The sequence below is a fragment of the Saccostrea cucullata genome, unplaced genomic scaffold (assembly GCF_032062105.1).
Source record: "Saccostrea cucullata isolate Sc308-1 unplaced genomic scaffold, CSIRO_AGI_Scuc_v1 ctg1406, whole genome shotgun sequence".
Taxonomy (NCBI): domain Eukaryota; kingdom Metazoa; phylum Mollusca; class Bivalvia; order Ostreida; family Ostreidae; genus Saccostrea; species Saccostrea cuccullata.
Genome location: NW_026939707.1, coordinates 7,636 through 79,724, shown reverse-complemented (window position 1 = coordinate 79,724; position 72,089 = coordinate 7,636). Strand labels below are relative to the sequence as shown.

At 33.7% G+C, this 72,089-nt stretch overlaps 3 protein-coding genes across 6 annotated transcripts in view; 2 read left to right on the top strand and 1 right to left on the bottom strand.

Annotated features, from left to right (window-relative positions):
- Positions 1-11,880, top strand: part of LOC134253718 (netrin-1-like) — a 21,642-nt gene extending 9,762 nt beyond the window's left edge. Inside the window, exons 2-8 of one of the 4 annotated variants that reach the window (XM_062736298.1) lie at positions 3,735-3,923; positions 3,982-4,170; positions 6,997-7,146; positions 7,615-7,671; positions 8,925-8,969; positions 10,319-10,384; positions 10,525-11,880. In XM_062736298.1, the coding sequence (XP_062592282.1) occupies positions 3,735-3,923; positions 3,982-4,170; positions 6,997-7,146; positions 7,615-7,671; positions 8,925-8,969; positions 10,319-10,384; positions 10,525-10,871 (1,043 nt within the window). In that variant the 3' untranslated portion in view covers positions 10,872-11,880. The remainder of the gene's footprint in view (positions 1-3,734; positions 3,924-3,981; positions 4,171-6,996; positions 7,147-7,614; positions 7,672-8,924; positions 8,970-10,318; positions 10,385-10,524) is intronic. The other 3 variants (XM_062736295.1, XM_062736296.1, XM_062736297.1) reach the window with 3 other exon arrangements.
- Positions 11,881-39,662: 27,782 nt separating this feature from the next.
- On the top strand, positions 39,663-48,416 carry LOC134253717 (uncharacterized). The gene is made up of 2 exons (XM_062736294.1): positions 39,663-40,035; positions 47,880-48,416. The coding sequence occupies exons 1-2, from the start codon at positions 39,666-39,668 to the stop codon at positions 48,341-48,343; spliced, it is 834 nt and encodes a 277-aa protein (XP_062592278.1). The 5' UTR covers positions 39,663-39,665; the 3' UTR covers positions 48,344-48,416.
- Positions 48,417-50,009: 1,593 nt separating this feature from the next.
- LOC134253715 (cerebellin-3-like) lies at positions 50,010-50,967 on the bottom strand. The gene is made up of 3 exons (XM_062736292.1): positions 50,934-50,967; positions 50,646-50,897; positions 50,010-50,416 (listed from the first exon to the last, which is right to left on the bottom strand). The coding sequence occupies exons 1-3, from the start codon at positions 50,965-50,967 to the stop codon at positions 50,010-50,012; spliced, it is 693 nt and encodes a 230-aa protein (XP_062592276.1).
- Between the last annotated feature and the right edge of the window lie 21,122 nt (positions 50,968-72,089).

The following is a 72,089-nucleotide window of genomic DNA, read 5'->3' as shown; positions in this document are numbered from 1 at the left end:
AAACCCTTTTTTACGTTATAAGAAACTTTGCATTTGGCCTTCTTTTATTAGGATTTCACCTTGAATGTATAAATTTTTCTTCCCTAGTCATAAAGCAACATTATTCAGAAAATATGTCTGATTTAACTTTAAAGGAATTTTTATTGATTTCAGCTTCGGATATTGTTAAATATCAGCCTTCTCAACTCGATTTGAAGAGATTCGAACTAGAATTACACTTTATTTGTTTTACTCAAGTTTTGTATTTTCGGATCCAATCCATTTCTTTCCTTCACCAGATGAAATCCTTTGTTGATTGTTATTCTATGTATCTGAAAGTGTAATTTCAATGGGAATAATTGGTTAATTCATTGAAATCCATTCCTTCTTAAGAATACTCTAAAAATCAACGAACCTTTTTAACTTTTTTTATTAACCAATTATTTACTCAAACCTCTTCTGCATAATGTCGTCATTTTTAATAGTGAAGTAAAAATCAGGAATTAAATCCAAATTTCATTTGAGTAATCTTGTTTTTCTTTCTCGAAAATTCAAGGCTCCTTTTTTTTTTTTACTTTACCCCATATAAGTGTGTACTTTGGAGCAGAAAAAAAATAGTCGAACACAAAATTCCCGTGCCTCTATGCGTATTTCAATGACCGCTGAATCATTTTGACCCAGTATTCAACTCGTGTGGCAAAATAAAAAATACAAATCCCCCCACTTCAGCACGCATATACCAATCTTAAAACTTTTTAAATCGGCCTACAGATATAATTTATGAGAAATGTGATATATGTTAATAGAAGAGAAGGTGGGGTAAATATGAAAAGATATCACGTATGAAATATAAGATACGCGGATGATATTGCCCTAAAAAATAAGCTTTTCGTCGATCGTACAGGAAGACATTCCATCAAATTTCATGTCTGTTTATCAGAAAAAAACTGATCTGAAAATTGAGATACTTTATGTTTTATCTGATTTGATATAAATATATACAAAACTAATAAAAGAAAAATTCTATTTTTAATGACAATGTTCTTTTAACAAATTCATGAATTTGCAATTTTCCCTAATTTCCTTTTCTTTTTAATTACATAAAAATTTCACAACTGCAACCTGTTTGGCGTATGGAACTTTTTAAGTTAGCATTATTGTAAAATATTGTTCTTGACTTTTAATTCTTTCTCAAAATTGAAATTCCTCGTTTGTTGTCTCAAAAACACTCGATGTTATAGAATCGACGTAGGGTGAAGTCGTGCAGAATTTCCTAGACGGCGGAGATTCAGATAGCTTCCTTCTAAAACTACTAGAAACATAATTAATCACAGTGATAGGGGGTTATACATTGGAGTCTAGACGATGAAAATAAGGTATATGTTATGAACATGAACAGGTTCAAAATCATTAGTGAAACACCTAATTTCTTCAAAGTACTTAATTTTTTTAAAAAATCAATTAATGTATAGATGAAGGCCACTTTTCCCCCTTTAATATCATATTCAACCTAAAAAAAATATGCCATCGACATGTTACGATGTTTTCCCTCTCAAATTTATATAACATAGATTAATATAGTTAACCGCCAATAAAATAATTGAAATTCTGTAGATTTTTCTGACTATGGAAATCATACTTGAAAAAATAAGTTAGGAGGAATGGCTTGCCCTATACCAAAAAATCCAGTGAAAACGAAAGTCACTTACAAAGGAAGTGAGTGACATATGTGTAAAAGGACCACCCAATATTCTATGTGTTGCACAAAGGCGTTCGTAAATTATCTTGCTCCTGTATTTTATCGCAAACGTCCTTTTTTTACTTTAATCTGGAACCTCTCGTTGTATTTTTTCTTATACCCTTGTTCACTGCCATATTTTCGTTAGATGGTAGCTACTCTTTAGAACAAGAGAAGTCACCCTTTTTCATATTAAGTGGAACTGAAGTATTAGATATATAGATATGAAGAGGCATAAATAATATAGTTCATGGCTTTTCGCCTCATTCACAGCTTTCAATGAGATAGACAACCTGCCTTAAGCCAGAAATCTTATTTTAGGAGTTAAGGGAATTTAGAAGTTTTAATCCGCAATTTGATGCTTGTCTTCAAATTGACAACAATTTAAGTATGTCATATACTCATTTGATTTATGAATCCGGCTTTTATATCTGTAATTTTTTAAATCTTAACCATATTTATTTTTTTCAGACATATGTTTTGTACATATTTTTTACGATATGTTGTATGTTTAACATAGATTTTTTTTTAATTTTTGTGAATGAAATCTTAAAAAAGAATTTAGAAAAAACGGCGCACCATGTGCAGTCAAACGGTTATTTTATCACACGTTTCAAATCCACACGGTGGTTTAGTCATTGTAAAAACATTGCTTTGGACGCGCAAGATGCGAGGAAAATTCCACGCAACCTCGCCTGCTCTCCATCAGCGATTCTCCTTCTGTTCTCCATCTTTTAGCAAACTCTGATGGGCTTTGCAAATTTCCATCTGGAAGCATGCGCAATACATCAGCGGAACACCGACGCGCTCGGTTCCTGACATTTTTACCCCTGTATATATAAAAAATGAAAATTATTTTAAAATTTGATATATTTTCAACCAACTGTTACAAATATTTAGCGGAAAGGTATCAGACGATTATATGCGCTTGGTACAGTATTTAAGGATACATGTGAAAGCAAGTTTTGAAGAAAAATTATTATAGCCTAGACTAACTACACTTGTACTGTTGTACTGACATCTTTTAATCAAGAAAGCACACACACATTTCATTGTGCGTATTATAATAATTATTATTTATGTTGCTTCTTGATTTTTAGTTACTCTTTTAAGTCAATATTTAATGGGAAACGAGCTTTACTAGGCAATCTCTTAACAGCACATTATTTTGAGACAACAAACATTTTAAATTATTGAGCTACATTTTATGATTCATACTTAAGAATAAAAATTACAAATTCGTGAGTCTGAGGGACGAAATGATTATATTTTTCTTCTAGATAGCTAAATCATTGTATTGACCAATACGACAATAATTGGTTTGCTAAACGATTTAATCAGTAAATTATACATGTACAAACTCGATTGTAAGGCAAAGCTCGCCGTCTATCTTGGTTGTTTACGTCTGTTGTAAAAAGTCTAATTCGAAGGCAGTGAAAAGGGGCACATTTCGTTAGTTGACAAATAAAACATCAATTTTATCAAATTTGATGTTCTTTGTATATATTTTTGGTTCAAATTAGAAAAAATCAAATTACATATTCATCTGGAAATTTTGGTACATATGAATATAATTGTTTTTTGTATTAGTCTATCACAGGGTTAGAAATCATTAATTAAATCGTATAATATTTTTTCAATTATTTTTAGATTGAGGTACATTTCAGCCTATCAAGGGCCAAGGGATATTTTAAAAAATATTACAGTAAGACTTGTCTAATCCGGAAGTTGAGTAATCCGAAATCTTGTTTAATACGATGTTTACTAAGTCCTTGCAGTAAATTCAGTTTGTTTTAAATGTTGTCTTATCCTGTCAATTTTTTGTAGCCAATATTGTCCGAAGTAGACAAGTCTTACTATATTTTAATTATTTCTAGTTTATATTTAAAAACAAAATTTATTTAGGGAAAGGCAGGAATGTGCAATTTTACAGAAGGAAGTGGTTCCATCAAGTTACAGGATATCTTTGGTTTGCCACCAATTAATTCATGAAGTGCTTTCAATTTGTATGTTTCAGCTTGTAATTGCAATCTTCACGCCCGCCGTTGCCGTTTTAACATTGGTCTGTACACACTCTCTGGACAAAAGAGCGGTGGGGTGTGCATCAAGTGCCGCCATAATACGGCTGGCCGTAACTGCAATTATTGTCGCCAGGGATATTACCGAGACCCTCAAAAACTGATTACGCACCGTAAAGCGTGCAAAGGTAAGAAAATTTTGATTCCAGCCATATTAAAAGTGTTGTATTCATTTTTATTTTGCAGCATGTAATTGTAATTTGCATGCGAGACGCTGTCACTTCAATAGGGAGTTGTACCTCCTTTCTGGGCAAAAGAGTGGAGGAGTGTGCCTCCGCTGCAAACACAACACGGCCGGGCGGTTTTGCCACTATTGTCGAGAAGGGTACTACCGCGACCCCACAAAAACTCTAACTGATAGAAGAGCGTGTAAAGGTAGGGGTGTCGTACGCACCGTAGTCTTAAACACACAGCACCTTGCACTTATTCAGAGGCTCAATCGGACTAACGCAAAAATGAATTCTTGACACTGTCAGAGATTAGAACTCTGCTTAAGCTCCGTTTGAACCTCTTTGCACTTCTATCTTTCCACTTTGGTGCCGGCACTATTTTTTTCTGTTTGCTTTTTGAATAAGTGAAACTCTTGCTTTTAATTTTGGGTTAGAGATTTAAAACCTTTAACATAGTGCGACTGCTTCTTCTATAGCTGTTTATAATATAAATGTATAACAGCATCAACACGTAAACTTTTTATTTTGATTTATTTATATACACCTTGACTGCATATTGAGTTTCAAACTAAAGCCTGTAATATTATCACCCAATTTCCATTAAAGGGTTTAGCATCTTTTCAAAATCAGAAAAATTAAAAAAATGTTGTAGATGAAAACCTTAAACATCTGTAGCACGCAATTTACACGTAATTTACACGCTAACGAAATAAGATACCTGTATATGGCGTGTTAATTTGTACAATGTTATATTACAGTAACTTTCCACAATTCTTTTGGATTTTAATGACAACGATACTAAACTAAAAGCATATAGCTTTAACAATACTTTAGGTCTAATAAGCAATTGTACAATACGTACACTAAGTTTTACTAAACCATGCATTTACCTTTAATATTACTTTAATAATATTTTGTTTTCACAATATATATATGCAAACACATGTATAAAACAATATATTTTCATGAAAAATAGCTCAGTATATTATTTAAATAGTATGTTATTTAATTTTGGACTACTAATATTACAAGACTTTTTATAAATGTTTCGAAAAACGTAACGTCAATACAAAGTCAAAATGACCATATTTTTAAAAATTTAACATGAATGAGCAAATTGTCACAAAACAAAATAAAGACGAATTTTCAAAGACATTTCGTGACCACAGTTTCAAAATTCTAACGAAAAACAAAATTTTTACAACAGATGTTTACAATTGGTTGCCCTCAGTAAAATGTAAATGCGCGTTTTTTTCCCCTTGTATTTCCACATGTTAAAGAGCCGCGCGTCTGTTAGCGAGCGGCGATACCCAGGTGTTTTATGCTAATCTGCATACATAGATCACTAGTTGTTATGATTTTACCAAGTAGATATTAAAGAATTGTATGATTTTCTTCGCTGAGATAATTAGTCGCACGTTGCTGGGGTTTCAGAAAACATTCCAGGAAGAAGCACGTTCGTGACGTGAGACTGGGGCACTGTTAATTTCTGCAAAGATGAGGGGGAGGTCTCTTTTTCTACATTGGAATTTGTAGCTCTCTTAAATGTTTTTGGCCGTAGAAAACAATGCGAAACGTTAAGGTATTAGAAAATTCAAAATATGTCATTTTTCTATAGTGAATGATGTTAGGTTGCGACAAGCAAACTTCTTATCAAGTTGTTCATTATTTTTGGCCGATTTCGAATATTTCACACTACGGTATGAAAACGTCCCTCTGTTAAGATCTGTGTGGTAGCAAGCATGGATTTATTAACCTTGACACAAAAACTAATGAAAACTAAACAAACGTGTATAAATACTAGAAATCCTAAATAAATTCTACCAAAATCTTCTCAAAAATCAATCAAAAACGCATCTGATTAAATCAGTTTCTCACATTGTCACAGGAAAGAAAACGGTACCCAATTTCAACCAAAGAGGACCCCCAAATTCTTTTCCTATTATCCCCACCTCATTACGAATGAGAGGGTCTTTAATACATCTTTAATGTCTCTGGAAGTAAGGACATCGTCATTCTGAATTTCTTTTATCCTTCATATCCCATTCTAGCAACATCCATTTTCGTTCAATCCCCTCCTTTAATAATGATAATTTAAAGCCAGTAAAACCTCGATTGGACTTGAGAATGGGGGCACCAGGGTAAAAACGAAGTTCACGTTTACAAAACAATGATGAGAGAAAGAAAAAAAATAAAGGCTTGGCAAACCTTCAACAAAGCGTACAAATTAGACAGGATATCTAGCTAGATGTACACAAAATCATATTTAATTGCAGTTCTTGTAGATATTACACTTAAAACGTCTCCCCTTCTCGATTAATTTGGAATTATTAATGCTGTCTTTGTAAAATTATACCCCATTTTTACAATTCATTTCGAATCAGACGCAGATTTCTTTCAGTGAAAGCGAGAAAGCAAATATACTCTGGTAATTGGTTCTTCGAGAAAAAAGCGAACTATTGCTTTCAATGAATTGCATTATGTTTTCAAGTTGTTAATTCGATCCTCTAGGTGTGAAAGGAACTGTGTGTAATCTGTTTCCGGAAAATCTTATCCAAACACAGTTCGAATACTAGAAGACAGTGGACGAATCTCGCTCTCATTTAGAGATTCAGTCTAAATCACATAATTAAATTGAAATGTTTGTAAAATTTGAGAAAGATCGCCGTTTGTGTTTTAAATTTTAGTCAAAAGTATTTTATTGGTTAACTAAATGCAACGTTGGATTAATGTCATGAGCAAAAAATATCTTTAAAAGAAGAGATAATTTGTTATAGCTTATGTTTAGCTGAATTTTCCTTCTTTGCTTGCTTTTACCTCTGGTATAACTATTATAAAAGGTTAAATATGTATCTACTGTATATACCAATACTAATTTTAAGCTGAATATTTACTGAAAATTTTGATTTATTTTACGTGTACTGTATTTCTTATTTCTTTGTTTGCACATTACAAATTATTGCTTTCAAGCTTAGAATCTTAAAATTTTTGGATAAATGTAAATATAAAATTGTTTTGGTGTCAATTTCAGCTTGCAACTGCCATCCCGTGGGAGCCCTCGGAAAAATATGTAATCAAACTTCCGGTCAGTGCCCCTGTAAAGATGGCGTCATCGGAAGAACATGCAACCGTTGCCATAGTGACTACGATCAGACGGCATCGTTGATACAACCTTGTATCAGTAAGTATATCTTGTCATATTTTCCCCCTTTATCCGTTTTCTGATTTTGAATTCTGTCAAGCCTTTTGTTTGTGCTGACTTCTAGTCTATTTATATCATGTAGAAGTGCAGTATTTTCTATGGTTTGAACTTTTACAATCTTATGGATACATACAATATCTTGTTCAGCCTTTTGTGATACACGTATATGGTCAAAATTGAAAGCCATGATTATGTATATACTCTTTTTATTTCATCATTTTTATTACATTACGTAATTATTTATATTCTACTGATTCAGCTGGATGTACTTGCATTATTAACATTTAGAAAAATGATATTTAAAATCATACAAATTTTCTCAGTAACCATGTCATTGTGTTTTAATGTTTTAACGTTTCATATATTTCAATGCCATTCGATACTGAAGTGTTGTTATTCAAAAGTACAAAAAGATAAGAAATCTCGATCATATTATTCTGTTTTCAGTTGCAACGACGACAGCACCACCCTTTATAAATACTACCACAGATGGCGCTCCAACTAGTTAGTGATTAAGACATTTTGCGCATGCGTAGTCAAGACACTCTTATGACATCTGGCTAAAGACTTTTCTCACGATAAATTGCTTTCAAAAATGTAAAATACGCACTGGAAATAATATGTCGGGGCTTCTTTCACTCTCAATCTGGCATGAATAGAGTAGTAAGATATGGGTAATTAATGAATAGACAGATATGTCTGTAAAATATCGTATAATGGCGTAAGGTAAGACTACATAAGCATGACCAGAATCCATTAGTCTGCTCCATTTACTGGAGATGGATAAACAGCACGTCTAAGGCACTGATACTTGGTGTTTTTTTCAATGTATGACTTAAACGGGTGTGGTTGATGAACAACACGGCATGTTTTAGCAAATTTCAACACAAAAATGAAAATCTTTAACTCTTCTCTGTCTCCACAAGAATAATCTCTCTGCATGTCAGTTTCACTTTTGTCTTGGTTGGTGCTCGTTTTCATGTAGATCTACATGTTCTTGTTTCTATCATCTGCTTCCGGTTGTGTTCTCTTAAAAGTACCGAATCTTTATTTCACTGAGAATCGATGATATTGTGATAAAGGATTTGTATTCGCACTGCATAATGACAATTTGTGATAAGAAACCAAGTGACTATGCCAAAAGTGACTTGCTTGTTAAACTTAGCTACTGTGCTTTAACTTCTGAGTGCTCCATGTCGTGTTCGAATGGCTATTCAGTTATTTCCATTTTCTTATGAAATTATTAACGATTTATTTTAAAAAACATAATTATAATACTTGTATCTCTTTCTTCTTCGAAAACAGCTTTTATAATAAATATAAATTCTAAATGCAGTTTATTACACTTTATAATAAGTACCGTATGTTAAGATCTATGAATTGGATACTTTTATAGTTTAATGATATTTTTCCCCGGATTTCCAACACTCGTAAAACAAATTGCCACACGTTTAATTTCAGTTTGAGGAGGTTTTAACAGCTGAAGCAACTAATACTCTTTAGAATTCTGAGTGTGTTTGGGATGATAACGTGAATTTCACAAACAGAATTTGTTAGAACTCAATAAACTTATTGATAAAGCCAATAATTTATGACTTAGTGGCTAGATGAATAACATTCGAAATTTTGGAGATACAAGTTTTGACTTTAATATTTTCGAAGAATTCATTACCTTTATTCATTTCTTCTTTATCATGTTATTTTGCTTTTAATTCGTCCAACCAGTTTAATACAAAATTTATTTTTCTGTCTTTCAGAGAGACCAAAAACTACACCACCTGTTAAACCGCAGAGAAAAGACAGTAAGTTTTCAAAACTTTTGAGTACAGCAATGTGTTTTGTTTGATATAATGCAACTTATTGACAATCTGGTAGCTTGGATTGAGGGGAATTTGCTATGTTTTAATTCGAAACGTACTGGTGTCAAAAAACCATACAGACATTTGGGATTGAAAAATTCAACATTTAATAATAATACTATTAAATATAATGCATTAATAGTACAAAAAGCCCACCGATTTGTTGATTTTGCTGAACATTCTGCCATTTTCTTGTGGATCTTGAAGTACATTGTATACACCAATTGAAAGCTTTCTTCATTGCATTAGAGAGAGGTAGTTTGTCAAATTGTAAGAAAAGTTGTCATCAATATTTTTTTTACACCACTCTATAATTTTGCAATCTTTAGAGATATTTTCAAACTTTGTCAACGAATTCATTTGCTTCATTTTGTATAAAACCGTTATTTAATCAAAATGTACATCACAGCATAAAATATCTGAATGAGAAGTCAACACTCATTTGGAATTCCATCTATTTCGTTCAATGCAGACCCTTGAATGAAGCGTTCGGGTTTGATATCCAAAAATGCCACTGAAATATTATACAAGTATTTAGTAGATGATTACCTTTATTACATATAAGCAGACTTATGTTATGAAATCCGAGAAAAATTGTCTCATGTTACCTTTGTTACTTGATACTTCAGATCTTTGCTGTGAGGCCATAAAACATTGCCTTCAGAACTGTCTATCATCTCTTAATAATATTCTAGTGATTTCAAGATGTGGTTTGGGGTCTCAAAACCTTCGGTACATTTCTATCTAATTAAAACTCCACATTAAAGGAAATTTTCCTCATAGGATATTCTTAATTTGCTGTCTATACATTACCCGGAATATCACAGTTCACCTGATTTGGTTTTATGTCCGTCTTTGTTACAAAAACGATATTGTAATTTCCGATGTCTCAAAGACCATAGACCTGCCTCGGGTAATGCGACATGATTTTTCTACAACGTTTGAATTCCAAAAAAGGCTTAAAAATGTATTCCTTGATCAGTGCTAGAAGTACATTATTTTATATCCACTTATACAAAAAGAAAACCAGTTTGAATTTCGTCTATAAAAGTATAAATTAAATTACATACGGAATTTTATTCTTTGAAAAAGAAATAGGATACTAAAAGTTTTAGAGTGCATTGAACAAAGATAAAGGTATTTTTTGCATACTTTTGTCTTACATTATTACAAGTATAAGCTTACATGTATAGACCCACAGTCTCTTCAGATGCATTTGGAAAATATAAAATAATGATGTTGCTTTTGGCATTTTCTCTGAATTAACCAAGGTCTATTTCAATTCATTTTAGAGTGTTCGAAATGCAGAAAGAAACAGAAAAGACTAAACCTTCGCAAATTCTGTCGAAGAGATTATGGTACGTACATTTATTAAACGAGAAAGGACTTTTTTGTGTCACGCTTACAGCATTCATTTTATAAAGAAAATCAGTCACGACATATATTTCTTAAGGTATATTTCTTTATTAAGTAATCTTATTTTCCTTATAATTTTTAGCGATCCAGGCCAGTATACTGTCTCGCAAAACGGAAGGAGAGTGGGTGAAATATACCATCAATGTTATCAGTATATACAAACGCAATTCCCAACAGAAACGAGGCGAAACATTCCTATGGGTTCCCAAACGCGATGTGAAATGTAAATGTCCGAAACTACGGCTAGGCAGACGGTATTTCCTAATTGGTAGAATGCGGAACCCGTATGGAAAACCCGGAGGGTACATTGCAGATAAAAGTACAGTTGTGATTAGGCATCGGGAACGATGGCACAAAAGAATAAGATTATTCACAAGGAAAGAGAGAAGGGGAAAGTGTAATAGTTCAGATCGTAGGAAACGAACATAATGTATGAGCAGGATTTATGTCTTGATGGTTGTGAACAAATGAAAGCCAAACCAAAGATTTTTTACCAAACAGAATTATGTTTTGGTGGGTGCTGCAATTAAAGAATTGATATGGACGCCCTCTTAAACTACAAAGCACTTTTGATTGTGATTTTATTGCTTAAACAAAAGAGGACAACGTTTTAATCACAAGGTTATTCCGAAAAGGAAGTGACACGTGATTACCTGAGGTCATGTGACGTGTGAATATTACAGTGACAGCCAAAAGTTAAGACTGCCTTTTTATTCAAAAGTATTATCACATAGGACCTTTTCCACCGTTGACTCTTTTGTTTAATAAGAGAGACAAGAGAAAATTACTTTTTCAAGTCGGATTTCGTTTTCAGTTTGTAGACTTGAAGTTGAAATGGCGAACATTATGGATTGTGTTTATATTTTAATTTGTATATTTTGCCAAAGTAGATACATTTCGCTGTTCATTTCCACTTTGTTATAATGAAAAGCAAATTTGTTGTAAATAAGCTGTTTTATATGATGTAATACCGAATTTTCAGCACATGATATTAAGTACTTCATTTTGGGTAATATTTTTTGAATTAAGAGATGACGCACAATCAATTTCCTTAACGATTATTCTGCTCGAAATTTGATTTCGCAATATCGACGATAGTTCATGTTAATTAAATCACCATGATAAAGCGTGTTAATTTCTACTATTATGCTGAAACAAGGTTATTTCCTAATAGTACATTGTCATGTCAATTTCTAGGTATCGTAAAGACGCAGAAAATAGCTGCAATTTAGATTATGAAATGGAATACTCCGAGTCTTCGTGGTCAGTAAACGTTCTCGTGATGTCATAAGTTGTATTATTTATATTCATTTACTTATCTGTTGTAATTATTGTTCACATTATTTGTAATTAAATGTATTTTAATTAAGAAGGCTATAAATATCCGTCATTTCTTAAACCTCAACACGTGAACCCAAATAAAATTATTTGAAATATCGTTGCATTTTTTCTGATTTCTATCCATTAGTTTCTATTTTGGAACAAAATTGGGAAAGTTTATCAAGACATGTCATAACAAAATATAACGGTTTATAAAAGGAAACAATTATGATACAGATTTTTTGTCATTTTATCCGAAGTCTGTGCAATACTAAGCACATAAGAGACATTGAAGAAAAAATTTTCCCAAATGTTCCAAAATAAACCTGAATATTGGTTCAGAGAAATATGCATAAAACTCTGATTTCATATAAAATTCAGAAAAAATTAAGAGCTATTGGAATAGAAATGTATAGAGCATCCAAGCAAACACAAACTTTCTCAAGATGTTTACACTCGTTGAAATTTTGATCAAGCGTTTTATAAGATAAATGCGGTGATGTAAATCAAATTCTAGGAAAATGTACGTTAGAACAAAACTGCAAAATTTAATCGTCTTTAGAATTTTGCTTTTTGGGGGTTAATATTAAGCAATTTTACAAAGGATTTATTGGACATTTTTAACCCTTATTAGATTAACAGTAGCATGGAAAACCTGCTAAGACTAGCACCTGGGGTGCGTTCTAGAGGACTATCAAAAGTGTCTTATCACCTACCACATCGAACGCACCCTTTTGATCTGGAGGTAGCATATTTATCTTTTAAGAATTGGGAATCTTGGGTACATTTTAAGGTGGTAGAAGATTAACCCGATATTTGCTAAATTTGTCTTCTTTTTACCCGAAAAAGCCCTCAAAAGCGCAGTTTAAATATACTCTTAGTCCATAAAACACGTAACAGTGTGTGATAGGTCTTCGAGGCTTAAGACTATGTGTTTTTGTTCAATCCACACTCAAAACTCCTTGAATGTTAATCTCTATTACCTGTTGAACAAGTATTATAAATTCTTCTTTAAAAAAGACACTTAATAAAATTCCAGGCGATTGATTTCGTGGAGACAAAAAAATATTTGATATCACTATGGTTGAAAGATCTCATATTCAACTTTCTTCTTGACTTTTATAATTTATGTCATCTTGTAATCAGATATTCATATTTCCTCAGATAATAAAACATAAACACGATGAATAGTCAGTCATCCATTTACCTTAATATACTGATAAGTATCGAAATATACAACAAATTGTATTTAATAATTTGACGTATGAGGTTTTATTCAACAACTTCTTTGTAAATTGATACTTTTCAACCCAACGAACACTTATAAAATATTTCATGCCGATTAGAATCGCTCATTGGAATTTCAGATCCATTAAAATCCACTTCCTAAATATTGGGTGCTGGTGGAAGTTGGCATTATGAACGAATGTATGATGTTGTAAACACTTTACGTATTGTTCCATCGATTTCTCTTAAAATGAAAGAAAATAAATCATACAGTTATCTAAAGTTTGTGGTTTCCAAAGCAAAACATGGACATTGGTCTTTATTATATACCGGGTACTAGCTAGTATAGCACTTTTGGTACCTTTTAATTCAGGCTTCGATTGAGATATATATCTGTGGTTTACAAGGAGAAAACATACTATTACGACCTCCTTCTTTATGTTTTGATCAGACAGATAAATGGGTTTTACCACAGCAAAAAATTGGACTTTGCAGTTGTATACATATGGAAGCAGGGAAAGGTTCATTTTGTGAGCTTATTGATCACAGTACTTCTTGTTGTTGTTTTTTTTACTTACTTTGATCATGCAGCTGAATCCATTGTATTATAATTTTTGCGTTCAAACATTTATAGAGGATAAATAAGCACAAAAGAGTTTAGATTTTGGTCATCATGGTCAATGCTTAGGGGGACTTATCTTCAATATATACCTTTTTCCGATATAAATGTTCAGAACGTATTCTTCCGAAGTCTCTTAGTTGAACAACACTACTATATATGATAAGTTAAGGCACTGGAACCCTTTGATAAGTGTAACCCTTAACTTTTCCTACAATAGGAAAGTGAAATTGAACACTGCAGATCGTAAAAATATCATTTCAATTCAGTTTACAGAGAGATGAAAAGAAGATTGAAATACATACAACTTTCCATAGAACTTTCATTGAAACATGAAATATAAATGCATATACAATCAGTGTCCCCTTCCACTGTACAATAACATGATGTATCTGTTGAATTACTTTATACTCAACTGATTTTTGATGCAATGAGAAAAAAGAATTGAAGTGCATGGTATGTGATATTTTGAACACTTTTTTTTTTGGTTCCTTTATTGTGAAAAAACTGTTTTAATAACAGATAAGGGTTCCCTTAGAAGTATGCACCCTCCATCTGATTTTAACATGATCAACTTGTCATCAAGTAGTAATGTTAAGTGTATCAAACTCTTGTATCAAAATTTAGTGTGTTTATTCTAAGAAATCGGTAGCTTTTAGTGCTATATGACATATATCAATTTGCAAAGTGTTAAAATCAAGGATAAACAACATATAATAATTTGTTTGCTTTAGAATGTACCCTCGATTGAAATCAATAATAATTATCATATTACTTTTTTTCATTCTTAAAGTTGATACTTTTTGAAGGTGTTATAAAATCAATTAAAATGACAGACAGTACTGATTATTTCGTTTCTAGATTTTTCCTTGCAATGTATTATCTCAATGTTGGTAATGCAATTGCAATTCTAAAAGTTTATCCTGTTATCTTGAAAAGAATACATCATTGAAAGCTTTTAGATTATCTCTTGTTAACGAGCAAAAAGACACAAACTGACAGTCTTTCAGACAATATGTCTGCAATAGAAATTTCAATCTCTGTCCTAAAACAGGTTGGCATGGTAACATATCAAGGAAAGTCCAGACACAGCTTTCACAATTAATGTTTTTCGTATTTATTGTTCAAGATGATCGAAAACAAACCCACGCTTTACTTATAACGACGGAACACCTTAGACATATATCATCTGTAAAAAGGTAAGTTAACATTGATAACAAAAAGATCCAAATACAATTGCTAACAATTTTGGCGAGTTGGTTCTTCACAAAGTTTATTTGTTTAACAACGTCACTGATAAGTGTCTGAAGTATTGGTTCATAACTTTCCTGCAATTAGCCTTTCCACCGGCACACAGAATTCAATTACGCAAGTGATGACAATCGAACGCTCTTATAGCTTTGCGCGCTAAACGGATATCTGTTCAACATCTCTTCGCAATTTATATCTCCAAAAAGCAGTTGAAAAAAGATAGACTTGACTCTTTTGTAATATTTTTTTCTTTTCGATTACATGTTATTTGATGCATATAAGAATATAAAATAACCGGGAATATCAAAGAAATTTAGCTGTATTTTTTCCTAACGTTAACACGGGTAAAAATGTCAATATTTTTAAAAGGGATAGTAAAAGTAGATGAGTGTGTAATTTAAAGAGTTTATTTCTAAATTCAGATGGTAGCTAGTAAGTGATTTCTTGGATTTATTATAAAAGAATGACTATCATTTGATTTAAGAGGAGGACGAAGGATTGAAGATGGAAAACCAATTTCGCATGCCATACCTTTCCATAATTGCTATTCAAGAGGCTAGATATCTTATAATTATTTCTTTTGAAGTTTTCAGCTTATTCAAGGTCATTTGATACATAATATATGTACCTAGGAAACACAGCTTGTCAGTGGTTTATCCATTTGCCCATTCAGAGGATACTTTCCGTACATTGAGCTGTATTACTTTCAAGGATATGTCATATATATATTTGAACTTTTCTATGGCATTGTTTTATATTAATTAATGCTTATGTACAAACATGTACCTCGTAGTGACTTGAAAGTCAATTTCAAACATTTTAATCTGGGACGTTTCTATACTTCATAAACAGGAGGATATTCACTCTATACAGGAAGAGGGAATACAGACATATTCAAATAAACTATTGAGGACAGATTAGCGATATCCGTATTGGAAACTGCTTTCGATCTTTTTTCCTGTCATTACTAACATGTATACAGTCATTGTCATTTTATGCACAACTTGTCATTTAGCCATTTCCTGATGTAATATAGACATATTTTCTTGCTATGACAAAAGTGCAGTGGCAGTTATTTCGCAAAAAGTGGGAACTCTTAATCATTATGTTTGAATCATAAACCATTTAATGTTAGTGTAGGTTGAAGGTCCTTTCCGATGTAATCCTCTTCTGAATAATAACGGAATAATAAAAGTAATAGAGATTGTCCTATTCATTAAGGGAAGGTATTCCAACTAAACAAATGTAGCTGTAATTGGATTCATCTCGAATGACTCGTAGGTGGAGGCCAAAATTTTACAAAAACCTAAAAAATTTCAAGAGCGATAAAAGTAAAAATTGAAACTTAGATCGTTCGCTCATCAGATCCGTACTGATGTGACAATGTGACAATGGAGTACAATGCACAATCAAGAAGATTTTCAAGTTTTGCCAGTTTTCTTTTGTAGATTGTGATTTCTTTCAGGGGGAAAGAAATTACAAGCTACAATAGTAACCTGCATCCCCTCCCTTTAAATTGTTGCCCTTGGTCTGTTGTATTGAGTCTACTTAAAAAATGTTATTCTTTTCAAAATTCTGAGAAAAAATATTATCCGTGAAATAATTACGATTTATATTGCACGCTTCAATGAAACACACGGAGATAACTAACAGTATTCAAAATCAAAAGTCTACAGAACAATACAAAATAGGAGCAGAGCAAACACGGACCTCCAAAACATCGGTGGTGGGATCAGGTGCCATGGAAATTTAATATCCAGACAGATACTCATTTCAAATTATTTCTATTGATGTATTGGTAGCTACATGCGTCATATTTTTTCAGCTGCATTTCGGCATTTCCGATGAATTTTTAATAAATTTATGTAGCATTCACATTGTATCCAGATATGCGTGTACATCCGACTTGTTTTTTCTATTAAAATTGAGATACAATAAATACTAGTATCTTCCCCGTTCATTTAGTTTATTGCAGCCCGGAGGACCGGGCTGCTCTATACATATAAGTTTAACTGTTAGTGTATGGGAATTGGGGTGGGAGTAATTATTTAGAATTAAAGGTTTTCTAAACATTGAAAAGATTGTTAATCAGAATGTTCTTTCCGTTTATAAATTACGAGATACATAATATATTTACTTCCAAAAAGTGAATCTGTAAAAATATATATGTTTTTCATATTTAATATATAAAGTTGCTTATTATTTACTATCGAAAAAACGACAGGTCCCTTTATTTAGAACATCGAATTTTACTTCTCATGCACGCAGCACAGTTCATGTTTTATATTGTGAAATTGAAAATTATTATACATTTTTGAATATAGGTGATGTGTTTTCAATTTATATTACGTGCAGCCAACATTTAAAATTGATCATGTTTAAAATGGTATCGTTTTTGTTTGATTTTTATCCGACTATAAGTTTTCAAAATATTCGCGACTATCGTCTCCATCAGTCAGACGCATGCCTTTTCACATATATCGAAGCGGCTTGATGATCAAGACTCATTAATTTCCATTGTTTACTTTATATATTTCCCGGGCGACAATTGATGGTTACATCAATGTTTTCTTGTTCAATTAGTTTGATCTACTAAGGAGTTGCATTGAAATTTTAAAAATCCCTTATTTTTTGTATAAAATCCGAAAAAAGTAAGGTAATAAAATATAAGGATCCCCACCCCTTAAACTTTGAAAATGGACGGATAAATTTATTTCTTATCATACTTATAAATATGTTTTTAGAATAATTGCTTAGTCAGGCAAGCTTTTTGAAAAGCTATTTCTTGTATAGTATATATATATAGGGAATCAACAGTATATGTAATGTATAAATGCTAATTTTCAGCGCGCTTCGTACAAAGTACAGCTCGTTTAGTTTTTGGGCACTCCAGTAAACCCATTATGTCCTCTCACCTGCAAGATTGGATTCCTTAGATCTTTCTTTGTGGTACAAATTGGAGAAACACGCAAACTATGTCAATTTCGAGAAGCTGTTGGTTTCCCCGAAATAAACATTACTCCTCAAAATAAAAATACACAGCTAAAATTAAAGAAACGCAAAATGATATTTTAAAAAAATTGATGTTAAATAAAGGCTCAATCCCTTGGAAATTTATTTTTACGCTCTTGTTCGGTTATAATGAGATACAAAAGTGTTTGTCAATTAAATATTCACTGGATACACTTGTATTAATGGTGAGCATTACTAAGGATTTGGAAACCTCTCATATTAGAAACATATGATCTATCATTCTACCCCAGCAGGGATCACTTTTAGTTAGTGCCCATAATATTCCAAGGCGATTCGGTGGTTAAATTGTCCATTGACTTCTACAAGGAAAACGTGACTGAAAACTTAGATACACTTGAAGATAAAATCTTATTGTGATTGTATTTCATGAATGTAAACAAGACATTATATCACCACTTTTGGCTTTATCAGAATAAAAAGAATATTTATAGATATTTCTCTTTTCTAATGTCTACATTTGCCCTTCGTTTTTTATTGTGATTTACTTAACAAATCTGCTGTTTTGCTATTGGGCACAACATATAATCCTCTCTTTTTCAAGATCAGAAAACTAGAAAAAGAACCCCACACAAATATGTATAACAATAAATGAATATTAAAAAGTCTACTTTTTATTCGGAAATGTTAAACAGCAGATGTGCCATCATGAAATAACACACGTGTTTGACTTTGAGTATAGTATCAGAAGTGACAATAAAACTCCGAGAGGCCAGTAAATCTGTAACGTTGTCGTCCGAGGTCTGTCATTAGAGGGTATTCCGGGTAACAGAAGATGGCTGCTCCGGGTGATTATCGCCTGCTCTGTTTCTCTGGTGCTAACAACAGAATACAAATGACGCTTTAACTTAGAAGTTTAGATTAGCTTGTCATTGCTCCTAAAGCTTTTTTAAAGGACAAAAAATTCTTACCAACCTAAATGTTTAGTGACTTCATTCATGTTACATGTACAAATATGTGTAATGTCTGATTAAATGCAATGTTCAAAATGTAGTTTTTGGTTTAAAGGAAAAATGCATGCATTATAATTACAAGTAATTGTTGCTCAAAGGGTTTGGAAACAACAAGTTCAAGTGACCACCGATCTGTATATCTATTTTTCTGTAGCACACAACACTGAGGGTATTTTCATACCTCCGTAATCGAAGATTCGGGATTATATAAAGAATCTCTCTTTATGTCTGTCTATCTGTTGTGTGCAAAACCTTTCAGATTGCCCATAACTTTTGCTTGGGAGGGGCTATTTTCATATTTCACAAGTGTGTTTCTAGTGACAAAAACTTTTTTTGGATACCATTAAATTTGACATCATCGCCTAGACCTTTGATTTTGACACACTTTTCCCTAAAATTACCAAACTATAAACTTTGCCATAACTTTTGAACACTTGGTGCTACACATAGTACTTTAATACTTCACATGTGTATTCATTGTGACAAGACTTTTCGACGGGTGTAATTATTTTTACCTTTTAATCTTGACATTGGTCAAAACTTTTGAACAGTTAGTACTAGGGTTATAATATTTCACAGGTTTATTACTTATGACAAGTTCTTCCTTTTGAATTGAATATCAACAATTTAGACCTTGAAGTTTGACTTGCATTTGAGAAATTTCAACCGTCACCATAAGCTGTTATACAGGGGTATCAATGTTTAACAAACACATCTTGTTTTCATGCACCTGTATAGTGTATGCCTACAATCATTACAAACTTTAAGTTATTATGATAACATGTTGTATAATATAGTTTTTTTGCCGCGTTCTGGCATCACATACTTCACAACATACAGGAACAAGATGTGTTTGTGAAACACTGATATCCCCGTATAGCAACAAAGCAAAGATTAAACTTTTCTTAAATACAATAGCCATTCTCTGTAACCACTTAAACTTCGTTGCCACGCATGGTCACCGATTTTGATGAAACTTCACCCATGCTTAATACTTGACACCAGAAACAAGTATCAAACAATATTTCGTTGAATGTTATATACAAAAAAGTACATACTTTAGATCTTGACTGTGGCTTATTAAAAACTAGAAAAAGCAAACAAACCATTCTTACAAAAACATGACACCTTGCTGTCACTTATACTGAAAAGAAACTGTTTAGAATATATCTCTAAGTAAGTAGTTACCAAGGGTACATTTAGAATACATGTAAAATGCTGAAAAACACTCCGTATTCACTAATGGAAGGTGTTACATGCTCAAACTCAATCAACGACTTAAGAAAAACAATGAAAATGTTTGACCTTAAGTATATAAGTATAAGCAATATTATTCTATAAATAACTTTTATGGTTGCCATGGTAACACAGTGTAACCATGCAAACACTAAGATTGGGTTAATGCTACTGTCTTGAGGAAAAACATGAAAATTCAAGACTGCGCATCCTTATGACCTTGCAACACCAAAACCATAAGAAAATATGTTTTTACTTTGCAGTGTTACCACAAATGTGCTTAAAAGTGAATTATTTTTCGCTGCATTAAGAATTAAATTGCCATTTAATCAAGAAACAAATTAAAGAACTCAGCTTAAATAGTATTTATCTTTTAGAACTAAAGTTGAATATCATATATTGATAAAATTTGATGAAGAAAACAACACTGTTGCTATGGTTACCAAGAAGGGAAAATGTTCGATTTTGTGAACTTTATATCAACAATAAACCCTGTGTGCCAACTTCTTGCATCCACTTAGAGATTGGATGATAGTCAAAATTAAAAGTCAGGTTAGCTGTTAATAAATATCAATCATAAAAAATTTTGGGAATCTACATTTAAGGGTACATTTTTTTTCAGGTTTTTAAGCATAAATTTTCTGCTTATTTCCATAGCAACGCTCTATTTAAAGAATCTAATCTGAATTTTTTCAAATGGGAAAACTAGGAGCACACCAACATCTTAAAAAATTGATCATTAGTTATGAGAAAATATGCTTTTTTTAAAGATAGGATCAGATTTAAACATACAGATTGTTACTTTGAAGGCTCTCTGTGGTATGAAAACCTTGGCAACCATTGCCAACCAAAATGAAATATCATATTTTGTTCTTGGTATATGTTTCAAGGCTCTTTTTTCTATTATTTGGTCACATTTCATCCTATAATTGCTTTTTATTTTTAATTGTATGACTTTATAAAATTCAATGAATATTTTTTTTTACTTTTGAATACTTTGTTACCATAGTAACGTATGTAATATTTGATTTAACAAACATGTTTTTGATGCATTTAAGACATCTGACCTTCAACTTTTGGAAACAGTCATTGCCAATTGTTTGCTTTGCCGCAAATGTTAACTATGGGGCTCTAAACATGTTAAATAATGCAATTTTTCGAACTTTAAGACATGTTGCCATGGTAACTATAAAACATAGCAACCAATTTTTGCCTGATTTCAGTTTAGGGTATCAATAACTTTCATCATAGAGAGTTTGGAGAAATTCTGAGACTATGCGTGCCACAGCTCCAATATAAAATTTCAAGTCATTACTGAGAATGGCTCTTAATACCTAAAGAAGGGTCTTCTCTCAAGAAATATAACTATGAAATATGAAAGCTCTATTACGGTGTGTTCACAAGTTATGGCCAAGGATAAGTTTCTGAAAAGCTGTCAAACTCCAAGTTCAAAGTTGCAAGTTTCATAAGAAAGGTCGTATGTCACAAGGATTACATATGAGGAGTATAAAGCCCTAACCGTCCAAAAGTTATGGCCAAGGTTAAGGTTCTTAAAATGTAGGTCAAACTCCAAGGTCAAAGGGTCAAAGTTCTTGGTATCCAATAAAGGGTATTCTCACAAGGATTATATGAAAGCCCTAGCCCTTACCATTCAAAGTTAAGGCCAAAGTTAAAGTTTTTTCATAAGTACCGAAATCTTCAAGGTCTAAAGGTCAAAGTTGTTGACATTTAATGAAAGGTCTTGCCAAGAATAATACTCTTGTGAAGTATGAGAGTCTTAGTTTCTACCGTTCAAAAGTTATGGCCAAAGTAAATGTTTGAAATTTTTGTGTAAAAGTGGGTCAACCTTTAAGGTCAAGGTCAAATTTGTTGGAACTAAAGAAAGGTCTTGTCACAAGGAATACACATGTGAAATATGAAAGTCATACCTCCAATAAATCAAAAGTTATGGGCAATGTAGAGGTTTTGCGGACAAGCAGACAGACAGCTAGACAGAGAAACGGACGGCCGGACTAGACAAAAACTTTATACCCTCGTATCTTCAATTACGGGGGCATAAGAAAATTCATGTTCGAAATTCTTGAACATTGAACAATAAGTGCATTACTTTAAAGTTTAATCTGACTCGTTAACTTATTCTTGAATTGAACCTCACGTAAATTAGACACGATATCAAATCGATAAATAGAGAACCCCCACAATGGAGGCTATAAATACTCTCGGGTAGAAGAAAAATAAGCATGTATCCAGACGACTTAGACAAGATAATTACAAATTATAACTTGATTTTATTCAACATCAACTGTATTCCATTACTATGTAAAGTTCAACTGCGTTCAGAACTACATTTATCCATTGCTTTAACATATGCAAAGTACACGTATCATTTATTAAGGGAAAATTTAACATTTTCAGACCGAGTCATAGAAAAAGGATATGTTTTTTTGTTTTTTTTTGTTGTTTTTTTTTTTTTTTTTTGATGTATTTTATTTCGAGAAAGTTTCACTAATTGATACATATACACCGATCTGCCCAGAAATAGCAAATTTCGTTCTTGTACAAGAACAGTCATGCAAAGGCTGGGACATATGTTTACAACACCTAAGAAAAGCATTTCCTCCTCAAGACTCATACTTCTTGAACATTACATGTGGCTTTGAACATGCAAATTTGTGCTGCAACTGTACCAAAGACAGTCACCCGAGGGATGAAGTGGATAGAGCGTTTGCTTTAGAATTTTGAAGGCCCTTTTCATATCCTGTTTCGCAGTAGGTGCTGGGACTCAAAAGTTTCTACAAGAAAGTAAGAACCAAGTACGTATCTCAATTTACAGCTCTCTATAGGCAAGGCGTGGTAACACAATATGATTGAAAAAAATGCTCGAATAAACATAAAACAAACAAAAATCCCCTACTACTCCCAGTTATACTTAAATTGCATATCTTATTGATAGATTTTGTTGTATTTCGCGCGGATAATAATTTAAGTAGATTACTAACATTGAGAAAAATGTTATAAGAATTAACACAAAACGAAATTCGAAAATTAAAACATTACTTTAAATTGACCATAATTTTCTAATGAGAAGAGATAGGGCTTTCATTTAAAACATTTGTATTAAATGTGACAAGACCCTTCTAAATACACTGATTTTTGTCCTCGTCACATTGACCTATTTTTAAAACAAGACCAGATGAAATCGAAAATTGAATTAATATATTAATATGTTACCATTTCCAACAGAAATTATACTTAGTTGTAAATTGTTGTCTTTTTATTGACAGACTACAGACTTATAGGAGGAAGAAATACTTATTTTAAAATCCCGTATGAAGTAGATGTACGTCTCCACACGACCCCCTTTTTGTCAAAACTTGAAAAATAAAAAAAAAATCTTTAATTCACGTTTATATGAGACCTGTTATACAATGTTATGGAAATTGTGTTTCAGATGTTCCTATTTCATTTCGGTTAAGGATAAAAGCAGCGAATATGGACAATTTATAAATAAATTGATTTTGGGGGGTTAGGTGGGGAGGGGTAAAATTCACAGGCACTTGGGTCTTGGTTTATAATTATGTATGTGCCTTATCGATATGTAAAAATTTTACTTCACTTTTTTTTTTACATATCAGTAAGGTACATGTACATATTCATAAACCAAAACCCAAATACCTATGTAAAAATTTACTTTTTTGTGTTCATGCAGAGCTACATGTATATTCCCTTGTTTTTCTTTTAAACATCGGGCTCCATGCCATATGATGTTCTAGAAGCTTCCGTCAATATTGAGATCAGTGGATGACGAAAATAAAATTTGCACATTTCGCTTTTTAATCAGTTATCACAACTTATTACTTTAATATCATTTAAATCAGGTTTTGATTGAATAATTCGGTGATGACATTTTATGAAATGAATATTAAATGATTGCTAGTTGTCAGTTTCATTAAAATTTGCCAAGATCTGCCAACAGGAAACGCCACCATACTCACGTTTATGCTATTTCATGGCTGTTCACAGAAAATTAAAGTATAGACTTTTAATTGAATGTACGATACTTACTATCCGAGTGAAATCTAAATATACATGTAGTTTACGGACATCATCTTGTGTATTGTGTATTTTTTAGAGGAGTAAGTATAAACTCTGGTGCACCCCTCTCGGAGTTAATTTGCAAAATTTATTATAAATTTTATAAGCATAAATGTGTGTGAAACACTGATGCCCCCGTATGGCAGCTTATGGCGAGGGTTGAATTCTCTCAAATGCATGTCAAACACCAAAAGTCAAGGTCAAAAGTGTTGGTACCCAAAGAAGGTCTTGTTACAAGGAATAAACCTGTGAAATCCCCTGTGAAATATGAAATCCAGCATTTTCGTCTTGATGATGAGTTCTAACTGTTCAAAAGTTTTGACCACGTTAATGTTTTTGAAAATTTGGTCAAACTCCTAGGTTAAGGTAAAAAGGTCAATAATATTTAAACCAGTTGAAAGGTCGTGTCACAATAAATACATGTATACATGTGAAGGATGGACGACCTAGGTCCAACTGTTCAAAAGTTATAGCCAACGTTTAAGAGTAGTATTTTGTTTGTAAAAGTAGGTCAAAATCCAAGTTCAAGGTCAATAGGTCAAATTTGGTAGTACCCAAAGAAAGGTCTTGTCACCTTGACTTCATCTTGACATTGGAGATTTCTGTACGTATGAAAAACTTTAACCTTGGTCATAACTTTTAAACGGTAAGGGCTAGGGCTTTCGTTCTTCAAGACATAGTATATATAATCCTTGTGAGAAGACCTTTCATTGGATACCAAGAACCATGACCTTGACCTCGGAGTCTGGCCTACCTTTTAAAAAACAAACCTTCACATGACTATAACTTTTAAAGGGCTTTGACTTTCATATTTAATCCTTGTGACAAGACCTTTATCGGATATCAAGAACTTTGACCTTGACCTTGGAGTTTGACCTACTTTTAAAGATTTTAAACCTTGGCCAGGGCTAGGGCTTTCATACTTCACATATGTAATCCTTCTGAGAAGACCTTTTATTGGATACCAAGAACTTTAACCCTTTTACCTTTGAGTCTGACCTACTTAAAAAAAACAAACTTACTTGACTATAACTTTAAAAGGGCTAAGGCTTTCATATTTAATCCTTATGACAAGACTTTACATTGGATATGAAGAACTTTGACCCTTTAACCTTGACCTTGGAGTTTGACTTACTTTTTCAAAACTTTAACCTTGGCATTACTTTTGAACGGTTAGGGCCATGGCTTTCATACTTCACAATGTAATACTTGTGACAAGACTTTTTTAAGAAACCAACAACTTTGACCTTGACCTGGAGTTTCACCTACCTTTTAAAATTTATTCTTGGCCGTAACTTTTGTACAGGTGGTGCTTTCGTATTTCACAATCGTATTTCTTGTGAGAAGACCCTACTTTGGGTAATGATATATTTAATTTGCATTTAAGAAAAGTTTAATCTTCGCTATGTTGCTATACGAGGACATCAGTATTTCACAAACACATCGTGTTGATCTAAATTCTAACCTACAGAAGTATCTACCAAATATTCTTTTTATAAATATACACTGTACTTCTACCGGTAGTTATTTCTGTATCCTCGTCAAAGTTACATGTATCCCATAAATGAAAACTATCTCGCATTTTATACTAAGATGTCTGTAACAGAAGTGGACCGTAAACATTTAATACCTTGCAATTGTAACTATACAGTCATCATTTCGATGACATCGATTTGTGTGGTTTTGTACAACAAAAGTTTATTCTGAACACATAAATATAATTTTCAGATGTACACATAATTCAAATTGTTATTTTCAGTATTTCTATAAAAGTTTATTTGTATCATCTGTCCTTATTTATTCTGTGACCCGATATGGCCAATGATTCTCAACAAAGCATGCATAAAATTGGTGTAAAACGAGTCATATCTCTGGACAAGACAGCTAGAAAGTGGAGAACAGTTGATACAAATTGTAAACCATATATAGCACTTGAGAATCCAGCATTTTCGTCTTGATGATTTGCGTAATGTCGTAGCGGAAATGGATTCCTACTATCCAAGAGTCAAACTCCTGGAAGAGATACTTGTGGGAGTTTTCAGTCAAGGGTTCTTAATTAGAAGCAAAAGTTGTTTTTCTACGTAGTCCTTATTCCGAAGCGATGTCTGGCACTGAAAAATACATTCATATATATGAGTAAAATGAATAATTTTTTCCGCAAATATTTTTATTTTTTATTCAAAATTGCACAATAATGGACTTTATAATTAAGTTACAAATATGAAAAGATTAATAAAGATGACAGATAAATTGATATAACAAGGATTATAACAACCTCATTTGAAGTTAACTAACTTGTTTCATATTAATTACATGTATAAAATCTTTGTTAAAAACTGAATATAACTAGATAGATATCACAGGCGCTTGTTTCATACAGTGAGCTTAGTTTTCTACTATATAATAACACAAGGTATCCATCTTTCTCGAGACCAAAAATGTAGGTCACCAATTCAAACCCCTTTTTTATTTATTATACGCAACTGGCAACAAAAAACCCACATGTAATGGTTAGCCGAATCCCCCGTCTTGGACCTCATGTATATTTCCTTACCTCACCCCCTCGCGAACTTTGACATTGACCATAAAATTACACGCTTCGTCAATCGAAAGAAAAAGTACATCTCTAAACAGCTCAGCACTTCCGGTTTGGCAATCGCAATATGATTCACAAGTTCTCATTGGCTACTGGTACTCTCGGGAGTTTTCCATGCAATTGTATAAGGCACAAGAGAAAACCGAAATATTATTTTGGCGCAAATTTGAAAATCGATATTGTTCTAGGTTTTCTTTCAAATATTTTGTGAGATGACAACGTGTTGGTGATTTTTAAGATGATTTGATAGTTATTATTAAAGCAAAAATATTTTGTTAAGGATCCTCTCTACACCAGTGCAAAATGTACCAGTAGCCAATGAGATCTTGTGTTTTATATCGCGATTGCCAAACCGGAAGTGCTGAGCTGTTTAGAGATGTACTTTTTCTTTCGATTGACGAAGCGTGTAATTTTATGGTCAATGTCAAAATTCGCGAGGGGGCGAGGTAAGGAAATATACATGAGGTCCAAGAAGGGGGATTCCGCTAACCATTACATGTGGGTTTTTTGTTGCCAGTTGCGTATAATAAATAAAAAAGGGGTTTGAATTGGTGACCTACATTTTTGGTCTCGAGAAAGATGGATACCTTGTGTTATTATATAGTAGAAAACTAAGCGTTATTATATAGTAGAAAACTAAGCTCACTGTATGAAACAAGCGCCTGTGATAGATATATAGAATTTTCCGTCTGCGTGATCAAAACATACAGCTCACGGCGGGTGATACTGGTCAACAGGGGATGCTTACTCTTCCTAGGTAACTGATCCCACCTCGGGAATTTCCAGGGTTTGTATTTATGCACTGTTTACAGATTTGTATTATCTAATATTTTTATGAGATCGATCATTGATCATTGTTTCGTTATCTTTCCCAATTTCATTGACAAACATTGAACTATTACATTCGATTGCATTTTCCAATGCACGTGGATAACGACTTTGGATACTACTTCGTTTTCTTTAATATACATTTTCCCCAGGTCGAGAAATATGACAGTTACATTTGCTGAAAACGTACTACAACTATACATAAAACCGATATTGTATTAACCTTGATCATTTATCTTTAGGGCTCAAAATCAATCAATTTTCTTCGAGTCATCATCTTATTTCGTAAATAGAGCGCAAATGATCTTGAAGCTACTTTGACTGCACTTTTTGACCTCGAAATCAACGTGGATTATGGAATTACATGTACTATACTAGTTAAATTTGATTACAAAGGCTATTAAAAACCCTCAAAATATCCTTTGAAAAGCATTATATTTAATTTATGAAATTTTTTACGTTCACCCTTTGACCTTATCAATTATTTCATTGGAAAATCCAAATAAATATTTGACATAAGTTCCTGAGGATTATTTAAAAGTTACATACAGAGAGACAAATATCCCCCGCTTTTGCTTAAAGCAGAATATTAAAAATTATAAGGTTACATTAGCGACAATTACATAAAAAGTCAAGTTAAGTCTGAGGGCTCAAAAATTGTGAAGGCGCACTGTCATACAAATGACAGAATTTGCACTGAATCGGTCTTATTTCATTCAGAATTATCTTAGGGGAGCTAAAACGCAATATATTTTTACGCTGCCCTTTGATAAATTCATAAGCAATTAGCTGTTATGTCACTTGTGCCATTATGCTCTTGCCCCGAAGTAAAGGGGAAGCGGGTCTATAACCAATGTACAGTGTAATGTTTTAGGTTAATTATGAGCTACGGTTAACACATATCATCTTTTGTTCATAAATTTCATTTTTTGGGCGCTGATTTGATACAGATCATGAAGACATCTCGTTTGCACGAGAGATAAACGAGATTTTAAACGACAGTTACGACCCTTCTGAGAATTCTGTCAAATTATGATCTGAAGCACTCCTCGCGATGCACATTTATCAGATCCTTCGTACCTTTTAAAGCATCAGATCTGACAGCTGTGAGCATTGATTTATTGTGAAAAAAAACTGTAGATTTGGCCTACTTTGCAGGAATCATAACATTAAATGTATCGCAACTTTTAACTCCCTATGTTTGAAAAAATAAGGTTTTAGTTTGAAAGAATCATTTTGATTCAAGTTTTATTAAATACAAGTGATTTTTACTCATTTCAGATATTTTTTTGTTCATTTAAAACAGACGTTTCCAAAGGTTTTAAAGTTTTGGCGCTTTAAAGTTTTCATTCTTCCTCGTGGAGAGTCGTGTTTTGAATGCAATGATGAAACGACGTCTTACCAAACGCGGTATTTCAGAAGTCTTTTTCTGTGCAAATTAGAAAATTCTTCTATCAAAATACCTTTCTCTTGTACCTCATTTCGTTTCCTACCTGTATATCTATGTGGTCTCTTCGTGCTTACACAAAAAATGGACGGATTCTACGTATCCCTTTGTCATCCCCTGACAAGATTATCTTGGATAAATACGTTACATAGGCATCAATGAACTTCATGTGAAATCGGATACCAATCAATTAGAATTTCGTTTAAGAATCATTAAAATTCTCCAAATGAAGTGTCAAAACAACTAGGCCTACGGCTATTGGTGATTGGACTTTTCACACTTCCAAAGCCCAATCGAATCTTCTTAATGGACCTCAAGCTTTTGATTTAATCTAAGCCATTTCGCTTTGGTATTTTCTTTTTTCATTTAGAAGGTACTCTAGCCCTCTTGACCCGACTTCGCCACCCAGCTCTTTCAACCCAAGCGGATTGGCTATTGTATAGCTTTTCAGTGGCATTTGTGTACGAATTCCATTTCAAAAACTTCAGTTTTTTTCTAATTTCCCTAGTCATGTCCTCGCTGTTATATTTTTTTCTTCTAATTTTACTAATAATACTTTCCCCGTTTTTAAAGTTCGTCTTTTCTTAACTTTTTAGCTAAAAAAAATTATCAAAAATTTGAAAATGAAACGCACACAATGGAATAACGTAAGGAAATTTTGCAATTACATCATACTGCAGCTGTATTAATGTGTGTATGGAGAAAATCTGTAAAATAAATTTCATACATCAGAAAACGAATTCAATATGTTCCTGTCTTTCCATGTCCCTCTCTTTCTCAACAGGTAGTTAACTAAAATTTATTTGATTTTGATTTAATCAATATCATATTATTTTAAAACTTGAATATCAAAATAAAACTCGTTATCTCTTTTATTCATTAAATTAAAGTAATTTTGCCCATTTTTCTGTAACTTTCTGCATTTTTCCAACCACTCAATGAACGATTGACATATATTTGAATAGGAATTCGTTTGTTTTTAAGAAAAGCATTTATAGCATATGGTAATGAACATTGTATTTATTTATCACAATCCGAGATATTTCAGATATTTTATTTTAAAATGGTTGACATACCTTCCCAGTAACTATAATAAGCATATGACATGAAATGAATCCGGGAAAAGAGAAAAATTGCAAGAGATGCTCTTGTGCATTCTTAAGAGACATTTTTAACGAGTTATTTTTTAGCCAATAATCTTGAAGTACTCAGTGTAGAAATAACTCCCTTAATCCCCAAAAACTTCACATTTCAAAGCTTTCGATGTGTATAGAAACATCATTTATGCTTAATACCAGTATGCTTTTAATTTCCATTTACTTTTTTTAAAAATTCCTCTAAGAAACAGATTCATAACTGAAAATGCATATCTTTCTTTTTTCCCTCCCAGGCGGGGCGACTGCGCAATAGGAGAACATTCCTTCCTTACACTATGTAAATATATCTGTGGAAAAGTGTTTATTTTTCGAAGGTTCCCTGGGGATATGGGCGGTTCATAAATTTCCGGAATTTTGGAGTTGTCATTCAGTAGCGTTTGTGTTATCTCATAATGGAAAGAGAATTTTACCTCGATACTTTCTGAATTATTTTTAGTTTTTGGATTCTGTCAAAATGCTACCTAACTGAGGTTTATAGTGTAATATGACATTCTAGTACATCGGAAATATATATATATGTACTTATAAAGAGATTTAATAGGTAATTTTATAATTTGATAATCCATTATATCACTAAAATGTTATCTTTTAAAAAATTAAAACCACATCCGTATTATTTGAAATAAATACAACTTACTGACTTCTTATTCAGTCATTTTTAACTTAAAATATAGAAAAATGTGTTCAAGATCAAATTCTAAGTATGGATAAGGGTTAAAGGTAAGCTCATACTAAGCTGTTTCACTCAGGCTCTTCCAGTTATATAACATACGTATTGATAAAAAAGAGGTTCAAGGGCCTAACGGTCACCTAAGTATTAAACAATTCATAGAGTATAAAGTAAACTGATAGAAGCTTTGTTGCCCAAAAGCAAGAGTAATAGGAAGATAAGGATTATGAAATATATGGAGATAACGAACAGTATTCAAGCTCAAAGGTCCATGCATGAAACAATGAGCAGAGCAAACACAGACCTCCAAAACATCAGAGACTGGATCAGGTGCCATGGAGGAGTGAGTATCCCCTGCCGACCGGTCAAAACCGCCGTGTGCCCCTCGACATGATCGGGAAATAATTAGTATGAAAAACGTCAGTCAGCATCGAACAAAAATAGTCTGGTATTCAGTAACAACTAATACATTAAGAAATAAATCAAGTACCAACCTGACCCTATAAGCTTTATTTTCTAATCGGAGCTTTGTTATTCTTAAGAAGAAGATATAGGTAATAAAATATTTTTCTTATGTATTCATGTGTATACCTTTGATCGTCCGTTGTGGCTCCACCCTATATCCCCAAAGTCATAATTTGAACAAAACTTGAATCTACACTACCTGAGGATAATTATGCTTCCATGTATAAATATAATCATTCATGGGTTTACTGTTATGGAGAAAAAAATTTCAATTTTTTACTACATATATATGCCCTTGTAAAACTTTCTTTGTCCATTGTTGTCCCACTCTACCCCCGGCGATCATGATTTTAACGAAATTGAACCTAGACTACATAAAGATGTTTCCACGTAAGTTTCCTCTTTCTTGGCCAACTGGTTCTAGAAAATAAGATTTTTAAAGATTTTTCTATATATTCTTAAATGTAAAACTCTGAACGTCTATTGTGGTCCCAGCCTACCCTCGGGTATCATGATTTTATTAAATTTGAATCAGTCAATCTACACTGCCTGAAGATCTTTCCATATAAGTTTCATTTTTCTTGACCCAGTACAACGTGGTCTTGGAGAAGATTCATTGGGGTCCTGTCCTACCCCCGCGGGTCATGATTTGAACAAATTTGAATCTACACCACCTGAGGATGTTTCCACATAAGTTTCATGTACCGTCCTTTCGCCAAGCGATAGGAACTTTGAATGAAAGTTGCTGGTTCTTCGGATGAGACTAAAAATTTAATCGAGGCCCCGTGTCACGACAAGCGCTGGCACGATATAGAACCCTCACTGCTCAAACACCCTGAGTGCCGAGTTAAGGTCTGAATGAATCCCTTCATTGGTATATGGTGTCGTCTCTCTATGAGTGAAAAAATATCAAATGGAACGAATAACAACATACAAATAAACATAACCATATATAATACAACACTAGTCTTATATGAAATATAATTAAATTTCCGAATTGATCGAATAGACATAATATTCCCCTTTTTCTGTTCTTTCCTATTCAATATGAAATGAAATGGATTAAGAATCATGGATTATGGTTGTCGTAATCTCTTAAAACTTTTTGTGGTCAGCTGAAATAAAAAAATGTAATGATATTGTTCAGTGGCGGATACAGAAATTTCCTAACGGGGGGAGGGTGGGGCGCAGTAGAAGGCAGAGAGGTCAGGTCACAGGTGACTGTACCGAAGCCCCCAGTGGGTCTAAGGCAAGGTCCTATTTGGGGTCTGGGGGCAAAGCCCCCGGAAGCTGACAAGTTCTTACAAATAAGAGATGTTTTTTCCTTGATTTTAGGATAATGGACATATAAATTTTACATACAAAAATTTCAAACGGGGGGAGGAGGGACGCCCGGCGAGCCGGCTCTGGATCCGCCTTTGTTGTTTATGAATTGAAAAAAAGACATGTATGAAGCATCTACGAGGAGGGGATAAACTTAGACCCCTTAACAAAAATAAATTTATTATGCACTATCATTTGGTCTTCTCATTCGATAAAATAGACATTACATGTACCTCATATAACTAGATATATTCTTAAGTGTAATCAGAAATAATTTGCAATTTTGAGGAAAAACAGTTTAAAGTTTAACGTATTCTTAGTACAAGTACCAACAAAATAAAGTGTTAATTGTACATTTCCTTCGATTGGTCTGATCCTATTCATTACTAAGAAAAATATATCCATGTAAATAGCCTCGATTTATATAAGTAGCTATGTGGTGATGTCTCCTTATATCTGAGCCCGGATTATCAAGAAGAAAAAACTACGAAAGAGGCCAAGAGACTTTTACTTGATTCATAATTCTCTTGATGTTCGTAAAGAACAGTTCAGCGACCATTCAAGGATGATTAGTTGGAACTATTCTATGCCGCGGAAGAGCACTTGTCGAGTCCTTTGGCTTTTGGAGTATTTTGGCCAGCAAATAACTTCAATTAAAGGGTAAATTCTTTATAACCGATTTTTCTCAGCTGGAAACAGAGAGACTGGTTGCATTGGGTATTTTAGAAAATGATTGGAGAAAAATCTTGCATGTATTGTTTTGGATTTTGCAGGTGTCGATTTAGGGAAGCGCTGTTCTGGAAGTTAGCATCTGTTGGATGAATTGATGTCAGTATGCCACCTCACTAATTGATAAAACATCATAAGAAACAATATAACATGCAAAATGGAAAAGTTTTAGTAGGTATTTATAGACCAGAATTGATAAACTTGCGTATCGTTTACAGAAACACACACGTAAAATAAAAATTTGCAGATAAATTCAGATTGCATCACCGATCAAATGCAATTGAAAGATATTTTCAGACACAATGTGTCGTGTGGCATAATTTATAATCGAACATGTGTTGAAAATAAAATGAACAGTTTATTGTAGTTGATATAACTAGTGTTTATAAGATTGATTATACTATATTTTCATAAAGTAAGACAATATTTGAAGCTGTAAGTTTCATAACTAAGAAGTATATGTAGATATTTTTTAAAAACTTTGAATATAATTAATGAATACTTTTTTCGAAATGGGTTAACGTCCAATTATTTTCTGTAGCAGTACGAATATGAAAAAGGATGTCATTAAATGCTTACATAACTTTTGTTGCATAAACTTCAAAAGAAATAAAGATAACGATTAAAGTCCGATATCGATGAAACAGCAGAGAAAAAACGGACTTATAAAATCATCTGAGGTGGGATCAGATGCCATGGAGGAGCAAGCATCCCCTGTTGATGGACACAACTACATGTGGACTGGTTCTGTAAAACTGCAAAATTATTACTTGATACTTATTTATTTTTCAAAAAAATTTCCAGGATCTTGATTTAAAGAAACAAATCTACACTTGGTCCACATTAATATGTTTGCTTAGATCAACGGTGGTGTTCTTTCAACAGAAAATCAGAAAAAAAAATCAATACATATTTCCCTTAATGCAGGTGTCTACAGCCAGGCCTGAATGGTCTTCATCTGATCAAACTACAAGCTGAAACATGATGTATTTAATCTGTCCAAGTAAGCGATGTCCACTTGGAAGGGGCATTGTCATTTGTGCAATTTTGCACGTATGTTTCACATATGAAACTCAATGCATATGTAGGTCATACATACGAGGCGAAATTGCCTAGTATGTAAGTCTTTGATATCTTTGGCCATACAATCTTAGGCACGTTTGGCGGCAAATAATATTTGAAAAAGTTTTCAAAATTTACAAACGACCGAAAGCAGATTAAAGGATAATTATAACTTTAAAGGGTAATTATAACTTTAATAATGATAGAGAGAGGGAGAAATTGGTGTAGGAGAAATAAATGATGTGGATAGATCAGAGACGCAAAGAATACAAGAACACATTCAAAAACGGAAGATTTTAATTTTATTATAATGAAATATGAAACCATCATAACGTAAAATGTCATTACAACAAAGACCATAACGATGAACCAAATGCCTTTTTATGGACGATAATAACGAGAAAAAATCTCATAATGATTGTCTCTGATATGCATCAAATAATCATTAAAAGGACGATTACTCCTATAATGTGAATTTACCTGTAGAAAATGTTATAATGAACAAGTTTTCTTGTAGCAATGCATAGGAAAGATTTCATTTTAATGTCAATTAATTGCAAAGTGAAAGTACTCCAATAGCCATTATTCTTGTTTTCTAAAATAAGAAGACGATGTTGGGCATAAAGAAGCTTATTTTTTTCCATTAAGTAACCTTTTGATAAAACTTTCAAAAGTAACAGAGAAAAAATTTCTTCTGGTTCGGTTTTTGGTGAAAGTTTTGAAAATATATTCTAGTGACATATCACATTTTTATGTCCTTATGTATATAGAATTTTCAATTTTTTTTTTTTTTTTTTTTTTTTTAAATTGTATATTTTTTTCCGTTTTGGAATTTGTGAAATCTGTATGAATGAACATATGGTTTTTGCAGAGGTCGCATAGCATTACACGGATAACGCTAATAACTGTACTTTGTGAAGAATGACGGCAATTTCAACCATTCAAATTCCAACAGAAATTTTCTCACTTTTTTAGAGCAAGAAATTAGAAAAATTAGCAAAATTTGTTTTCTCCCCATCGAAGTAATGTAATTCACAGCTGAATGCGATTTAAAACAGTTGTTTGGCACTTAGCATACCTAAAGAATTAACACTTTTTTCGATTAGCAAGCTTAGTATTTTTATGTTTACCTTCCACAAGGCAAATTTGCTATCTATTTACAAACAGATGAATTGCTTTTAGCAATAATCTCAAATTAAGAAGCAGCTTCTGTACTAATATAGAATCTGTTCGAAATGTTGAGTTTTTAAATCTTTGAAGAGGTATGTTGTTATAATATACAACATGAAAATTCAACGAATTTTGATCACAATTCTTCGCGGTCTTATATTTTGAGTGGAAAATGCATGTGTTTTTCCCCCTGGCTTTTCTGTACATCTTGCAAGAGAAGACTTGTGCTTGCTTTATATTTTCGAAAGCAAATATTTTCTGGTCAAGATTTAAAATTCTTTGAAAGCCAGATTACGAATTTAAGACCAAGAGGTAAATATCATCGAACAATCAGAAATATATAGTCACAAGTAATACACAGCATGTTTAAGAAAAGTCTGTGAGCAAATGTTAATTAGTAATTCAATAGTACCCCAAATCTAATGTGAATAAATGCACTCACGTGAATAAACCAGAAGTATCTGTCGAGACTGTAGCTCTACTGGTTTGTACTTATAAAAAAACATTGCACTATTCTATGTATCTTAGTGTAGTCTACTTGTGTGCCAACTTATTTTTAAAATCAAACTAAAACTGTAGAAGGAATAGTGTTTTAAAGGAATTTCACAGAAAATTCTATTTTTAGTAACTATGGCATCACCGTTCATCAAAATCAAAAACCGATGCACTATTCTATGTATCTTAGTGTAGTCTACTTGTGTGCCAAGTTATTTTGAAATCAGACCAAAACTGTAGAAGGAGTAGCGTTTAAAAGGAATTTCACAGAAAATTCTATTTTTAGTAACCATGGCAACACCGTTCATCCAAATCAAAAACCATTGCACTATTTTATGTATCTTAGTGTAGTCTACTTATTTTGAAATCAGATCAAAACTGTAGCAGGATTAGTGTTTTAAAGGAATTTCACAGAAAATTCTATTTTTAGTAACCATGGCAACACCATTCATCGAAATCAAAAATCGATGCACTACTCTATGTATCTTAGTGTAGTCTACTTGTGTGCCAAGTTATTTTGAAATCAGACCAAAACTGTAGAAGGAGTAGCGTTTTAAAGGAATTTCACAGAAAATTCTATTTTTAGTAACCATGGCAACACCGTTCAACAAAATCAAAAATCGATGCACTATTCTATGTATCTTTGTGTAGTCTACTTGTGTGCCAAGTTATATTGAAATCAGATCAAAACTGTAGAAGGATTAGCGTTTTAAAGGAATTTCACAGAAAATTCTATTTTTAGTAACCATGGCAACACCATTCATCGAAATTAAAAATCGATGCACTATTCTATGTATCTTAGTGTAGTCTACTTGTGTGCCAAGTTATTCTGAAATCAGACCAAAACTGTAGAAGGAGTAGCGTTTTAAAGGAATTTCACAGAAAATTCTATTTTTAGTAACCATGGCAACACCGTTCATCGAAATCAAAAACCGATGCACTATTCTATGTATCTTAATGTAGTCTACTTGTGTGCCAAGTTATATTGAAATCAGATCAAAACTGTAGAAGGAGTAGTGTTTTAAAGGAATTTCACAGAAAATTCTATTTTTAGTAACCATGGCAACACCGTTCATCGAAATTAAAAACCGATGCACTATTCTATGTATCTTAGTAAAGTCTACTTGTGTGCCAAGTAATATTGAAATCAGACTAAAATTGTAGGAGTAGCGTTTTGAAAAATTGTTTACAGACAGACGGACAGACAGACAGACAGACAGACAGACGGACGGACGCCGGACGCATTACTATCGCATAAGCTCTTCTGGTCTCTGACCAGTAGAGCTAAAAAAAACAGTTACAGGCGGTTTCAGTGACAAAATATGCATCCTACCATATGGGTTGTCTTAACATAGAGTGTGCTGAAAAATTAAAGCATATACGAGGAGTAGTTGCTCAGAAAACTTCGAATGGACAGAACCATGCAAACATTACATGTAGGTACCTTTTAGATTGGGGGTTGGAAATACAAAAGCCGTCTCTTTAGTTGCAAAATCTACGTCGAATTTTCCTTTTTATAATTAAACTTAAGGATATGTGGTCAAAATTGATAATACTCTTTGAAAAGTGTAATCAATTAATGTACTTGTAAACTTTCTCTTTTTCAAACAAATTTCCAATGCCAAAATTGTTACGTCAAGGTAATGAGGTCAAACATATTGCAATTGAAAAGATCAGACAGAATCGAGATTCTGGATTATCTGAAAACTTATCTCTCATTCATAAATATGAACAATGCTTTTCAGAAGTAGGTTATTTTTTAATTTCACAATCATGAGCTCAGAAATCAGAGTAGTTTTAGAAAGACCTTGTTGCAGGTAATGAACATGTGAATTTGCGAATGTCTTTTATGTGTTCAATTATTCTAGATCTGTACCAATACACGAACCTAGTATTTTGAATTTCTCTCAAAATTTATCACCAACTAAAACATTTTAGGTATTTGGAACTTCTTGATCGAAATTATAGGGTCAAAAATCTAAGTGCATTTGGAAAGATATTGTCACAGGTCAAATACTTCAATTATATATACCGTTTTGAAAGGAAGACAGAAATAAGGTATCGCAAAACAGAGCATGTTTGAATTATGTTGCTCTTTAAAGTCAAAAGTTGTCTTTACGAGCTAGGACCAAGCAACACTAATGCTAAGAGTCTATGAACAAACAGCCACAATTTTCTGTGTCTGCCGCGTGATGCATGAAAGGATTTTTCCCTATATAATCTTATGTAAAAACTTGACCCTTCACTGGGCCCACACCCTAACCCTGGGGGTTATGATTTCAACAAATCTGAATCTCAACCACCTGAAGATGCTTACATTAGTTACATATAAAAAGAAATACTAATCATGGATTTGCTGTTCTCCAGAAAATTTTTAAAGATATTTTAATATATACCTGTATTCCTATTATGTAAAATCTGATCCGACATTGTGTCCCCACCATACCCTCAAGAATTCTGATTTGAACAATCTTAAATCTACGCTTCTGAGGATGCTTCCATATAAATATCACAAATCATGGCTTTGCTGTTCTTGAGAAATCTACACCATGCACCTGAGGATGATTCCACGAGATTCATCTTTTGGAGGAAAATTATTGCACAAAAAGAAAGATAACTCAAGTTAAGTCATATGGTTTTGTTTCTATCAGTTGTCATTCTAAAGATAAAATGTACTTTATATTGCATATTTATTATTATTATCAAATTTTATATAGATAAAACAATAAATTAATTAAATGAGAGCTTGTTTTTATTTAAAAGTAAAATAGGAGGTAAACAATGGTTTCTTCTGGATATAAGTTAAAGGAAACTACCAACCACACATATGTAGTAAGATTAATTTTTTAGGTACTAATTTTATGTTTATTAATTTGAAATACATAAATCATGTTTTCTTACTTTATTTTTATAACTAGATTGCTTGATTAGTCTAACACCTAACCTAGAAAAGAAATTTTCCAAAATTTAAATCACAACTTGACTTTTGTAACGAATCGAAGCAAACGTTTTTTAACAAACATATTTTTTTGTTTCTGTTTGGTTTTTCAGGAAATGTGTAAATTTAATTATGATTTTTGTACAAATTTGCAAAATCTTTTTAGTGAAAAGACATGTGGTGTCCTGTGGTTTAAAGAAGGGACCAAATGAATTATTTTTTATCTAATATAGAAATGTATGATTGTATCAAAACAATCCTCCTTGAGCTCCTTGGGTCAAATTAGGACAACCCTCGACATTTAATTGAAGATCCAGCAGAGGGACTAAGTCACCTGGAACACAGTCTCCTAAAAATATAGTACCAGGTAAACACATGGAAAAATTTAAAAGAAAATCAAAACAACTTCATTGAATTGAAGAAAAAAAACAACAACAAATTGTTGCAAATGGCTTTTGGGCCTATATATTTTAAGTTCTTGATAAAACTTTTATTGATAAGAAACAGCACTTTTATTATCACAAATTAAACTACACCTGTACTAGGTTTGATACTGAAGAGCAGGTGGAATTGTGAAACGTACAGTTCAACTAGTCGACAAAGCATTGCGTAATGATAGGACGGTGTTGTACGTTCCTCCTGCTCTTAAGCCTTTTCTACTTTTCCGAAGCAGTGAAAGCCCAGAGTGAAGAATTGGCCGTGCTTCGAAAAACTTTAGAAGACCTCACTAGCACAGTTCATTTTCAGAACAAACGCCTAGACGCACTCCAGAAGATTGTGCTACGGCAAAGGATGAGAGCGAGAGATGAGTATTATTGCAAGTCCTGTAAGGTTCATTACAATGAATGGACAAAAGGGAGCACTCTGTCTGAGACCCTGTTTAATTTGAATCCAAATTCCAAGAAAGCGGTTAATTCTTCCTCCTTCTATCAAGACAACAAACCAAAGCCCATCGGAAATGCACAAAAACTCCAACGAAAGGGTAACTATCATCTTTGTTCAATGTTTCACAAAATTGATGCGAAACTACATCAAATTCGCATTAAAAGATTAACAAAGAGTTGTAACTGAATTCCATCAGTTTGGAAACCAGAAGTCTCTGTCGAGACTGTAGCTCTACTGGTTTGTACTTATTAAAAACCATTGCACTATTTTATGTATCTTTGTGTAGTCTACTTGTGTGCCAACTTATTTTGAAATCAGACAAAAACTGTAGAAGGTGTAGCGTTTTTAAGGAATTCCACAGAAAATTCTATTTTGAGTAACCATAGCAATACCGTTCATCGAAATCAAAAACCGATGCACTATTCTATGTATCTTAGTGTAGTCTACTTGTGTGCCAAGTTATATTGAAATCAGACCAAAACTGTAGAAGGAGTAGCGTTTTAAAAGGATTTCACAGAAAATCCTATTTTTAGTAACCATGGCAACACCGTTCATCGAAATCAAAAAACGATGCACTATTCTATGTATCTTAGTGTAGTCTACTTGTGTACCAAGTTATACTGAAATCAGACAAAAACTGTAGAAGGAGTAGCGTTTTTAAGGAATTTTACAGAAAATTCCATTTTTAGTAACCATGGCAACACCGTTCATCGAAATTAAAAACCGATGCACTATTCTATGTATCTTAGTGTAGTCTACTTGTGTGCCAAGTTATATTGAAATCAGACCAAAACTGTAGAAGGAGTAGCGTTTTAAAGGAATTTCACAGAAAATTCTATTTTTAGTAACCATGGCAACACCGTTCACCGAAATCAAAAATCGATGCACTATTCTATGTATCTTAGTGTAGTCTACTTGTGTGCCAAGTTATACTGAAATCAGACCAAAACTGTAGAAGGAGTAGCGTTTTTAAGGAATTTTACAGAAAATTCTATTTTTAGTAACCATGACAACACCGTTCATCGAAATCAAAAACCGATGCACTTTTCTATGTATCTTAGTGTAGTCTACTTGTGTGCCAAGTTATACTGAAATCAGACCAAAACTGTAAAAGGAGTAGCGTTTTAAAGGAATTTCACAGAAAATTCTATTTTTAGTAACCATGGCAACACCGTTCATCGAAATCAAAAATCGATGCACTATTCTATGTATCTTAGTGTAGTCTACTTGTGTGCCAAGTTATACTGAAATCAGACCAAAACTGTAGAAGGAGTAGCGTTTTAAAGGAATTTCACAGACAATTCTATTTTTAGTAACCATGGCAACACAGTTCATTGAAATCAAAAAACGATGCACTATTCTATGTATCTTAGTGTAGTCTACTTGTGTGCCAAGTTATACTGAAATCAGACCAAAACTGTAGAAGGAGTAGCGTTTTTTAGGAATTTCACAGAAAATTCTATTTTTAGTAACCATGGCAACACCGTTCATTGAAATCAAAAACCGATGCACTATTCTATGTATCTTAGTGTAGTCTACTTTTGTGCCAAGTTATACTGAAATCAAACTAAAATTGTAGGAGGAGTAGCGTTTTGAAAAATTGTTTACAGACGGACAGACAGACAGACGGACGGACGCCGGACGCATTACTATCGCATAAGCTCTTCTGGTCTCTGACCAGTAGAGCTAAAAATTATGTGATAATATACTCTTCAAAAAAAGAAACGCCTAAAAGGAACAATGCCCTGGAAAATGTATGATAGTTTTGTCATACCTTTTATTTTTATATGGATATGATGTATTTGAGTGAAATGCATGATTTTTAATGCATTTGTTAACTTTACAGCTATTCTACAAGTCTCACACACAAAAAGGCCTGATTTTGCAAAATTTCTCCCAAAATTTTGATCTCAATTGTCAATTGTTGAATTCTGATGCAATTCCTTCTGGTACAAAGGGGCTATCAAAAGCGGGAGTTCTTGATATTTTGAATATGGTTTTATCTGAAAAATGACGCTTCCTAAAAATGCTGCATCTGAATGTTGCATAGCACAAAAAGGAAAATGGGCGACTGGAAGCAGGGGTACCACAATTTACAATTGCAAGAGGTTTTAATGTTACGCACGGCGCGATATCTAACCAATAAACATAAACCATTAACATCGAACACCCAATGTTCGCAAAAAATATGGTAGACTACGTGTGACATCAGCAGTACAGCATCACTTCAGAGGATTACGTAAATTGCATGAATGTAATGCAATGACGTCATCTAAGGTATTAGTTATCCCTGAACTGCACAGATCATCTAACAAGACCATTTTCAGTTCACTACGAATTATTACAAGAGGATTATTCATGCCATTGTTATGATCCCACAACACCCCAAATATCGACTTGAAAGATCTCAGATCAATAGAGTATGACCACAGCATCACTGCTGAACATTTTGGTTTAGCTCCTAGTCCAGAATTTGAAAGCCTCTTATAAGTTTAAGAGTGCTAATGCTTTGTAATGAATGTAAGACAGATAACTGCCTCCAGGACGTTAAAAAAGTTGGTGGTGGTAGTGTAATGATATAGAAAACGGTATTATAAGAAAGTAGGATTGATTTGGTTCTAATTCAATGGAATTTGATGGAAAAAGGTAATCTAACCATGTTCTACCTACACATGCCCATTCAAACTTGCAGCATCCTAGAGCCGTATTGCAATCTCACAATACACAGCCACATACGGCTCGTTTGACACTAAAACTCTTGCAAAGCAACAGCAACCTGTTTCTTCCACAGTCATCTAAATCGCTCGATTTAATCCAAATTAACCAGCATTGGGCAAAATGGATTCACATGATTTGCCAATCGCATCCTCAGACTCTGCAAAAGCTGAACAAAGTTCTACATTTGGAGTGGGGGAGTATTCCTGTACAGTTTTTATTACACACATTTGCTTCCATTAGATGCCGTTTGTGGCTATCATTTGTGTCTGCGGGGGGCATACCAGATATTGATCTTTAATAGCATTAAACTGACTATAATTTTAAAATTATTGAGTGATTATGACATTTAGATAGTATTCTTGTTGCTTACCACATATCTGTTTTATCAATGCATCATTTTACAAAACAATCTTCATGTTCAATGTATCACTAAAATTCTTGAAGAGTATAATACTGAAATTTCGATAAACATAGACTTTTTTAAAGAATTGTGATAAGTGCATAGGCTGCTCGCATAGGGATTGTTAAACATAAGGATATGGAGATAACAAACAGTATTCAATACTAGGAGACTTATTGTTCACAGAACAATAAGAGGTCTTTCCACCTTTTTAAATTTTTTTGTTTTATATTTCACTCTCTAATTTAATTTTAAGGGAAATGGCTTAAAAAAAGAAAATGAAAATTAATTTTTTTTTGTGAAATGACCTTGACCTTTGACCTTGATCAGATTTTCAAGGTCAAAGGTCAAGGGTCACAATGCAATTGACCCCATGCCTCTACGACTTTTAGTTCTATAGTTATAAGTTTAAATATTAAGTGCAAAGAAGTTAAAGGGCAATAACTCATATAAGGGGTCATTCGATCCTTTAGTACTTATACAATGAAGGTGTGCCAAAAGACCCCTAAGACATTAGTGAAGGTTTCATGCCTCTACGGTCTACGGTTTTGAAGTAGTAGCGATAACAATGTTTTTCGCATAAGGGGCAATAACTTTTGATAGGGTCAATCTTGGGGAACAAGAATGAAATCTTTGAAATAGATTGCAGAGTACATATTAATGATGCAAAGATTGATTGCATATGTTAAAAGACAAAAAATATATAAAAAGAGCTTAATTTCTCATTTTTGGAATGACCTTGACCTTTGACCTTGACAAAATATTCAAGGTCAAAGGTCAAGAGTCACAATGCAATTGACCCCATGCTTCTACCATTTACAGTTTTCAAGATACAAGGTTTAATAGTAAGTATAAAGAAGTTAAAGGGCAATAACTCATATAAGGGGTCATCAGAATCTTTTGCACTTATATTATGAAGTTAGGTCTAAAGACCCTTAAGACATTAGTAAAGGTTTGGTGTCTCTAGGGTGTACAGTTTCGGAGGAGTAGCGATAACAAGGTTTTTCGCACAAGGGGCAATAACTTTTAAAAGGGTTAATTTTAGGGGACAAGAATGAAATCTTTGAAACAGTTTTAAGAGTACATATTAATGATGCATAGACATTAAGTATATGTTGAAAGACAAAAGAGATACAAAAAGAGCTTATTTTCTCATTTTTGGAATGACCTTGACCTTTGACCTTAACATGAATTTTAAGGTCAAAGGTCAATGAATCTTATGCAGGTGGTCCCATGTCTCTACGACTTCTTGTTTTGAAAATTTTAATTATTTGTAAAATTCAAAAAGTTTCAGGGGCAATAACTCATTGAAGGGGTCACCGAATACTTTCGCAATGAATAGATTGAAGAGTCCCCTAAATTAGTCGAAGACATTCATGAAGGTTTCATACCTCTGCGGTTTACGGTTTCTGAGGAGTAGCGATAACAAGCATTTCTTGCGAAAGGGGCAATAACTTCAAAAGCGGTTAAGGTTCATTTACGCAGGGTCAACTGCAAACATCTTTTACGGAGTACATTCCTATGAACTATAAATCTTTTCGATATATCTTCAAACAAAAAAACATGCGGCGGAAAAATAATAATAAAAAAAGAATAACTAGGAGACTTATTGTTCACAGAACAATAAGAGGTCTTTGCACCTTCTCTTAATTTTTCAATTTTGTTTTATATACGACTCCTTAAAATTAAATTTCATCAACAAGAAACCAAAATTGTCTTAAAGGTTAGAAAAAATGAAAATTAAAAAAAATAAATTAAATGACCTTGACCTTTGACCTTAAAATTATTCAAGGTCAAAGGTCAAGGGTCACAATGCAGTTGACCCCATGCTTCTACGACGTATAGTTTTCAAGTTATAAGGTTTAATATTAAGTACAAAGAAGTTAAAGGGCAAAATCTCATATAAGGGGTCATAAGATTCTTTCGCATTTATACAGTGAAGTTAGGGCCTAAAGACCCTCAACACATTAGTGAAGGTTTGGTGTCTCTACGTTCTATAGTTTGGGAGGAGTAGCGATAACAAGGATTTTTTCACAAGGGGCCATAACTTTTAAAAGGGTTAATTTTAGGGGACAAGAATGAAATCTATGAAATAGTTTTAAGAGTACATATTAATGATGCAAAGACATTAGGTATATGTCAAAAGACAAAAGAGATATAAAAATGCGTAATTTCTCATTTTTGGAATGACCTTGACCTTTGACCTTTATATAATTTTAAAGGTCAAAGGTCACTTAATCTTATGCAGTTGATTCCATGATTCTATGACTTCTCGCTTTTAAAAATTTTAATTATTTATAATATTCAAAAAGTTTAAGGGGCAATAACTCATTGAAGGGGTCATCGAATACTTTCGCAATGAATAGATTGAAGAGTCCCCTTACTTAGTTGAAGACATTGATGAATGTTTCATACCTCTATGGTTTACGGTTTCTGAGGAGTAGTGATAACAAGCATTTCTTGCGAAAGGGGCAATAACTTCGAAAGGGGTCAAAGATCAAATATGGGGGGTCATTTTTCGGAATAACTTTTAATATCCAATATCATGAACTATAAAGTTTTTCGATAAGTCTTACGGTTTCAAAACATCTCCAGAAATAAAATAATAATAAACAGAAGCATTTCAAGAGGTCTTTCCACAGAAAGGTGGAAAGACCTAATAAACAGAAGAATATCAATAGGTCTTTCCACAGAAAGGTGGAAAGACCTAATTAAAGTCCATAAAACAATACAAAATAGGAGGAGAGCAAACACGGATCCGGACCTCCGAAACATCAGAGGCGGGATCATGTGCCATGGAGGAGTGAGCATCCCTTTCATAGAATCTGTCCTTAGTTACACATAAGAAATACATTTTCGTTATATCCCACGTCGCGGGTTCGAATCCCACTGTGGGACGTGGAGACCGGTCTTTCGGATGATACCGTTTTAACCGAGGTCCCATGTAGAAGTAGGTGCTGGCACGAAAAAGATCTCTCCCTGCTCAATGGCCCTCGGTGCCGAGTATAGGACAGAATTAGCACCTCTCCATCTGCAAGTGGTGGCGACTCCATATGAGTGAAAAATTCTCCGCGGCGAAAGGGACATTAAACAATATACAATCAATCAATCATTATATCCAGCGCTTGAAAAGCGGGAGGGTATATATATAGTAATCTGGATGTCCGTCCGTCTGTTAGGCTTTGGGTTACCCATCTCCTATATGTATCCGCAACTCCTCTCATACCACGGAATGAAACTTTCGCAGAATCTTTATTACATATTGCCATTGCACCTCCCCTTTTTTCTTTTAGATTCGACACATAATTTTGGTTTGTCATAGCAATACACGGATACTGTTATTATATTCATATGGGAGGCGGGGGTATCATTTTTAAGAGTTATTATAACGTCTGTTGGATATTTTCGAAAAATTAGGAGTCTCAACCCGTGTCTATGTCCAGTTGTTAAAAATTGAAAATAACGTGTTACTCTAACTGTAGTATTCTTTTTATTAGTCATTTTGAAATAAAATTCTGTAACAATGATGGCGTAATGAGAGATTACAAGTCTCCAAGAGTTTAAGTTAAATTTCTATTCAGCACTCGAGTCTTTATCAGTTTAGGATCTTTTCATGCCAGTGCCTAATGTGTCACGTTGCCTCAAATTTTAAACCAGGCAAATTTCACATCAAAGTACCAATTCTTCGTAAAAAATACATAAATAAACTATTTAAGGAGCAAATAAATTAAGATCATTTTTAGTTATCTGGCAGTGAGGATTCTTTTTCAAATCCCCCACCTACTACAACATGGGACAAAGTAATTACGGTGTCATATGCAAGGTTCAGTCTCCGCGTCAATCATTGGATTCGAAACCGTGTCTTTAAGATCAGCTCCTAATTTAAAGGGGGGGGGGGGCTAAAAAAGGCTTCGCCTGCTGCTCAATCCCATTCAATTAGTGAATAAATAAATTAAAAAAATATATATATCAACTCCTTACTCCGAAACTCTAGATGAAACGATCCAATTTTTAAAAACAACTCGCCACACGGGGACCAAGCATATTTCTGAGAGCATTTTATAATACATGTAGATACTGGTCTGAATATGTTAAGTGCATAGTTATATACCAGTTTGGACAAACTTAAACTGACAAAAGACATGCAGACAGACGCTGAAGGAACCCATACTCTCATCCAATTCAAAAAGTAGGACACATAATATTAGCAAACCTGTTTCTTATTTAAATCTGGCACCCCAAGTATATCCGTTTCTTATGATTTTGTTTGTTTGTATGTTGTTTAACGTCCCACTCGAGAATTTTTCACTCATTTGGAGGCGCCACAACTTGCCGGTGGAGATTTAGTGCTGCAAATTTTGTTCTATACTTGGTACTCAAGGCCATTGAACAGGGAGGGATCTTTTTCATGCTAGCAGATAATGCGACACGCGACCTCGATTTATACGATCTCATCCGAAAGACCGGTCTCCACGTCCCAAAGTAGAAGATCAATTTCTAACGCTTAGAGAAAATGTTTTTATTACAAATCTAAATGCTCTTTTTTTCGATGTTTGAAAACCTTAAGTCTTGGAATTACAGTACCCTTCAGAAAAAAAAAATTGTGTTTACAATTCTAATGAAATTTAAGCTGTTAACATCTTTGTGATCAATGCGTAGAGCATATTAAAGTACTAAGTACATGTATTTTCTTTAGAAAAACACGGGCGTGTTTTGAAAAAGGTGTTTAGTTTACATTAAGTAAAAATACCATTGCAAATTCAATGCATCATTACATGTTGTAATTCATACATGTATTTGACTTAATAAAATTTTCTTTACAGAACGACTTCTCTATCAACCATCATCAGCAGCGTCAGCTGAAGACAACATAGTCGCATTTTACGCGTATTTTTCTGCAGATGTTAGATCTTTAGGTTTATCAGAGACGTTGAAATATGATGTGGTGAAAACAAATCAAGGTAGTGGCTATCATCCAAGCTCAGGTGTATTTATTGCGCCAGAAGAAGGTTACTACGTATTTACCTGGACAATCCGACTGTATCATTACGGAGACTCCACAGCAGAAAATTTTTCCACGGAGCTTATTGTTAATGGCGACGTTTATGGGAGTGCATACTTGCGCGCGCATCTCGATGATGATGATCAGTCTACGGCAACTGCTGTTGCGCATGTTAACGAAGGGGAAGATGTTTACGTGAGAACTCATTCGAGTTACTCCTCTACAGGAAGCATTCGCAGTAACACTCACGGCAGATCTTCTTTTGCTGGATGGAAAATAAACTGAAGAGGGCAACATTGAGCAGAGTGGTTGATTATATTCTTTTTCATAAAAATTTCCATTAAATTTTGAATATAAAGGCAGGAAGATGTTCCGTTTATGAGTTTTAAAAGGTTCTTTCATATAGAGATTCTGAACAATAATCAAACCCTAGAGTCAATTAAAGCTTTACAAATAGTTTGCAGAGCATTTTGGTCACTGTGACCTACAGTTACTATTGTAAACCAGGGGCAATGACATTCAGTCTGGAAATACCATTGCTCATTATATCTATACACTTAGCATGTTTAGTTTGGTTACTTTTACCCATAGGCAGAGTAAGGGAACAAAAAATGCAATTTCAAATAATCAGTAATATTTCGCATTAATCAGTGGTTATCCCATCCACAAGAACCCCCTGAACCTAGGTCCACACATTTTACAATTCTGGAAAAGACACCCTTGTTCATCATAAATGTTTGATTAATATCAAGGAGCAGGTTTTTTAAAAAATGCTGAAACAAAGGTCTGCAATGACATTTGTTCCTCTAAAGAAAAAAACACTGGTCAATAATCAAAATATTGTCTTCTTTCTAAGTTCTATATTACTTTGAAATGAATGTCTTATCATATTGTTTTCTACAAAATTCAAGGATATTTGAAGTTTAACTGGATAATTCTGTCTTAAAGCTATAAAATTGATACTATCGAACGTAAGAGAGAGAGAGAGAGAGAGAGAGAGAGAGAGGTATATAAATAGCCCTCCCCCTTTATAGTCCCCCTGATCCAGGGGCCTTGAAGTTCACTATTCTGGAACAATGGACTTTGCTTATCATACACTGTAACTACGTATGTAGTTAGCTTCTTTAATACACAAGGACAGAGAAGAGTAGAAAAGATTTTCAAAGAATTCATGTTTTCAATAGATACCCCGCCCTAACACCAGAAACCCCGACCCTGGGTCCATGAAATTCACAATTTTAGAAGAGGCACCCTTCCTTATCATAACAATGTAGTTAGTCTGTTTAATACATAGAAGCAGAGAAGAATTTCAAAGAATAAATGCTTGTTCACTACGTAATCAGTAGAGCCAATACCTAACACAAGAACCTCGGCCCTGGGGTAATGAAATTCATAATTTTAGAAGAGGCACCCTTCCTCATCATAACTTTGTAAATATGAAGTTAGTTTGTTTAATACCCAAGAGCACAGAAGATTTTCAAAGAAATAATGCATTTTCCCTATATAATCTATAAAGCCCGGCCCTGGCACTAGAACCCCAGACCCTTGGGCCATGTATTTCACAATTTTGGTAGAGGACTCAATTCTTATTACATTCATACCAACAGTTTGACTGCTTGATGTCCTGAAATAAAGAATATTTTCAAAGACTGCATTAATTGTAGTGGTTTTGGCCCACCCGTCAGGCCCCAGGGGGAACAGCGACCACGAAAGTCACAATTTTTCCCTCTTCATCCAAAGATGCTTTATGCCAGAATTGGTTAGTGGTTTAAGAAAAGAAGTTGAAAATGTTTAAATGTTAACGCACAGCGCACGCAATGAATAAGTCACCTGAGTAAAAACATTAAAATGAACACGCCGCTTTGATCTTGTAAGCAAGAGTAGCTTTCAATCAGAAGTATTAAAGGTTTATGAAATCCCCCAGAATACATATTAAACAGAAAAAAAGTGCTCAGCTCAATTTCCATCCAGTAAAACTGGTGCGATACCGTGCAAAACTGAGGATATCACCGGCTCCGTGGTTTACAGAGTTGGTTCGGATATATACGACATCGTTTCTGGATATTTCAACCACCACATTTCCAGTAGCTGCAGCAACTATGTTGACACTGTTACTATCAGAAAGGGCACTTCCAATAACAGCTGAGTTTACTACCATCTCAGTATATATCGCACCATGTTGTTGACTATAAGTTGACCAAGAGAACACATAAACTCCATCAGCAGGTGCTGTGAACATTCCATTGTGGCGGTTATAAGCTTCTCCAGTGTTTGTCTTGACGTAGTCGAATATTATTGTATGATGTACACTAGGGGAAGGCTCAGTGGAACTAAGGTACGCATAAAAAGCCACAACACCTATAAATTTGTTTAGATATTTGGAATTTAAATAAAAACATACTCAATATATATATATACTAAATACATGTATTTAATTTACGAAATAAAAACTTGAAAGGTTATGAGAATCATAATCAATAAGAAAATTGCGGAAAATGCCCAATTTTATGCTATAACACATACATGTGTTTCAAGTATGAATCGTAAATAAAATAGAAGTATTATTTTTGTAAACTCTCACAAGTACCAGATATTTGTCGTTTACGAGAAATATCCTGTTCCTCCTTTTTACTATCTTGATAAGAAGCAATAGGTGAACCATTCTGTGAATGTAAGTTTGTGGCTGCGTATGTTGAGGATTTATTTAAAGACCTAGCCTTTTTGTCGTCTAGGTGTCTATTTATTCTTGACTTTTTGTGTTCCCCGTCACATCTGACTCTTAGGTCAAGTAAGATCCTTTCGTTTTTGGCAATAAGATTGCGTAAAAGGAACGAGAGAGCTTTTTGTACGACATTCGATAGGTATCAGAGCGCACTTTTAAACTGATCTGTCGTTTGAAATTTTAGCATTCTTTTGAAATAATGTGAATTAGGAAAGATGATTTTTATTTAAATTTTGTTGTCCCTCTCCATATCCTCATTTTTACGTCTGAGAAACTGCATTTGGTTTTGATGTTTTCTCATTTTTGCTGAACATTTTAAAAATACAAAGTGATGTAAATAATAATGTATATTGAAATTTATTCATTTTTAATTTAAACAAGATGTGTTTGTGAAACACTGTGCGCCGGCGGCAACAAAGTTAAAAAAAAACTACCTTTAGGATATAGGTCACAGTCAAGGTCACAAGGTTCTTGACCTTGGTGTCCTGTGAAAGAACTTAATTAGTAAAGTATGCATACCAAATATAAAGTCTATCTCTCATGGTTCAAAAGTAAAAGCGAAAGTTCGAAATAGCTATTTTAGCAGATAGTTCGTAGTCAAGATCACAAGGTCATTGACCTTGGTATCATTTGAAGGTGCTTCATTAGTGGAGTATGCACACCAAATATGAAGTCTATATCTGTCATGATTTAAAAATTATGGCGAAAGTTCGAAAAAGCTGTCTTTAGCAGAGAGGTCGTAGTCAAGGTCACAAGGTCATTGCCCTTGGTATCATTTGAAAGAGCTTTATTAGTGGAGTATGCAGTCTCTACCTCTCATGGTTCAAAAGTTATGGCGAATGTTAACGTTAACAATAGACGGACAGACAAACAGAAAAACAGACAGGACAAAAATAATCTATCGATCCAGGCGCATAAAAATCACAATATGTTTTTTAAAACAAAGTACGTTTAACATTTTATATACATCATGTCAATCGAAATTATATCAGTTTTAGTTATGCTTCAAAATTACAGTGACCCTCAACGTTAAAAATCTGATTTTTATAAGACTGGACATCATGCGTGTAACTGAATTGTCTTTGAAGGTTTTACGCCTTCGACACAGACGATCAAGGGTATATGCTGTTTTGGTCTGTCTTTGTCTCTGTCTGAAACTTAACGTTTTAAATGACGATATCGAGACTTCATATTTGTCACAAGGCATTTTTGACAAGGGCAGTTTTTATTACTATGACTTAAAGACAAAAATACAAATTAACACTTTTCCATCTCCTCTTTAGTCTGTATATGGCACATATAAACATGTACATATAGCACCTAGATAGGTTAATCAATGAAAAGCAGACTCTCATACCTTATTGTATTCTCGAGTTGGAGTATTTTTTCCTCTAACCGATGGAGTATTTCTCTATATCTTAAGGGTACCCTGGCATCGTTTTCTCTGTTTTCAGTCTCAGCACATGTAAAATGTACAACTGAAATGGTGAGTAAGAAAAGGCGAGCTATCAATGGAGTAATCATTGTCCTATCTGCTAAAATCGGGCAAGTAAATTTTGTACAGGACAACTTAGTGTTCAACTGTTCTTATCATATATAGGTTATATGTGAATGATAGAAATAAAACATGTACTAGATTATGGTTAATATTTATGAGAGTTTATTCACAGTTTGATAAAAGGAATCACTCGAGCACAGGGAATGATTGAAGTTTTTCATACGTATCAAATGTAAAGCATTAAAAAGATTCTCTGGCGATTCTGTAGCATTAATGGTTAATACATGTACTTATAACGAAGGAAGAGAAAATAAACATTGGAACTTGAAACTTTGCAACAATAATCAATAAATTCAAAAAAGACTCATTTCCTTAAGAAGATTTGAAAAAATGAAGACCAAAACTGTAGAAGAAGTAGCATTTTGGAAATATTTGGAGGAAATTTTCAATATTAGTAACCATGACAAAAACATTCTTCTACCTGTGTGCCACAATGAACGATACAAGAGGAAGACATAGGGAGAAGATTAGGCTTAGCCATGACTGTTTTTGCATCCCTTGCCAAAGTATGGAAGTAAGCACTAACTACGCTAAGCACAATACAGCTCAACAAACTTTTTAAGCTCACATGGTTTTTCGCACAAATTAAGGTCACATTATGCAATAAAAAATACCATATTTGAACTACAGTACAATAACATATCCCTTCGTTATATTACATATATAATGTCAAGCATAAATGTCTTTTAAAATTATTATCTTAAGTTTCCAAAGTGGATGTTTTAAAGGGGAACTTATGAATAAATGGTAGGATGTTTCGACTATACGATTCTACCATAGGTTTTTACAAATCGTATAAAACGAGCCTTCCTAGATACCATGTAGTTGATAATTTTTAATTTTCTTCTTCAAGGTGAGTGTTTTTTTTTTTTTTAAATCTTCGCTCATTTACCATACTTCTCTTGGTTTTGTAGAAATGTAGCGCCAAAAAGGGATAACATTGCAGAAGGAAACCACACTAAAGGGTAGGATAATGAAGTACTGTTTATTTTTTTGAATAGTAAATTCCTTCTATGGAAAGGAAAATTCTTCTGCATTTACGGTTTGAAAGTTAAAATTTTGCAGTAGGATGAATCTCTCATGATTCTAGATTTTAGAAGTTATACAAGCTATAAATTTTGAAAATCCACATTATTTCCTCTGAGAAGTAAAATATGAAATCCCTACTCTGAAAAATCCCACCTTATTAACATAGAAAGCAGTCAAATAGATGAAAAATACTGTTACCACCCCGAGTTAAAGAGTCAAAAAGTACAGAAAATACAAGTTACAGTAGCTGTACTGTGCCCATGTCTACTTTTCTGCCAAGAGCTATTGCTTTCAAAAGAACGGATAAAAAGACAGCTGCAATTGGAAAGAAACCACAAAAATTCAAATGAGAATTGTTATTTTTCAGCAATGAATATATCAAATTTATACCAATTGATTTGTGTCAATTATGTTTCAGTAAATGAAATACAACTTAAATTTTGTAAACAAATACTTTTAAAATGTATTTTGTTGTTTCGATACACAATATCACATTATAACAATGTGACCTTAATTTGCGCGAAAAGCCATGTGAGCTCAAAAGTTTGTTGAGCTGTACAGCTCAAAGGCCAAACATAAGATATTTAGATATCTGTGTTGCTCTATTATTCTGAACTAAGGATTCAAAGAATTGCGGTCGGCGCTTTCGTTATCTTTGTCGGTGAGATGTCATTTTTTAATGACATATTGTGTCTAATATCACTGACGATCACTCAGAAATCATAGCTTGCTCGGAAATATCTTGTCACAGGTAATGCACATGTCAAATATGAAAGCTCTACCTCTTCTCAATATAAGGAACAAGGACTGATGACCCCGTATGGCAACATTGCAAAAATTTAACTTTTCTTAAATGCAAATTAAATATATTATTACCCAAAGTAGGGTCTTCTCACAAGAAAAACGATTGTAAAATATGAAATCCCTAGCACCACCTGTTCAAAAGTTTTGGCCGAGTATAAATTTTTGAAAGGTAAGTCAAACTCTAAGATCAAAGGGTCTTAAACTGTAGTTGTTGGCTTCTTGAGAAAGGTCTTGTAACAAGTAATACATATGTGAAGTATGAAAACCCTAACCCTAACTGTTCAAAAGGTATGACCAAGGATAAAGTTTTTATAAGTAGGTCAAACTCCAAGGTAAAAATTCTTGGTATCCAATAAAAGGTCATATCACAAGGATTACATATGTGCAGTATGAAAGCCCTAGATTTTACCATAGGGACCGGTAACATACTGTATTCTATTTTACGTAATCACTATATGTAAACAAAAAGAGAAAGGGAAGCAACATCAGCCCGAATTAACACAGGATCGATCTCGAAAATGTTTCGTGTTTTCATTAAAATACCTTGCAGTTAGTGGAATAACGGCTGGAATCATTCAGCAATAATTACTCTTTAATAAAAATATCACGGTCATTTAAGAATCGTGTAAGTCGTGTTTTGCAAATCCGACATCCTGTCATGCAAGTGATGTAGTTAAAGTCGTCCACTAAATTCGCTAAACATTGCATCCAAGATTTAACGCGAGATGTGATTGGTAAACAGTGCTTTTCTAGGCTCCACCTTTTACCTTACATGAGTTTTTCCAAAATGTCTGCTCTCGGCTCGGGCCTTGTCGTGAACTGAAAAAGCCACCGTATTTATTCAAATCGAAGAGGTTGTGCGTTAAAATTGCAATTAACAAAGGAAATAGATGAATTTCGTTAACGCTGGATATTCAGCTTGTGTTTTCCAGCTCCGGAAAAACTTCAAACCGGAAGAAAATGTGCGAATTTGACCTCTTTAACATGTAAGTCGACGACTTAAAGTACATCGACTCGCACAACTGGATATCGAGTTAATATATCCTAAATTAAACGCTATATGAATGAATGAGGTTTCTGTTTTATCAAAGAATATTTATTGTAGTATGATTCTTTATAATTTAATTGGCTGCATGTTATTTTCTATGAAATACGAAATATTTCCGAGATCGACCTTGTGTAAATTCGGGCTGATGTTGTTTGCCTTTCTCTTTTTAAATGCATATTGTGATTGCGTAAAATAAAATACACTATGTTACCGGGCCCTGTGGATTTTACCACTTAAAAGTTATGGCCAAGGTTAAAGTTTTTAATATAAGTACGGAAATCTCCAAGGTCAAATTTGTTGGTATCAAATGAAAGGTATTGGTACAAAGAATACATATGTGAACGAGAGATGTTTGTAAAATACTTATGCAAATAATTGGAATTTTTCTAAGTCAAAGGGGCATAACTCTTTCAAAATGGCGCAATCGTACCCAAAACAAAACTTGACCTAGATATTTATCTGTATACTAAATTTCATTTCAGTATGTGTAACGGTTGTGAGGAAAATGAACGGAAACTGCAAATAAGTGGAATTTTTCTAAGTTCAAGGGGCATGACTCTGTCATGTTAAAACAGAACTTGACTCAGATATTTATCTGATATATCCGTATACCAAATTTCATTTCAGTATGTGCAACGGTTGTGAAGAAAATGAACGGAAACTTAGTATACCGACAGACCTACAGACAGCAGCAAAGCAATATGCCCTCCTTTTTTCGAAGGAGGGCATAGATATGAAAGTCCTAGTATTCACCATTCTCAAATTTTAGTGTAAAAGTGGGTCAAACTCAAAGGTCAAATTTGGTTGTTTCCAAAGAAAGGTCTTTTCACAAGAAATACACATGTGAAATATGAAAGTCATAGCTCCACTCAATCAAAAGTTATGGGCAAGGTTAAAATTTTTGTGACGGACGGACAGACCGACGGACAGACGGATGAGATTAAATGTCCCCTCGCTTTCGCGAAACAACAGAGAAAGACGATCATGCCTGAGGATGAACTTAAAAATACAATGGCCTTTAACAATAGATCCATACCTCTATAGCGAATCGTCAAAAAAATGCAATGGAAAAAAATATCTCTGGATGGAAGCCACCCTACACGGCAGAACAGCTCTCATTGGGCCTCTGAGGGAAAACAAGAACACCTGACAATGTTCGGTTGAGAGGGAAAGGGAAGAACTGTGTTGGAGCAGTTAGCGCTCTTTGTTGATCGGTCTCGAACGCCCTCCAGAAACAGGACCTCGGTTTATATGGTCTCACCCGAAGGGCCGGTCTCCACGTCCCACAATGGGATTCGAACCCGCGACTCCTAACTTTGCGACTCTAGAGCAGACGCTCTAACCACTGCGACATGTGGGCGACTTACAATCAATATTATAAAGTTACCACATTAATATGTAAAGCACTTTTAAAACATACCGGTATCTTTTAAACAAAATAATTGTACTCATACTTCTTTAGTTTTTTACAGCAATACAGATTCTTTCATCATTTTTTTTTCTCCATGGCACCTGATCCCACATCTGATGTTTAAAAGGTCCGTGTTTGCTCCATTTCTATTTAGTAATGTTTAATGGGTTTTTTTTTTTGGCTCGAATACTGTTCGTTATCCACGGATTTTATTTTTTCAGGTTTAGCGAAATCAATATCATACTTCAACCTTTTAATATCAGATTTAAAATAAATATGGAAAATAATTTGTGTTCATTTGCCTGACCAAAAAATATCGAGAGAAAACCTTGCTTAAGGCACATTGATCATCTGGAAAGAGGTAATTCTAACCAGAATTAATGCCTTTCATTCCTTCTTCAAATTTTATTCTAATATAGGCTTTTCTTTAAACTTAATTGTACTAGCGCAAGGCTTACTAATTTTGTGTCAATTTAATGAAAAATTTTATTTAATATCACAGGAGTTTAAGCAAAACTAAACTTGTATAGGTGAATAAGGCGGAGCAAACCTTAAAATTTCAATCTGAAATTTTAATTTATACATGATATCACTATATCGACCACTGGGCCACTTAAGCGTCTCGTTTACATTAGTAAGAATACACTCAAATACACAATGTCTTGTTTGTAGAAACTGAATATATTATTTATTCTGTTAATGGACAGACGTCGGAGTAAAACCCATTATGATATTTAAGCAATATGAAATTTAATATTGAAGCAGTTCTTCAAAAGGTCTCAGATTGTTTTTTAGAAAAATGATACATTACTTTTGATAGGAATGCCAAGTTCCAGTATATTTTTCGTTTTGATAAATATCTTCTGTGGGACGCATGCATATTGTCAAGTATATAGTATTTGGAATGTAGAGGTAACCAGGACACTTTTACGGAAGATAAAGTCAATCGGCACTAATATGTGCGCGGAGGAGTGCTTAAGGACCTCAGCTTGTATATCCTTTGATTATGATGATGAACATTTTGAATGCAATTTGTTTGACACATTATTGACGACTGAAAAAAGTTCCGATGACACATCGTCAACGACTGAAATAAGTTTCGATAACACATCGACAACGACTGAAATAAGTTTCGATGACACGTCGACAACGACTGATAAAAGTTTCGATAACACGTCTACGACTGATAAAAATACCAACGAATACACTTGGACAAATGAAGAAAATATCACCGATTATTCAATATCCGTAGGTGAGGATGCTGAGAACAATTCGAATATACATGAAGAGAACATTACAAAGGTAATCTGATTCATCTGATGTAATTTACAATCACAGGGGAATTGCTTTTTGTAACTCTCAAATTTATTTTACAATGACATGGGAATTTCCTGTCTTGTTCTACATTTATGAGGATAATTAGGACATTTTTAGTAATTTTTAGCTCTATTGGTCGGAGACCAGAAAAGCAAATGCGACAGTAATGCGTCCGTCTGTCTGTGAACAATATTTCAAAATGCTACTCTTCCTACAGTTTTGGTCCAATTTCAATATAACTTATCAAATAAGTACAGTGGCGTAGCATCGTTTTTGAAAATGGGGGAGGGGGGCAGCCAGAGGAAAAAATTTTTTTAATTACCTGAAAAAGTTGACAAGCTAAAAAAAAAAGGAAATTCCCCAAAGTCGAAAATCCTGTTTCCTGGGGTGAGGGGGGGGGGGGGGGGTGAGGTGAGGTTAACTTTTTCTCAGTGTCACTTACTTTCAGTACTAATTGTAATACTACATTTTCGGTACATTACTAAAACTCTTAAAAGTGGGGGGACCAACCAGGTTTCCAATTGACATTTCCTAAAGAAGTAAGGTTGGGAAAAAAAAGGGGGGGCAGGCCTCCCCTGGCCCCCTGTTGCTACGCCCCTGAAGTAGACTATACTAAGATTCATAATTCTGTTTGATTTTTGATTTCGATGAACGGTGTTGCTGTTGATACCAAATATAGAATTTTCTGTGAAATACTTTCAAAATGCTACAATTTTTGTGTGAATTAATGTGGCATACAGTTAGACTTCACTAAGATTCATTATTGTCTTTATTGTTTTCTTGATTTATTTTGATGAATGATGTTGCTATGCTAACTAAAATTTTCGTTTTTTAGATTTATTTTGATGATGTTGCCATGGTAACTAAAATTGAAAATTCTTTACAATTTTAATAAAAGCCACTTCTACAGTTGTAGTATTATTGCCACAAAAAAGTGACTTAATCAATTATTATTATTTTATTTATTGCAGTTTTAAAGTTACAAGTCCCATCTGCTACTTTTCTCTTCTTTGCTATAAGTATAAACCAGTAAAGCTACAGTCTCGACAGAGACTTCATTATTTTTAAAAATGCAATATTTCCAGATCATGATACTGCAATGCCATCTAAAATGTTTGTAAAACGTCCCTTTGAGAATTAATACTCATTTTAAGACGCAAATACTTGCCAGTTGATAGTTCCAAACTAAACCTTCACTCAGCGCTCTTACGTTTGCGCTCTTTTGCATGTCAGTTTGCGCCAGTATACTTGTGAATAATCTTTTGCATGTTTTACAGCATCTGATAGGGCTGCTAAAATTTTGTATGCCATTATCGATTGGATGTTGGATTTCAATAGGCATATGAAACACAGAACACAGCAATACCACTGACAATCCAAAATAAACAACAATTTACATGGATCGGTTTTATAGAGTTAGGTACTTGAAGAAGAGTAGCCTTACTAATTCCATTCTTTAAATTTTCTTATACTTATTCAAAAACCCACCCGGTCAAATCACAACAAATATAAATACATGCTTTTTTTAAAACAGGAAACGAAACGAGCTTCGACTGACCACGTGTTGCTGGTGACTACAAATGCCTTACTGCAACCCTTCACTATTTTTGTTGTACCATTTTAGTATTGATTTCCTCCAGACACAACGTTTTTCCTCAAGCAAACTGTCACGCTGTTTGTAAAATGATAATACCATTTAGCCTCCACCACCTGCCGATGGACGGCTGCAAATTTATGCCTAAACGATGGCACTCAGTAACATTGAGCAGTGGGTGATCTTTTTCGTGCAACATGCCTGGGTCCTTTGTGTATACGCTCTAACCAGACCAATCTACAAGTCCAGTGATTCGAACCCGCGAAGTAAGGATCAGCTCTTTATTCCGCAACTCGATCATGCTCTAACCATTGCACTACTATCATTGTACCATTTTAAAAAAGCAGACGTTTAATTGTTGCTTAACGTGCCTCTCAAGAACATTTCCTTCATATAGTGACGCCACCACTTGCCGGTGGAGGGTTGCAAAATACCAATCCTCTGCATTCCATTGATCATCTTTTTTCATGCCAACGCGTACTGTCGGTTCATACGCTTCATCCGAAGGACATGTCTCTACGCCCTGCAGTTGATTCAAACATGTAAACGCAAGAATCAACTCCTTACTCTGCGACTCTAGAGCAAATGCTACAAACATGCACTACTATTATAGCATCTTAAGGAGAGAGGAAGCTAAACAGAGATTGATATATGTTGTATATTGATTTCTGGTTCCAGAGTGTGTCACCAAGGTGCAGTTCTACATTACCATACACCTGTGGCTGTGATGGGGGATATAAATGTGTGGAAACCTTTTCTGGTTCGACCTGTGTGAGGATATGTGAGGCACCCCTTTAGTTATACATATTTTCAAATAACATGCAGTTTTCAATTTTGAATATAGCTTCATGATTGTCCTTTACTCTTAAGTACGCATTTTGTATACTGTAGATTCTAAAACTGTGGAATTCCGATTGATTTCATGTTGATCCACGTCCTGTTTGAGTATTTTTCACTGATTGAGATGAAATCGTATACCGAAGAAAGCTTCCATATTTAGACCTACTCATGGAGCATTGAGAACTAGTTCTTACGGTGCCTACGAACATCGTGGCACAACACTTCGGTTTTTAAGGTTTCATGTACAGGACCCACAACGTTCACTTCAAAGAGCCGAGCGCTGGGCAAAGAAGCAGTTGCTACATGTACTTATTTATCGACTGAATTGGGTCGCTACCGTGATTCAAAGACACGGTTTTCCAATAACGAAGCGAAGGCGCGTAATTCCGAACACATACCAGTAGCAAAGCGAAAAAGAATTAAAGGGCTCTTAGGGCCTTTTTTCTGCTCCGTGGATTTTGTCGAGAAATATAGTAAACTTTGAGACTTTGTGACTAAGTATCCGCTAAATTTCAAATGAAATAATTTTCTTTGTAACCAATGCAATATGACGTCATGTTTTGTGTCTCTATTGACCTATTTTGGATACATGTATTTCTTCAAAAAATGGCCAAAAGACGATGCGCTTATTCTGTAGTTTTTATAAAGCACAACCTCTTATCCAAAACGTGCTAATATATAATGGAAGGTGATAAAATATTTTTACATGTATTTTTGGCTCGAGGGGTGAACTCGTACTTTATGTTTTTGCTGAAAGTCCGCAAATTCATACACACGTTAATTTTCTGCAAAATTTTAGAACATTTCAATTTCACAGAACCGTAACCTGGACGTATAAGGGAAACTGTTTTTATGTAAACTGAAAGTACTAAGTCTCTACTTTATATTGATGTTTAAAATGGGATAGTGTTTTCATCCATCAACTGGTATATCTACAGGGCTATTTTATGCTTAAAGTAAACCTAGTATTTTTGTTAGATACAAAGTACATTATAAATTACAATATAATTAAAGCTATTGTAGCAGGAAAGTACTTTTCCCAGTAGCGCTGTCACCAACTGATTGTCTCCCATCAGAAAGGAAACTCAAATAACACCTCTTATATGAAAGATGAGGCTCATGGCCCGCATCACTCATCTGAGTAGCTTTGACGATGCTGTTTTTTTGTTTTTACCAATTCCCCCCTTGTAATACATATTGTGACCCCACCCTAACACATTGGTCATAATTTGGACAATTTAAAATCTACATTACCCCAGGATGATTCCACATAAGTTTCAGCTTTTCTGGCCTATTAGTTCCTGAAAATAAGATTTTTAAAGCTTTTTCATATATATATATATATATATATATATATATATATATATATATATATATATATATATATATATATGTAAAACGTTGATTCCCTATTGTAGCCCCGCTCTCTCCCTGGGGGTCATGATTTGAAAAAAAGTTCTAAAAAGAATCTATACTATCCCAGAATGCTTCCACTTAAGTTTCAGCTTTTTTGGCCAAGTGGCTCTTGGGAAGAAGATTTTAAAGTTTTTTCCTATATATTTCTATGTAAACTTTGATTTCCCCATTTTGGCCCGGCCGCCCTACCCCATTGATAGCCTGGGTGACCTTACTACACATATCTTGCAATGTTTCTACTAACTGAGAACTAGATGAAGAGGAAGAAAGTGGTGAACGTATTCTGGTCTTATGCTCAAGATCCAAGGAGATTGCTGCCTCTTTTGGGGGTTCTTCAGCTCTTGTTTCTTCCTTTCGTGGTTTCAGGAAAAGGGGTTCTTCCTCTGCTAATATCTCATCAAGCAAATTTCTCTCTTACGGCCCAAGTTGGTAGGGCTTTTGAGTTCTAGAAGCATGGGCTTCTGGACAGAAGCAGTGGGAATCGGTGTCTTGAGAGGTACCCCAGCAGAGGTGCCCCTTTTCCTGCGTCCTTACTCCTTTAATAGTCATGTGAGCAATCTCTGTTCCTTCTTTAATTTCATAATGTTTAACCGCTACTGCCGGAAATTTATCCCTGCTTGCCTTTCTTTTTGTTGTATGATCTTGTATGTCATGTAAATCCACGTAGTTTAGAACACGGATACCGGCACAAAGTACAAGAGTAGGGTACGTTGATCAAAGGAATGTGCATCCTCAAAACATGATTTTGATAATCGCCTTCCCTCCAGATGTCAGTTTGGTAGATTGCCAGTGTATGCATTGGAATTCTCCTCCGCTGGCCATCTGTAATAATGTTAATAATTTTCATTGTGAATAAGATTTAATATGATACCTTATCATTGTTCTGATGTCATCACTCTTACAATGAAAGATAAAGGGGGGGGGGGCAAAGGGCGAGGGTAGACAATATAATATGTTGATCTGTAGCCGTACACGTCGATTGAACTTGACATGTAACTCTTCCTAAGAGCGCTCTATTATTTACACAACATTGGAACATGAACGCCGCAGTATTTCATCAATTTGTTGTAATGCAAAACTTTTGAGCTTTCATCTTCTGTGTAAATACATGAACTGGGTTCTGAAATTAAGATAATTTAACTTTTCTGTGATAAAACAAGGACCCCAGTAATCATCTTGTAACTTCGGTGAGATGCCCTTTCTCTTAGACTCATTGAAATACCAGACAACATCCAGACAAAAATATACAAAAAAAAAAAAAACAGAAGCTGTATTGTCACGTGACATTAACAGAAAATATAACAGAAAATTTCCATACACATTTCTCTTAGTAAAATCACGTCGATTCTCGTCCAAAAAATTGTAAAAACAAACCGTAATATTTTCATTACATGCCATTCATATTTCCCGCAGTAACGGAAAGATCGATAATCTAACATTAGGAATGTCCCAGTATTCACTATTAAAATAAAGTAAAGTCCGTATACACAGGAAGTGTGTACACATGATGTACGAGGGTTGTCCCGTAAAATCGTGGACAAGTTGTCTAGTGTGAGAAATAAACATCACTGCGTTCTGAATTTTTCACTATTATCTAGTACATATTTTTGTAATATATACAGCAAATTTCAGATAAATATATGCATAAATAAACAAATTATGAGATTTTATGCCATGTATTGTATCACCTTACGGCGCATGGATTATAACGTCAAAGTGTCTAAAACAGCGTCACGTTTTATCTTTGCTGAAAATGAAGTTGGATGAATCCGACTTAAATTTAGGAATTTCATTGATACACATTCTTTAGTCTCCATAAACAGTCGAAGAACCAATTGACACCCTCGTGCGATCTTCTGAAGATTTATTAGTAAGGTACGGACAATATTCTCACCATCATTCACCTAATAGAAAATCTCATATCGGCGGTCTACTGTGACAGCGTCTTTTGCAGTTACATTAGGAGTTTGTTCGTATGTTTTGTACTCCCCAGGGACTCGATCAAAAAAAAAATTCCCTAAGAAAACTATTTCATTTGTATACTTATTTCATTTGTATACTTAAGATATGGTGATATTTTTATAATCTTTTTTCTTCTATGGTCATTTCAAGTCTCTAAAGGTGTCATTACAACATCGAAATAAAACTGAACTGTTCTCCGGTGCGCCGTAACGTCATAAAACGTCGCCATTTTTCGTGTGTTGTGTTTACCACTTTCCCATTTCGAATGCTCGAGAAACTGCCAAAAATTAAGCAAATGCCTTAAATTTTTTACAAAGACTACAAAATTGATTGTGGAATTGAATTAGGATAATTTTAATCCAAATCTTATGTATTTAAAACTTTTATTTTGAATTCAAACTTGTGTATTCTTTAATAAAACCTTGGTTTTTTTGACCGTGCGCCGTAGGACAATACCTCGTGCACATTCAAGCATAATAAAGTCTTTATATTTGCCTATATTTTATCAAAAATATTATCATGCACTTAAATATGATAAATAAACATTTACTGAAATTTTCAGCTTAGTGCGCCCATAACTTTTCGAGAAAAACGCTTTGTCCACGATTTTATGGGACAACCCTCGTAAATACATGTGCTTCGTTTACCGTAGAACACATAAGTAAGTGATCAACTTTGTACATGTACAGTAATTCAAGCTGTCACCATCTTGTACATCTGTTTTTTTTCCCTACACTTTCAAAAACACAAGATATAAAAATAAAGGGGGAGGTCATAAGACTACATTCTTAAACATAAAATGTTTTATAATTTTAATTTCAAAAGACTGTCCAAAACATCACATTGACGAAGAGGGTACAGTGGTTAACATTACAAATGTTTCTGTTGGGAACAACGAAACATACTGGAGCAGCATAGATGAGGAGCAGCGAATGTCCATCGTCTGCCAGACAGATGGAACGTGGTCTGCTGCAGTCAAACTTAGAAGTCAGTATCTATATTATTTCAATAATTGATATTGACCAATGACCAATTGAACAAGATACGTGTATAATAAAGTTCAGCTGTAGATTTGTAGCTAAGTACATGACTGTAGACGATCTAGTGCCAGACATTGTATATATGTTCCAAGTGTTTATTGGACACAGTTAAAGACATCGTCTCAAGTCACAGGTCCAGAGTCCGCAAAAAGCTTTTTCCTATCAGAATGGGAGAGGACCGTACATTTTTGCCGTGATTTGCGACGATGAATAAAAGCTGAAGACGATTCGTAAAAAGAACTCGTCTGCCATATTTATCCGATCTCCGGGTATTTCTGCGGGCCTCTATAAATAGATCCGGTCATCTAATCACTGTTCAGATTAATGAATTGTCACCGGTATACACAGACGTATACAATACAACACTCAGTACTGTCACCAAAGACACTTACAACGATTGCAATGCAGTATAAAAACATAAATACGCGTAACTTCAATAAAACAAAGGTTATGCAAGATGACAATCAGGAACACGGGTCGCCATGTGACAATACAATAGTCAGGTGTAACGAATGTGAGGTGTATACTTCTATACTCATAGCTATTAAGACCATGAAACATTAGCTGGCAAGATTGGAAATATGCAGCTTACGTCATTTACATCTGTTACAGTCAAAAATTTAATGATCCGGTCAATAAAATTGGCGGTTACAATTCGACGCGGACGGCCGAGAAAGTATTTTCAATCCACCTCAGGTACTCTAGAAGGCACGGTCTTATTGATTCACCCAGAAGACAAATAATTTCAATCCCCATAAATTTTAACATTTTGTTTGAATTTCATATTTATATGTGTGTGGTTTTTTTTTTTTTTTAGCCTTTTGAAGACATGTAAAAGTCATAGAAGACATCGATTATTTTTTTTTATCAGAGGAAAGCCATTTGACTCAAAAACGGGGGAAGGGGGTATCTGTCGAAAAATGACGATCGAGACAGATCACTCCTACACAGGACAGAATATATTTAATTCTAGAATGGCAAAAACTTTTTCTTATTTTTGTCTTCACTGAAAAATGCTTAAATGCTTTTTTATTTTCAAGATCGTTCAGTCCCCCCCCCCCCCCCACAGTTTTCCACGCAGAAAATCTACATACATGTACATACAAAACAAAAATCAAATATTTCTCTATTTTGGTTTCTTTAAACTGTTAAAACATTTGACAGAAATTTCTAATAAAATAAATAAATCATTAATTCTATATCACACTTAAAATTAATATACGTCTTCTAGGTGAATTAATAAAATCGTGCCTTCTAGAGTAGCTAAGGTGGATTGAAAATGCATTTCAAATTACAATATCAATCCAATGTTTTCTCGGCCGTCCGCGTTGAATTGTAACCGCCCATTTCATTGTCTATCATTAAGTGTTTTGACTGTAACAGATGGAAATGACGTATGCTGCATATTTCCAATCTTGTCAGTTTATGTTCCGCGGTCGTAGATAGTATTACATTGAAAATGACGCAAGCCTATTTAGATTAACATTATCCATATTTTGTCAACAATATTATCACGCGTTCTTATAAATATTTCTTTAACTACTTCTTAAACAAAAACATGAACAAGTCGAGCAAAATGTTCCGATCTAAACTGAATTCTTAGGTTTAAAAAATAATTTAAATAGCAGCACTTTCTATCAGGGAGAGTTGATTAAGAAGCTATGAAAATTTTAGTGTTCCCAAAATCACTGGACTAGAGGGATTTTGAATGTTCAAGTTAATTTTTTTTTTCAAATCAAAAGCCCCGGTCGTAGTTTGGAACCACAATGGGTGATACAAGTTTGACTTTTGATGGCATAAAGAAAAACAAATCAAGATATATGCAAAACTTGTAGGAGAGTGTCGTTTTTTGTCGTTTAGTAGATCCTTGAGAATATTTCTTTCATACGAAGACAACACCACTTGCCGGTAGAGAGCTGCAAGCTTTGATATATCATATGGCTAGGCACATACGGCCTTTGAGCGATGAGGGATTTTTTTTTCGTGGCAACAACTAGTGCTACATGGGTAGACCGTCTATACGGTCTCGCATGAAGGACCGGTATTCACGTCCCACTGTGGGGTGGGATTCGAACCTGCGACGTAAGGATCAACAAAGCGACTCTAGTTTAGACGCTTTTAACTGCGCACTTCGTGGACTTTGGAGAGCGTTGTGATCCATGGGCTTTTGTCAATGTGTATCACTGTAACTTATTAGTCATTTATTCTGATTGTATTTATGAACAACGAACCTACCGATTTGCATTTAATGAAAATATATTGAAAGTGGACTAGTTTTTATTTTTGATGTTTAAATTGTTTACAACAGGGCCAGCGACATGTGCGGAAATTAGGAGGAATAATTTTACGTTAACAAACAGGGAGTTCTGGATTTACCCAAATGTATTGCACAATACGGAGAGGGTAAAGGTGTTCTGTTTAGAAAATAAAGAGTACCTTACCTTGAACAGGAGTAACTGGATTACTCAACATGATTACACAAACCTCTACGATGACCCATGCTGCGATTTAAAAGGACCACTGAAAACTTGCTATTTTCAAAAGATCAGATTTGATCCAGAGGTATTAAAGCTTTTTTTGCTTTGAAAACGTTGACTACAGTTAGTTAATTACTTTATGATTGCTTGATAAATACAATTAATTTACTTAATAAGGTCCCCGTTATCAAATTTTCGGTTGCATCTAATTTTTGCCTTGTTGATTAGTATGTTTATCTCTTGTCTCTTCACAAGCACTTTTCAACTTTGCAATGAACTACGGCTAATATATTTAAAGATATATATACCTATTGACAAGACTTTTCTTGAGTACAAACATATCTGACCTTGAAGTTTTAGATATTTCATTAAACTTTAATCTGATTCATTTCATTTGAAGGGTTTCTTCCAGAGATTTCATAATTCACAAGATAATTATATATCACAGCCCTTTGGATTGCTTTAATCCGACTTTAAAAAAGTTGTATTTGAAAGACGAAGGTATGAAACACTGGGTACCAAATTTCACTAATAAAATTCATTTTAATCAAAATCTCTAAAATTTTATTTTCTATTTAAATCTATTCATATATAAACGATCTTTATAAGTACCAAATTTCATTCCGAAATTCCATATATTTCCCGAGGTATTCTGAAATCAATTTTAAAATTCACCTACTTTTCTTTTACACTGGGTACCCGATATCGGTAATAAAATTATGTTTTTTAATAATTTTTGTTTTAATTTCATAAACATTATAACAATCTATTTATATATAAACAATCTCTATTATTACGAAAGTTTATTACGAAATTCCATATATAATTCCAGAAATAATTTCAAAATTGTCCCACTCCATTTTTTTGCCCGACATTAGTGTTATTGTATATATACTGTCATCAGAGAGTATCAGTTTTCACAAACACTTTTTCTTTCACTTGACATTAAATAATTTTGTTTATATCCAAGAACCTTTCATATGTAATTTATAATTAAATGATTCAAAAAAAGATCTCGTGGATTTATTTTCAGACTTTTGAAGTAGATGGAAAAGATTTTCAATATACGAGTGGGACGTGTGGTACTCAGTCCATACTTATTGGTTATGGAGAGGGCTACGACTGCAGCGGAGGAGGTCAATGTACCCCTTACGGGAAGGTCAACATAGACCTCACTGGAACTGGGATGGCCGTTTCTCCAGATGTATGAGGGTTTTTACTTGTCATGTCATAGGAATTGAATTAATACTCGGCCCTTTTAATCACCGCACACAAAGGATAGTACTAAATAAAAAAAAAATATTGTGGTAAAGGAAAAAAAAAAATAACTTGCAGTGTTGAGTTTGCCAGTTTTGTGACCTTTTGAATATGAAATATTACCAGACAGAACAATTTACAAATAATGTCATGTAAGCACAGATTTTAAATTCTTAATTTAAGAAAGAAGCTAAGGTAAAAATTTTCCATCTCATTTTGATTTTAACTAGGATTTATAACCTTTCATCCTTCCAATACTTTACTGATGTCGATGCAGTGCGAAATATCTGACATTTTCCAGGTTGGAAAACATCAAATATTTCGACTAATCTCAAACTACGGTAGAAGCTATCTCAACTTAACTATTTTCTGTAGTATTTGTCTGATATATTGTTTCATTTCATAAATTAGGTAGAATGGGAACGTTCTGGACCTAGCAATCCGGTCGAAGACTTTTATATATCGCCAACAAGAGAGGTAGTGTCCTTTACCTGCGCAGGAGATTGTGCGCACTGTCAGCCCTTACATCACGGTGTTGTTTCACTTTCCAAATCCAGTGAAAAAGGTGAGTTTTGTTTACTTTATTCAATTACATGTAATTGTAACTTTATTTGTGTGGTAATCAACTACGAAATGAAAGTAAAATTTAGTGAAAAGGGGCATTTTTCATCACTTGATTGAACAATCTTGGACAATTGTGAAAGTTTTAAACGCTATTAAGCAAGTCAATTCTCTCACCACTTCTCCGTAATTGATTGGGGGGATAAGAAATTTTATTATACTTTTATTGTTTTTTCCCTTGATAATTACATTTTTGCAAACCAAACGGAAAATTCTCTTTTTCAGTCCCATTCGAGTCTGCGGCTGCGGTTTACTGTTACTGATTTTCTTTGAGACAGAAAAGCTGCCTGTAAACATTGAGAATTTTTTCGAAAGTTCAAATTTCTCTATTATTAAAAATATTATCATTATATATAGCATTATTGGTAAAACGAATAAAAACACATTGAATAAGTTACTGAAACTCATCTTATAAAATTTAATTTATCACTTTGCTGTTACCATAATAACAAGCAACAATGCCTTTAAAAAACTGAGTAATACATGTATACCTCATAAAGTGCAAAACTGCTCATTTATACATTGCTTCATACCTGAAAAAATATTTAAAATGGTTGTTAAATGTCTTGGTTTCCATGATTTTTTTTCTACTACTAATCTTTTAAGTCTTGACATTATACTAAATAAATTAATTTGACCACTTACAATAACAACCATGTTGCTACCTATGCTGCAACAAATTATTTGGATATCTCTAAAATTGTAACCATGGATACATTTTGCATACAATTTACATGCTGAAAAGCTCAGTTTTCATTTACGATAGGTGTAATGTGATGAAACCTAACTGCCAATAGTAAACCAGAAGTCTCTGACGAGACTGTGGCTCTACTGGTTTAATTTGTACTTATAATAAAGGAAGAGAAAAGTAGCAGTTTGGACTAAAAACATCACAAAAGCAACAAATAGATTAATGATCCTTGATTAAGTCCCTTTTTGTGGCCAGATTGCAAGACTACAACTGTAGGAGTAGATTTTAATAAAACCTATCAGAATTTTCCATTTTAGTTGCCATGATGGCAACATCGATCATCAAAAACACAAAACTTATAATTATGTATCTCAGTTCAGTCTACTTGCATGTCAAGTAATAATGAAATCAGACTAAAACTGTAGGAGGAGTAACATTTTAAAGTATTTCACAGCATTTAAAAGAATGTGTGCATTTTGCAATGATTATTCTTATTCTTAAACTCTTTACTAAAAATGTATCGATTTTATTGTTTTTATTTGTTGTTACTTTTTTTTTTTCATATGAGTAAGTTTATTTACCATAAATGTTGTCGACGGCGTAGAGTTGTAGGCCCTCTAGCCTCGAAATTCATTGGCCGCCTTTATGTTACATACATTGTATGTCGCCCCTACAGTTATGGAGGATTAATCTGCCCTCTCTCCCCAAGGGTCAAGACGGCATAACGACCCTCCATAGCAACTTCCAACTCCTTACGGATTCTGGTGCATGTTTTAGAGAGTTCTCCAATCTTCAAAATTGAAACGTGTACAAAATTATGTACTTGTATTCGTAGCCTTATATAAAACTACAACAATTTCAGATCATGTGAGTAAGTTTATTTACCATAAATGTTGTCGACGGCATAGAGTTGTAGGCCCTCTGGCCTCGAAATTCATTGGCTGCCTTTATATTACATACATTGTATGTCGCCGCTACAGTTATGGAGAATTGTTCTGCCCTCTCTCCCCAAAGGATGCAACTTGCAACTCCTTACGGGTGCTGGTACTTGTTTAAGAGAGTTCTCCAATCTGCGAAATTGTAACGTGTACAAAATTATGTATTCGTTTATTTCAAAAGAGTTAGCCGTATATAAAACTTACATGATAACTTAACTGAATTTTTCCGTTTTGAAATTTAACAACTCATTTTTTAATAATTAAAAATATTAAACATATTTAAATATATATGCAGTAAAAACATAAATGAATATACGCTTTGAATAACAACTGGTCTAAGTGACAATCGTCCGTATAAGGACACAGAGGCGGCCTCTGTCATTGTCAAGGCATTTGGTGCTATAATTTTCAGCTTTGCTGCCTCCTCCTTCTCAACCCTGTTATTTGAAAATGGTGTTATAAGTTTATGAAAGCAAGAAATATATATTTGATGGCAAAAATCAAATTAAGTTTTAATCAGCTCGTACTCCATTTAAATTAAATTGCAAGTTTAATATCTTTCTACATATACATCACCCATTATACAAATCCTAAAAGACAGATACACATACACGATTTCCGATTTCTTTATCGCTATTCAAAACATGGAAAAAACATTTTATTTAAAATATAGTTTTTTAAAAAAATGAATTCTTACGATAGAGTCATTTTTCATCTCTACTCCATATTTAGTGGAGACCTGTGTCTTTCTAACTTTAAGAAACTTCTCTCTTTTGAGCTTCAGCGAATGCTCATGTTTGAAGGTAGCTCTCCATCTAGGAAGGAAGGCGCAAAATACTTCACAGTCTTCCCAGTGGAAGAAAATTTACTAGCTATGGGTCTGCTTTCTCAGTCCTCCAAAATGTGGAGTCGAACATTCTGAAAAAAGAATTTATATATTTTTCACAAATAATTAAATGAGTCACAATTCTTCTTTAACATAGTACGTCTCTATAATATGAGTAAAAATTATCAAGAGAGACGTTAAATAACCAGACGTCTCCGTCGAGGTTGTAGCTCTACCGGTTTGTACTTATAACAAATGAAGAGAAAAATAGCCATTTGGACTTGAAACTTTACATCACCAATAAATATAGCAATGGTCCTTGATTTAGTCTGTTTTTGAAGCAACTTGTGTGCAAAGTTATATTAAAATCCGACCAAAACTAAAGAAGGAGTAGCATTTTGAAAAAAAATAGTTACAGATAGACAGACGGACGGACGACGGATGCATTACTATCGCAAAAGCTCTTCTGGTCTCTGACCA

What these genes read in the sequence shown, in the direction of transcription:
- LOC134253717 (XM_062736294.1), top strand. Translation starts at nt 39,666, where the DNA reads ATGATAGGACGGTGTTGTACGTTCCTCCTGCTCTTAAGCCTTTTCTAC. An exon ending in ACAAAAACTCCAACGAAAGG is followed by an intron (nt 40,036 to 47,879) that starts GTAACTATCATC and finishes TTTTCTTTACAG; the next exon opens with AACGACTTCTCTATCAACCA.
- LOC134253715 (XM_062736292.1), bottom strand. Translation starts at nt 50,967, where the DNA reads ATGCTAAAATTTCAAACGACAGATCAGTTTAAAA. An exon ending in AACGACAGATCAGTTTAAAA is followed by an intron (nt 50,898 to 50,933) that starts GTGCGCTCTGAT and finishes TCGTACAAAAAG; the next exon opens with CTCTCTCGTTCCTTTTACGC. An exon ending in TCGTAAACGACAAATATCTG is followed by an intron (nt 50,417 to 50,645) that starts GTACTTGTGAGA and finishes ACAAATTTATAG; the next exon opens with GTGTTGTGGCTTTTTATGCG.